The following is a 72,089-nucleotide window of genomic DNA, read 5'->3' on the forward strand; positions in this document are numbered from 1 at the left end:
TGTTGATTGTTCATGCTGTCTGGCCAAGTCATTTACTCGCATACCTTGGTCATGTTTCTAAATAATTTCATGCTTTAACTCAATGGACATCATCCTCCTCTTGTCAGCATTGTCACTAACACTTACTTTCTTGGGAGACATGGCGCCAGAAAGTTTGGTATAAGTTGGTATAAACTGGTATAAAATGGAACTCTGCAGCTGTTCCAGAAAAGCAGAAAACGCTCACCCTCTGGTTGGAGGTAAACGTGAAGAGACCATAAACACGTGAAGAGACCATGAGAATTCTGCACCTGTTCCAGAAAAGCAAAAAACAGTCACCCTCTGAAGTTTGGTATAAGTTGCTATAAACTGATATAAAATAGAACTCTGCACTGGTGACTGTTTATGCACCAAATACACACCAAGTCCACTTTTTGAATAGTTTGATGCAAAAAATCAGGAAAATACAGCAAGGATCCATTCTACTTTGTGGAGACTTTAATATTGTTCCGGATCCGCAAATTGACTCTACGTTAGCTGCCTCTGTCAGAACACCATCTCTGTTACCCTTTATGTGTTCTCATGATCTGTATGATGCTTGGCATTGTACAAACGCAAATGAAAAGGATTATACTTTTGTGTCTAATAGGTACTGTACCTATTCTAGAATTGATTTATTTCTGACAGACAGGTGGCTCCTCCAAAAAATCAGTCAAGCTAAAATTAATGATATCACATGGTTGGATCATGCATCGATACTTCTTACAGTGGCTAACGCATATCCAAAAACATCCACAACGGTGTGGCATGCCAATTCACGCAAAATCCTGCTACAAAAAAAAAATTCTTTTCAGATTCTGGTAATCCGTTTATCTTATGGAATGCACACAAGGCATACATCCTAGGTATCTTTATCATATTAGGCGCAAGGGAAAAGAAACAGAGACACCGTCAAATAGACAACCTTCTCTTAGATATATGCTCTTAGAAGACTAGAATGAACTTAAACCCTCGCAACAGATAACTACTAAGTTATCTCAATTAAGCTATGAATTACGGTTAATACACTTATATAACTACGAAAAATATGCTAAAAGGGTGAAAATGCAGTTCTATTCCTCTGGTAATAAAGCGGGCAAGGTACTAGCATGCATAATACAAGGTCAGCATTTTAAAACAAGAATACCATTTCTAATTAACCCCAAATCACACAACAAAGGTATTGACTCTCAGCACATAGCGGATGTATTTAGCGAGTACTATAGTTCCCTTTATAATTTAAGCCAAGATAATCAAGTATATCAACCTTCCCTAGATGGTATAGATAACTTCTTAGCTAAATTAAAATTAACGCAGCTTTCTATCTTATAGCTCCAAAACTTGAATTCTCCCTTCTCTTTGCCTGAAGTGCTCCAGGCTATAGACACTCTACCTAACAACAAATACCCAGGTCCTGACGGCCTGCCTGGGGAATTTACAATTTAAACAATTTAAACGTATACTATCTCCATATCTTAAAACAGTGTATGACAAAGCTGTTTGGCAGGTGATCAAAATCACGCACCTGGCAAGGAAACATCGGACGCCTTCTCTGTTGCTGGCTTTGGACGCAGAGAAGGCGTTTGATAGAGTGAATTGGTTGTTTCTACAAAGAGTGCTTCTTAAATTTGGATTTCAGGGACATATGGTATCGGCTATTTTGGCCTTGTATACTCTTCCATCTGCATGAGTTTATGCTTCAGGAGCACTATTGAAACCCTTTCAAATAACTAATGGCACCCGTCAGGGATGCCCTCTATCTCCACTGATTTTCAATCTCATGATGGAGCCCTTGGTCTCTAGCATAAGACAACACCCTGATATCACTGGTTTCCAATTCAAAAGTAACAAACATGTTATAAGCCTGTTTGCAGACAATGTTAATTTAATGCTTTGTTGCTATAATGCCCTCTCTTCTCAAACTCTCTCTTGTTTACCCCTCCTCCCCACCACCCAACCTGTACATATCACCCTCACTCCTGCCCTCTCAATATCACTGCACTTATCTCCTGCTCTCTCTTGGTCCACATAATATCACCACTTCAAAAGCACTGCGGCATTTGCCCTCATATAAATCTCACTCCAACCTCACCTCCCTCACCCTCCTACTACTACTAACTTCTGGAGACATTGCCCCAAACCCTGGCCCTCCATCATCAAACTCCAATCCACAGAAGCAGCTGCCTCCCCTCTCTGGCCGCAACCCTCACTCTCTCATCTCAATTCCCCTGCTTCCACACACCAACCCCTCCCTCCTATGTGCCCTCTGGAATGCCCGCTCAGCCTCTAACAAACTCTCTACTATCAATGACCTCTTCCTCTCCCACTCCCTCAACCTTCTTGCTATTACTGAAACCTGGCTCCAGGGTTTCGACTCTGTCTCCTCAGCTTCACTTTCCCATGGCGGCCTCCTCTGGACTCACTCGACCAGACCCAGTAACCAAAAAGGGGGCGGAGTCGGACTTCTTCTTTGCCCACAAAGCACATTCCAGGTTCTTCCTGCCCCCCGTCTCTGTCCCTCCACTTTTTCGAAGTGCACTGTATTTGTCTCTTTTCTCCCGTTTGTCTGAGGATCGCAGTTATCTACCGGCCCCCGGGCCCAGTTTCATGCTTTTTTGATGACTTTTCAGCATGGCTACCATACTTTCTCTCCTCTGAGGTGCCTGCCATCATCCTCGGCGACTTTAACATCCCTGTCAATGCTCACATCCCTGCCACCTCTCAACTACTCAACCTAACTTCCTCTTTTAACCTAACACAATGGTCAAAATCCACCACCCACTGCAATGGCAACACCTTTGACCTTGTATTCACCCACCTATGCACTCCCTGTAACCTCTCTAACACCCCTTTTCCTCTTTCTGATCACAACTTTATCAGCTTCACACTCTCCCTGCCTCCTACCACCCATGCCTCCAACCAGCAAACCATCACTTGTAGAAACCTCCATCACCTCAGCGCTGACCTTCTTCAATCCGCTACTGAGCGCCTCTATGATGAAATTGCACCCCTGTCCTGCCCAGACCTGGCCACATCTGCCTACAACAACTATCTATCATCCTCCCTGGATGCTCTTGCTCCTTTTTTTACACGCAGAACCAGGCCTCGCTTGTCACAGCCCTGGCAAACAGATGACACCAGAAGACACCAGAAGCCATGAGCGAGCATGGCATAAAACTAAATCCCTGAAAGATTTTACTCTCTACAAATCCGCTCTTCTTAAATACAACTCCAGCAGCCACGCTGCTAAGCAAGCCTACTATAATACTCTCATCAAGACCCTCTCATCCAATCCTTGTCAACTCTTCTCTACCCTTAACTCCTTACTCCACCCCCCACTGTCTCCACCCACCAACTTACTTACTGCACAGGAGATTGCCAGTCACTTCAAGAAGAAGATCGACACAATTCGTGATGAGATTTCCAGTGTCAAGCTGACTCCTCTAACCAACATACCAAGGAAGTTACTCCTTTCCAAGGCCCACTTCACCACCTGTCCCCTGGATCCTGTCCCCACATGACTGTTGCAGCCGCCTTCCTGCTTTATCCTAAACTCTCTAACCCACATCTTCAACCTCTCACTCTCCATGGGCACCTTTCCCTCTCCACTCAAAAATGCACTGGTTACCCCCATTCTCAAAAAACCCTCGCTGGACCCCACCTGTTTGAGTAACTTAAAACCCACGTCCCTGCTCCCGTTTGCCTCCAAGCTTCTCGAGCGCCTTGTTCACAACCGTATGAACTGCTACCTCACTGACAACGACCTTCTTGATCCCCGACAGGCTGGCTTCCGCCCACAACATTCCACAGAAACTGCTCTACTAAAACTCACTAATGACCTACTAACTGCTAAAACCAACGGCCATTACTCTGTACTCATACTCCTTCACCTTTCCGCTGTCTTTGACACAGTTCACCACCCGCTCCTCCTCAGTAAACTCCACTCTTTCGGCCTCCATGACTCTGCTCTCTCCTGGTACTCTTCTTACCTTTCTCAGTGCACTTTCAGTGTCACATACAACTCCTCTTCCTCTGCTCCTCTTCCCCTTTCTGTTGGGGTACCCCAAGGTTCTCTTCTTGGGCCCCTCCTTTTCTCTCTCTATACCTCCTCCCTGGGCCAACTGATAACCACCCATGGCTTCCAATATCACCTCTATGCTGATGACACCCAGATCTATCTCTCCACTATCCAGTTCACCCCCTCAATTTCCTCACGTATAACAAATCTGCTAGGTGACATATCAGCATGGATGTCACATCACTACCTCAAACTCAATCTTTCAAAAACTGAGCTTGTAATATTTCCTCCTCCCCGATCCCCCACTCATGACTTTACCATTAAGATCAACAGCACAACCATTGGTCCTTCCCCTCATGCCATGGTGCCAGGCGTAATCCTAGACTCTGACCTCTCCTTTGGGCCCCACATCCACTCACTGGCTAATTCCTGCCACCTCAACCTCCGGAACATTTCCAAAATCTGCCCCTTCCTGACCAATGACACCACAAAACAACTTATTGACGCCTTGGTTATATCCCGCCTCGATTACTGCAACTCCCTCCTCACTGGTCTACTGTTACACAGACTATCCCCCCTTCAGTCTATTATGAATGCTGCTGCTAGACTCATACACCTTACCAACTGATCACCGACTGCTACCCCTTTCTGCCAATCCCTTCACTGGCTTCCACTAACCCAACGTATAAAATTCAAAATACTAACCACAGCTTACAAAGCCATCCACAACACTGCCCCTAGCTACATTGCCAACCTCATACGCAGATATTGCCCACTCCACTCCTCCCAAGATATCTTCCACTCTAGCTCACCTCCTCCCACACTAGCCTCCAGGACTTCTCTAGAGCCTCTTCCATCTTCTGGAACTCCTTACCACAGTATGTCCGGTCAGCCCCCACCCTGTCTGCCTTTAGGTGATCTTTGAAAACTCACTTATTCAGGGATGCCTACCCCACCTCCACCTAAGAACTGTACTTGAATAACCTCCACCAGATCATCCACTGCAGCTATCACCTTTGTAAGCTCCACGAGCAGGGCCCTCACATTCCTTCTGTACTGAAAGTATTGTAATTGTACTGTCTTCCTTATATTGTAAAGCGCTGCGCAAACTGTTGGCGCTAAATAAATCCTGTATAATAATAATAATAATAATGCTGACTAATCCATTGTACTCTTTAGATTATGTGGCATAGTTACTCCACCTGTATGGTATGGTGTCATATTACAAAGTTAACGATGCTAAATCCTACATACTTGACTTGGGGGTATTACCACAACATAGATACATATTACAATCTAAATTCCCCTACATATGGAAAGACTCAGGTATTAATTATTTAGGTATCACACTTACAACCTGCCCTGGCAAACTATTTAAAGCTAATTACTTGCCGTTGGAAGCCAGGTTAAAAGATGGTCTATTATCTTTAAGCAAACATGCTTTCTCGTGTAGGGTAGATTAGCGGCATTTAAGATGCAGTTACTACCCCAAATTCTGTATGTATTTCGCTCAGTAACTATTCCTGCAAATAAGAAATTCTTACTTACCCTACAGGCTACAGTTGTGTCCAAAATTATTCAACCCCCACTGAAATTGAGTGTTTTGGCCAGTTTGACATTGCTTTTGATCATTCAGTCATCTTGCTTACATTTACATTAAAGAGGCACTTGTAGGTCAGACAAATATAACATAACAGTTATAATGAAATAACCACAAATGTCTTTTCTGTGCTCACAGCATTATCAGTTTTATTCAACCCCCAAGTGACATTCAATCTTAGTACTTAGTACAGCATCCTTTTACAGTTATAACAGCTTTTAAACGTGAAGCATAGCTTGACACAAGTGTCTTGCAGCGATCTACGGGTATCTTCGCCCATTCTTCATGGGCAAAGGCCTCCAGTTCAGTCACATTCTTAGGCTTGCGCACTGCAACTGCTTTCTTTAAGTCCCACCAGAGGTTCTCAATCGGATTTAAGTCTGGTGACTGCGATGGCCACTCCAAAATGTTCCAGCCTTTCCTCTGCAACCATGCTCTAGTGGACTTGGAGGTATGCTTGGGATCATTGTCCTGTTGAAAGGTCCAACGTCTCCCAAGCCTCAGGTGTGTGACGGACTGCATCACGTTTCCATCCAATATCTCCTGGTACTGAAGAGAATTCATGGTACCTTGCACACGCTGAAGCTTCCCTGTACCTGCAGAAGCAAAACAGCCCCAAAGCATGATTGACCCTCCACCATGCTTCACAGTAGGCAAGGTGTTCTTTTCATCATAGGCCTTGTTCTTCCTCCTCCAAACATAGCGTTGATCCATGGGCCCAAACAGTTCTAATTTTGTTTCATCAGTCCACAGAACACTATCCCACAACTTTTGTGGTTTGTCCACATGGCTTTTGGCATACTGCAGTCGACTCTTCTTATTCTTTGGAGACAGCAAGGGGGTACGCCTGGGAGTTCTGGCACGGAGGCCTTCATTACGCAGTGTGCGTCTTATTGTCTGGGCTGAAACTTCTGTACCCACATCTGACAAATCTTTTCTCAGTTCCTCAGCAGTCACACGGGGACTTCTCTCCACTCTACGCTTCAGGTAGCGCACAGCAGTCGAAGTCAGCATCTTCTTTCTGCCACGACCAGGTAGCGTTTCAACAGTGCCCTTTGCCTTGAATTTGCGAATGATGCTTCCTAAGGTGTCTCTTGGTATGTTTAACATCTTTGCAATCTTCTTATAGCCATTGCCCTTCCTGTGAAGAGAAATCACCTCTTCTCTTGTCTTCCTGGACCATTCTCTTGCCTTCACCATGTTTGTAACCACACCAGTAAATGTCTAGAAGGAGCTGAGTATCACAGTCATTTTAAAGCTGCCTAATTGGTGCTTATTATGCTTGATTGCTGCTCGGTGACATCCACAGGTGTTTTCAATACCTGATGGAAAGCACCTGTATGAACCTCTGTTCTTCAGAGTGGTAGTCTTTAAGGGGTTGAATAATTGTGGCAATGAAGAAACCACATAAGAACCATTTACTACTGTATTACATAAACAATTGATGTCATTTTAGTTGCATTTGGGTAGTTACAACGTCCTTGTAGGATTTGATTCTGAATACAATTCCAAATGTACACTATAGTCCCTAAACCCCTTTACAGCATTGGGGGTTGAATAATTTTGGACACAACTGTATATTACACAGATTCCTTTGGGAGGGGAGAAAAGCACATTGCGCATTTACTACATTTATTAAAGCAAGATCTGCAGGGGAAATGGTACTGACAGTTCTTTCTGATTATCATCTAGCTGCAACTCTGGAGCAACTGTGGTACTGATTTCCAAATTCACCCACTTTTATATGGGGGGAACTTGAGCAAACACAAATCCCAGGTGGGAACCTATACATGTATCTATTGGCATACCCTTACCTTGGTGATAATCCACAGGAATTCTCACCAATACTACGCTGACAACATGGAAATGCCTCTTTAGGTAAATTATTTCAGGCCCCAACAGTCCAATTATTTGTTCCAATCTCTACACGTATATGCCATATTACTAAAAGACCTAGACTTAGGTTAATGCACAGTATACAGCAGGTATCAGACTTATTTGTATATTCCTCTCTGAAATCTTTTGCTTCTTTGCAAAGAGAATTCCAGTTATCGAACTCAGAATGCTATTCATATCTTAGAGTAGCGTGTTTCGCCTGTAAACACATTCCCATTAAATACGAGCTCCATTGATAGTTGGACATTACTATACATCCAAGACTATTAGCAAAGGAGGGATTTTGATGTTTTATAACTTTCTTAGCGGCAAAACACTGCTAAAACACCCTCTATCTTAGCCTGGGAAAGAGACCTCGCTAGCTCTTACTCTGAGGTACAATGGCAAACAGCCCTAATGTATACATTTACCGCTACCAAATGTGCTAACCTATGGGAAATTACTCATAAAATTATGTTAAGGTGGTACCTTACTCCACATAAATTGTCCAAATTTCATTCTTCTCAATCCCCATTGGCCTGGAGGCAATGCAAGCAGAGTGGCACTCTATATCACATTCTTTGGTCATGCAGCAAATTAGATTACCTTTGGCTATCAGTGTTTGATATTCTTACCCAGGTCACTGGATTATACATTCCACCCTCTCCTGCACTAGCTATCCTGAACCTAGGGATAGAGGATATTCCTCTTTCCTTTACACAATTTATGACTCATTTACTTTTGGCAGAAAAACTGGCAATTCTATGTATATGGGATCACCAACTTCCACCAATATAAATGAGACCATAAAGATACTCCACACACACTACACATATGCAAATATGTTAGCCATCAATGCTGGAAAATATTCCACATTTAGTAAGAACTGGCAGGTTTGGATTAAGTGGTACACATCTCAAAGGAAAATGTATATATAAACTTACTTCTTGTGCTATCTCATTATTTGATCTAGTACATTGGAGCATGTCTAGAATCTTGACCCATAAATTGGTCAATTACTCTGGTTTATTTAACTTGTATACTTTTGTATTCTAATTTCTTTTCTACAAGTGACTGTGTTTTACAAGATAATGAAAATAAAAAATAAACCTACATGCTCACCTAGGTGGAGAACTAATTGATCAAAGACAGCTGATTGGTCAGTTCTCAGTCTTCAGTGAGCAAAAAGCCATGACTGTCAGTCATTGGCTCTCTGCTCTGCCTCCTCAAAGCTCCCTGGAAGGTTGAGCTGTGGAGGGGGTTGGAATGGCTGTCTCAGGCTCTCAGCGGTGCACTGAAAGGCTGAGTTAGCTTATAGTTAGGAATCGTCAATCAGGAAACATTAATTTCACGATCCCTCTAGAGTCTGGGTGGGCTGAGCAACATCAGCAATGGCGGACTTTAGTCTGCTGTCAGCTGAATTTGGGTCACTCACAGGAGTGTAGAATGAAATTCATTCCTGTGATCTACAGGAGAAGTAGGTCCTATTTTTTGATTAGGCTATAAGTAGATGGATTGAAATTCAGAGAGTTCAGCAGGGAACAGACAAATTTAGATCAGTGTGTGGGGCTTTCCCTGCTCAACATATGTTGAATGCTTGATTGATTTCTTTAGAAAGAGACTGCTGAAAAACGTTTCTCAACCAGCAGATGCAGCTAATCAGCTGCAACAGCTGACCAGTGTATTTTAACAGCTGCAGGGGCTGCTGTCAGAATACAATGTCCTGGTGGGAATTTTCCTTAAACCACATCATTTGTGTGGATGGAGAAATTGGTTAATTTTTTTTGTTAAGCCTGCTGCTGCCCAATTTTAGACCACAAGGATGCTGTTGAGGCAGGAAGTGCACGTATATAGTTCTTGTTTGTAAATTTCCTTATGTCTCCTCCCTGGATGTATTGTATGTTGGCATGTCTGAAAGTTATATTCTTTGCATAATTTTTTAATATACATTAAGAACTCTCTTTTTATTAAAAAAACACATTTTTTTTTTATTTTTTTCAGCATGCCATTCTGCATAGTTAAAGGATGTCATGCTTCCAGAAAGCAAAAAGACCCAAAAATTATTATGCATGCATTTGCAAAACAAAATGGATCGAATCAAGCTATGGATCTTTTAATTGCCTGTACAATTTCTGGATGTTGATGCACAGCACAGAAAATTATGGAAGGAAAAAAGAATAGATCCATATTGCATCTGTTCAGCACATTTCATCTCAGCATTTATAACCAATCTGGATGGCAAACACTACTGAAGACCGATGCCATCCCTACAATTTTTCCTAACATTTCTACTAGTGCTAAACTAATCAATACATTTCCTGTCACTAGATATGACCTTCACGAAACAATGGCATCTACACCCTCATCTTCTTCAGTACTATCAGAAAGTACAGCATCACAATGTATGTCTCATTTAGAAGAAATATCTGAAGTTTCAGATCTGACACAAAGCTGTGGCTCTTTCTCGTCATTACCCAAAGTGAGGGTCACAAGCAAATTTGGAGAAAAATCCATCATTGAACCAACAGATAGCTACATGTCAAACTTATCAATTTTTACAAAGGAAAAAAAAGGTCACATCAAGAGAAAAAAATCAGCAGAGGCACAAATACCGATTTTTTTTATAGGAAAAAGGAGTCAGTCAGTGAGCATTGATAGATATATGGGATGTAAACACAGAAGAACTCAGATAAAAACTTTGATGGTCGACAAGGATATATAATATTCAATTCTGGTTAAGCCAGATAGAAAATAAAACTTTACCTCGTATTCAAATTAATGTTTATACTAGTGATACAGAAGAGTGAAAGCATCTTGCAGAAGCTACAGACTAATTAAATACTCATAACACAATTATCACCAATAGCTCCAGTTGCAGATGAAAGTTATGGGCACATTGATATGTCACAAGAACCCCCATTGAGTCTTGAGGAGTATAAGGAAAAAGAAGGTCATGAAATCTATGTTCCATCTGAAAATCTTGAAGAAATCTTAATTCAGTACATTGGAAAATTCTGATTTCCTCAAGCCCGAATTACGTTCACTTACAGGTTTATCAGTAGAAAGTACATTGTACACCTCAGATCATTTTTTTTAGTTGTTGTTGAGAGTTGTTTAGATATTCTTCTTCAAATGCTGCCCTGTAAACATCACAGTGGATGCACCTCACCTATCACCAACATTTCTAAAAAATACACAGGTTCATTACTTATAGTTCAAACTATGTGCAAATCTAGCCATGTTGCGCTTGTGTGGAAAAGTCAGCTAATGCATGGAAAACATTCAGCAGTCAATAGATTGCTTTCTGCTGCCATTGTGTACAGTGACTCAAATAATAACAAAAAATGATAATTGTGTTAAAATTTTAGGAGCACAATCTATTAGTAAAAAACTTGTTATAAAAATTAGTCATGCTACCTTTTCCCAACATCAGACTATCATTAAAAAAAACATCAGCTGTGACTCCTTGAAGAGCTAAGGATAAACCTACAGATGAAACTCGAAAAATTATAATATCGTGCAAAAGTTCATTTATTTCAGTAATGCAACTTAAAAGGTTAAACTAATATATGAGATAGACTCATTACATGCAAAGCTAGATAGTTCAAGCCGTGATTTGTCATAATTGTGATAATTATGGCTTACAGCTCATGAAAACCCCAAATCCACAATCTCAGAAAATTAGAATATTACATATACCGGACCTCTGAAAAGTATTAGCATGCATATGTACTCAGCACTTGGTTTGGGCCCCTTTTGCAGCAATTACTGCCTCAATGCAGCGTGGCATGAAAGCTATCAGCCTGTGGCACTGCTGAGGTGTTATGGAAGACCAGGATGCTTCAATAGCGGCCTTCAGCTCTTCTGCATTGTTCGGTCTCATGTCTCTCATCTTTCTCTTGGCAATGCCCCATAGATTCTCTATCGGGTTCAGGTCAGGCGAGTTTGCTGGCCAATCAAGCACAGTAATCCCACGGTCATTGAACCAGGTTTTGGTGCTTTTGGCAGTGTGGGCAGGTGCCAAGTCCTGCTGGAAAATGAAGTCAGCAGCCCCATAAAGCTCGTCTGCGGAAGGAAGCATGAAGTGCTCCAAAATCTCCTGGTAGATGGCTGCATTGACCCTGGACTTAATGAAGCACAGTGGACCAACACCAGTAGATGACATGGCACCCCAAATCAACACAGACTGTGAAAACTTCACACTGGACTTCAAGCATCTTGCAGTGTGTGCCACTCTTTCTCCATACTTTGGGTCCTTGGTTTCCAAATGAGATGCAAAAGTTGCTCTCAACAGAAAAGAGGACTTTGGACCACTGAGCAACAAATCAGGTCTGTTTTTCTTTAGCCCAGGTAAGACGCTTCTGACGTTGTTTGTTGTTCAGGAGCAGCTTGATAAGAGGAATACGACATATGAAGCCCATGTTCAGGATCCATCTGTGTGTGGTGGCTCTTGATGCACTGACTCAAGCCTCAGTCCACTCCTTGTGAAAGTCCCCAACACTTTTGAATGGCCTTTTCGTGACAATCCTCTCCAGGCTGCGGTTATCCCTGCTGCTTGTGCACTTTTTTCTTCCACACTTTTCCCTTCCACATAAATTTCTATTAATTTCTATTAATGTGCTTTCATACAGCACTTTGGGAATATCCAACTTCTTTTGCAATTACCTTTTGAGGCTTTCCCTCCTTTTGGAGGGTGCCAATGAAGGTTCTCTTCACAACTGTCAGGTCAGCAGTCTTTCCCATGATTGTGATTCCTACTGAACCACACTGAGAGATCATTTAAAGGCTCAGGAACCCTTTGCAGGTGTTATGGGTTAATTAGCTGATTAGAGTGGGACACTTTGAGCCTAGAATTCTGCACCTTTTCACAATATTCTAATTTTCTGAGATTGTAGATTTGGGGTTTTCATGAGCTGTAAGCCATAATCATCACAATTATGACAAATCACGGCTTGAACTATCTTGCTTTGAATAAGAAAACATATGCATGGAAAATACCCTGAGATGAATTTGATGTGTGGCAAGATAGGAAATAAGATAACTATGCAAACCGAAAAAAAAAATTCAAACCTCATACTCCTTGGGTAGTTCCAGTAAAAAAAACATTTATGGTGGTCAGCTACACACTGTCAACTGGATCCAAAATTACTGGTGGAAATGTGGATGTCATTGATATACCACATATGCAACATCCACAGGTGGTCTGATTTAATCTATACAAACAGTGTGACCAACCAATGCTCACAGAGGAGACTTCCAAAAAAAGGATGTGGTTGACGCCATATATCAATTTTTTGTCATACAGGTGAAATTGAAAAGTTCCACAATATGGTCCTAAAGTATAGGTCAAAATGTCACCATTTTTAACTGATGGAATGGTTGTGAGGACACAACTTGCAGCACTTGACCATAACCATAATGTTAAAAGGGAACAAGCAAGGATTTGAAAAGCTACCCACCATAGTGACAGTGTAGGTGCTCTGATGCACAATATACAGTACTCAAAGGTGAAAGGAGAATGGGTTGTTAAGAAGATATATCAGCCTGTTAGCAATTAATTTGTCCACGGGATCAAGATCGATACAGTTAAACTTGTCAAGGGAATGTTAAATTTTCATGGGAACTCTTGAGGCCACAACAATCAAATAATGTTGCTTTCAAAGACAAGCCTTCCAAGAGCGACCTTGTGCAAAAACATATTTCACGTTTTCAGAAGTAATGTATTGTTAACATTTTTGTTAATTCCCTGATGCTGTCAACTAATCATCACCTCAATTTGTAATGATATAATTTATTGACCAAGTATTTTCTGTATGTTCTATACATTTACAATTTCTCAAACACAGTAAGTTTTAATGTTTACCAAATAAAATGAAATTTTTTGTGTGTTTACTAATATGGACTGTTATTACACTGGTGGTAAGAGAAGAATGCCTCCATTGCAGGGGCTTTCAAAATAACATCGACAGGCAGCCCACACATTTTTTGTTTTTGGACAGCTTGCTGAACAACAAAAAACTAAATTAAGGATTGCTATATTCATGCTAAGGGCATAAATTCGGGGAATCCACAAAGCTAGTTCTTTGAATTCAAATGGCGTTGTCAGAATATCCAGAACTATGCTGTAGTCACTGAATGTCCAATAATTTTTGGACAGGTTTCTTAAAGTCCAAAAATTATTGGAGCCATATCTGCTGCAAGACTATCCATTGCATAAGTAAAACCAGTGTAGGTGCCTTGTGGATCAGGGAAGGTGTCACAAATTCTTTTTACCACACAGGCTGGAATAGGCATCCGTACCTTTGGTCCAAGGAATCCATGTGCAAACCCTGTGTATGATCTGTAGGCCTCTTTACACAGATATCTGCAGATACCTACAAGAAAATATATTATAACTTCAAACTACTATAAAATTACATAAAGACATAAACAACCAGCTAAATTGTGAATATATTATCCTATGACTGTATGTGTTTATAAAAAAATGATTTGCTTGTTTATCATGGACGTCTATTAAATGCAAATATTTCCTTTTTTTTAAGAGTAACTACCTGACCTGCCATTATATGATGATATATTATTTCAAAAGACAAGCATAACCAAAACTTTTTTGGGCAAACTTCTCTTTCTTGGGTCACAGGAGTACATTTACTATTGTATTCAAAAGTTCTAAAGAACAACAGGGGCAGTAGGATTTTTTTGGTACCAACAAAGATACAGACATTTAAAAGTGAAATAGTATTTCAAAATGGCATACAGTAAATCAACAGGATGGACCATACTGGGGTCCCTGAGCGAGAAAAATATGTGCTAGACTACCCAAACCATAATATGATTAATTTGGCATAACAGCCATACAACCATCAGTTTTTACAGAAAAGATTTATATGCATGCATTTCATTTATCCCATTCGTATTCAGATACTCAATCCACAACGTTTCATGCTGCAGAATGCATCTGTCCCAGTCACCACCCCTTGCATCCGGGGGAACAATTTCTAGGACAAAAAACAAAACCACAGTATTGTAGTACCTATGGTGCAGCCTGATATGTCTGGTGACTGGAGTGAGTATTTTTCCATTTCCTGAGCAGTGTATATGGTCCCCTATTCTTTGGCCCAACTGGTGTATTTTCTTGCCAACATAAAAAGTGTGGCAATGGCAGATCATTAAATAAATAACTTCCTGCACGGTACCATTGGCAAGTCATCACAATCTATGCCATTTTCCATTTGGTAAATGGATCCCCAAACCCTCAGTCACCCAAGGGCACCGTTGGCACTGGCCACATTGGTAGGTGCCATTGGGTAGTGAAGGGACATCAGCTGCCTGATGATAATGACTTGAAATAAGACAATCATGTTTGCTTGCCTAAAGACCAATTCAGGGGTGGATCTTATATTTTGACAAGGTATGTTCTTCAGTTAAAAAATGCCAGTGCTTAGAAATAATCGAATGTAATTGCTGCTCGTGTGCTGAGAATCTAGTGATCAATTTAAAAGTGTTTGTTTTCATCGTGGGGGTTGTATCATATAATAAAGCTGTTCTGGAGCGATTTTTTGCCCTATTATAGCCTTTTTTTTAAGATAGATCAAGAGTAGCCTCTGGCTAAAAGTCACTGTTGTAATATAGCTGCTTGATCCTTAAAATCAGAGTCTGCTAAACCATTGCAACATTGTGCATAGGGTATACTCCTCACTAATGATGCAGGGTGAGCAGTTGCTGCATGCAATAATGTATTTCCTGCGCTTGGTTTTTGGTATAAATTAGTTGCCACATAGCCACCTGGTTTGTCTATAATTTTAAGATCAAGAAACAATATTTTATTTGGACTGATCATATGTGTAAACTTTAAATTGAAGCTATTCTTATTAAGTGCCTCTAGAAAAGAGTACAAACAACCACTGGTACCAGTCCAAAAAAATAAACAGGTCATCAATAAAGCGAAACCAGCAAAGAATATTTGCCAGCCAAACCGAAAAGGCATCATTGGAAAATAAATGTTTTTTCCCAACCCCTCTTGGATTAAGGGATCAATGATGTTTTGAGGGGCACATACTAAAGTCTGACCCAATTTGTCCAAATCCACACTACAGAGGAGATCACTCTTGAAAATGCTCCTGGACAGACTACATTGAGCTGTCAGGGAAATTATATGCTCGGTCGTGTGCTATGATATGTGCATGCACATAGTACTACTAGAGTGAGAACTAGACGTGCCCTGACTTGCATTGTTCTTGATATCACATTGCTGGCTCTGGCTAGTGATCTGACCTTGCCTTCCGCATGTTGATTTGGTACCTTCTCTGTTGCCCGATACTGACCCTAGACTGGCACTGACTCTGCTTTGGTTCCTGTTTCTGCACCTCTGCTTCCCAGCTGATACTGATTCTTGCCTGCCTGACCACCCAAGATCCTGCATCTGCCTGCTTGCTTGTCGCCTGTTGTTCTGCACCTGCTATAGTGCATCCGCATCTGCCAGAGTATCCTGCATCTGCCTGTTTACTAGCCTGATTGCTGCTCGCAGTTCTGCACCAGAATCAGCCAGTATCAACCAGATTAACAGTCTGTCTACTGCTTGGCACCTGCTACAAGAATCTTTCTGCCAGGATCTTCTACAAGGCACCCGTTCCTGTTATATCCTGTCATCACCTAAAGGAGAATCAGGACAGGAGGTGTAAAGGAAAGCCCTCTCATCAGCTTGACCTCAACCAGGTACATGAGGTTTAGAAGAATGCTACTTTTTTCAGGTTAATGCCAATGTACAAGATATCTTTTTCTTTCAGGTCATGAAGCCAGTCATTGTTCCAGACTGGCTACAGCTACTACTGGAAAGAACCCACATCCGTAGCTTAACCTCTTGCCGTCCGCCTGCTGTTTATAAACGGCAGAGCGGTGGCAGTCCAAGGTCGGGTTGCCGTTCCTAAACGGCACCCGCCTTTTCTAGCTCCTCCGGACACAGTGAAACACCGATCGTCGGACGGGACCTCTGTACGAGGTCCCGGTCATGTGATCACTGATTGGCGAATCAGTGATCACATGCAAAGTAGTAAGCAAGATGTCACTTGTGACATCATTGCTTACTACGTGTGAAATCTGTGAATGATCACAGAGGTCACATGGTACAAGGCTATTCACAACAGTCTTGTACCATGTGACAAGCTGTGACCAATCACAGCTCACTCAGTATTTCTCAATGACTGCAAGAATGCAGACAGAGAGAAAGAGAAATGATTGCTTTTACATCCTATATGGGTGTAAAAGCAATCAGTGTAAAAAAAAAAAAAAAAATCTTCATCACCCCCCACAAGTAGTACAGTGTCACCATGGTGACACTGTACTGCTAGGGTGACAGTATGTAAAAATAAAAAATAAAAATAAAAAATAATATTAAAAAAAATAAAATAAAAAAGTAAAAAAAAATGTTTAAAAATTATAATGTTTGGTTATAAACTAATTTGGATTTTTTTTTTTTACTAAAAAAATAACGGAATAAATTTTGGCCAAGATTTAGGATGAAATATTATTTATTTGCAAAATTTTATAAAAAAAACCACTTTTTTTCAAAATTTTTGGACATTTTCATTTACATAGTAAAAAAAATAAAAATCCCAGCGGTGAATAAATACCACCAAAATAAAGCTTTATCTGTCTCAAAAAAATGGTAAAAAATTCATATGGGTACAGTATTGCATGACCGCGCAATTGTCATTCAAAGTGTGATAGCGCTGAAAGCTGAAAATTGCCCTGGACAGGAAGGGGGTAAAAGTGTCCGGACAGGAAGTGGTTAAACTGTCTTGTAATGACCTTATTGCTCAACCACCAACGGCATGTCAGAGATCCCAGGGTGGGCAGCCTATGGAGTTCAATGAATCCTACAAGGAAAATACATGTGAATAAAGAATCTTAACCAGATTGACTAATCCCATGAGTCCATAAAGAGTAAAGCACAGTTATTTTTAAGAGATTTCTTCTAATTTCCAAAGCCCATTCAACAACTGTCTTTTTTTAACCCATGAACTAGTGAAAATCAAATTCGGTGTGTATATTTTAACTACAGACTAGAAATGAGCTTTAGGTTTGGAAAAACAAAGAGATTTGGCCAAATTCAGATTGTTTACAGTTTGGCAAATGGGCAAACATCCAGCTGCTGCAGCCTGAAGTCATTCATTTAACCACTTGCCCTCCAGAGAATTTACTCCCCTTCCTGACCAGGCCATTTTTTGCGATACAGCTAGTTTAACTGACAATTGCACAGTCATGCAATGCTGTACATAAATGAAATTTATATCCTTTTTTTCGACAAATAGTGCTTTCTTTTGGTGGTATTTGATCATCTGTACGTGTTTTATTTTTTTACTTTTTGCTATAAAACATATCCAATAAAAAAATTAAAAAAATCTAATTTTGTTATAAATTTAGGCCAAAATGTATTCTGCTACATGTCTTTGCTAAAAGAAAATCCAAATACGTGTAAAATAATTGGTTTATATGAAAGGTACAGTCTACAAATGGCGATATATATACTGGAATTTTTATTTTTAATTTTTTTATACTAGTAATGGTGGTGATCAGCAACTTATAGCGGGACTGCAGCGGGCATTCTGACACTGAGTGGGAACTGCCTAACTGCCACTGACATCCCCAGTGACACTAATACAGTGATCAGTGCTAATAAAAAGTACTGACACTTTACTAATGACACTGAGCAGGAAGAGGTAACTTTTGGGCGATCAAAGGGTTAACTGTGTGTTGTGTGTGTTTTACTATGTGTGCTATGTGCTGTTTAACTAAAGAGGCACGCTGCTTTGTATTTCTCTGCTGTGTAGAGAAATATAAAGCAGCATGTTCTTGCTGGCAGGAGAGAGACGTGTTGTGCCCCTACCTGGAAATGCAAATCACATATATATACAGTACTTGATTTTGCTCAGCCCAGCCGCCCTGTAGCATTACATCTACAGTAGGGCGGCTGGTAAGTGGCAAATGGCAAATGGCTGTATTAATGCCACCACTAATTGACACCAGTTTTTCAAACTGTAAACAAGTTGATGAGCATTACAGGTGATGTCATTGACAAATGGTCAATGGGGTAAGCTAGCATCACCGACCAGTTTGTTGATATTCAGAAACTAGCTGTCATTCACCACAAGAGAGGATATTGGTGTTTGTGTTGGTGGAGCATCAGGGAATTGCTCATTATGATTGATCAAGGATTTACACTGATTGATGGGTCAAATACATAATGTGACCTTTTTTTAATAAAATTATATAAATATAATTTTTTTACAGTGTCTGTCTATTTACTATGTCAAATTTTTGTACTGATTACTAATTATGTAGGGGTAAGATATCTAAGATCCCCCTTACTTAGTTATTTTGCTGCCACTGACATATAGTACAGTATGTAATAAATTGTCAGCAGCATGGTCATGTACACAGACTTTGTTTACTTGTATTCAGTCATTTGCTGAATTTCTTACAGAGGTGATTTCATGTGTGCAGTAATGTGCCACCCCCACCTGACCCACCAGCTTGCATCCCAGGCTCACTCATTCCTCATGGATGGCCAGGCTGTCCATGGCAGGTGCAACCAGGCAAACTGATCTCCCCTAGCTAGAAAGAACCTGGAAAAGATGAGCTCTCATCACTACTCATTTCAGGGCTGTTGTTCCCCAGCCGCTTCTGTCCAGAAAGAAGCTAATGGAGCACTATCAGTGCACCATTAGCCTTACCAGAGTGCAGGGATGACATTATAGATCTAATAAACCCCTCATGTCTCTAGAAAGAGAGCCTGTCATCTGAACTGTGCTGTTACATAGGGGGATTGTAAGCCCCCTTTCCAAAGAAATAAAAATAAGTTGAAAATAAAAAAAAAACTATTTTTTTTTTTCAAGAATATTTATTGGGATTTAACAAGATAGGACAAGGTAGGACAAGTCAAAATGGTGAGGCAGTTATGACACAAATATTACATCAAATCTAGACAAGTCAGAGAGGTTATATTATGGCAAATAAGACATTCTCAGTGGAACAGAAGCAGGTGTAAGAAACAGTTGAGGAATGCTAGAGTATAGAGCTTGCGTAAGTAAGTAACAAAAGAAGAATGCGTGAAAGTGGTGAACGAGTAGCTCTTATGTAAAAACAGAGGAGATACTAGCCAAGTGAACTTATACACTTTCGAGAAGTGAGATGCTGTAGAGATGAGCCAGTAGTGAAAGTTAGAAGAATAGGATGCGCCTAGATGTCATGAGCTACCCACCATTATCATGTAGAGGAAGGGTAAGGAGGAAAGAAATACCCTAGGGCGTAAGGGTTGAAAGTATGTAAGAGAAAAGGAAAAGCTGGAGTAAGAAGAAAGGAGTATGAAGAGGGGAGGATCGTGAGCAGAGAAATCAATCAGAATGGGTGGTATTTTTGGAAACTGGTATGCAAAAATGATAGGTGGATGTGATTGCTGGGGTAGAGGAATAAAGGGGCAAGGGGAGTGTTACCCGGGGACCTATCCGACCAGAGAGAAAAGAGAAAATAGTAGAGAAAACGAAAGAAAGTGAAGTTGAGGCGGAAATCAGGATTTGTGGGTTCTGTCATGAGTGGTGTCTAGAAGAAGTCTCATTCCAGGTGCCTCATGTAGGCCTATGGAAAAAGAGGAGGAAATCAGTGGAGAAAAACATTGTACCATGGACAGGTTAGCTACGTAAACTAATATCAACTAGTCAAAAAGATGAATGTCCCAATGCCGCTGGGTTTACAGAAGGATACGTTGGACGATTCAATAGACATGGATCTTGAAGAAAGAATGCCTGTTCGTGCACGGATGGGGATCCTGAGATATAGGAAGTCCATTTACTAAAGTATTGAGACTCTTTTGAAGTAGTCAGAGAAATTATTAAATTGAGTTTGTCAAGACGCAAAAGGAAGTTGAGCTCTTGCTTAATGTCTGCCAGGGATGGAAGACAGTTGGAGACCCATTTCCGAAGAATGACCCGTCTTGCTATTAGTAGACATGTGGATATCCAAGCTTTGTTGTTCCTGAAGGAGGACGTTTGGGATGAGAAGAGACCAATGACCGGTTGTTCCAGGAAACCAAAGAGGAGTGGTAGCGGGTGAATAGGTAGTTGGAAAGTAGTAATGACGGTTATGAAGTTGACCACTTGTTTCCAGAATGCGGAGACGGCCGGACAAAGCCAGAATCTGTGTTTTAGTGACGGATTTTGACTTCCACATAGAGGGCAAGCAGAGAGAGCCGGATCGTTTTTAGAGTAGATGCAGGGCATGTAGGCACAATGAAGAATCTTTAGTTGTTGTTCACGCCAGAATTCGTTGTGGTTGAAGGCACAGGTGGAATTAAAGCATGGTAGCAATTGGTCCGCTGTCAAGCTGTTATCGAACGCCTTGATCCAAGTTTTCACTGCATTAAAGGATTCAAAAGGCTTGGGGCACAGGAGGTTTAGAGGTCTGTGGATGTTTGCTATTTTATATTTTTGAGAGTTCGCCAAGACATCAATGAACTTCAACTTAAATCTAACTGCTTTGTTAGGCACGACGGAATTGACAAAGTTCCTTACTTGAAGGATGTAGAAGAAGTGGTGTGCTGGTAATCCATAAATTTGGAGGATACTGTTGAGAGGTTTCGGGGTACCCATAGAGGTATCATATAGGTGTTGTATCAAGGTTTGTTCTTGGGCTAACCAGGTACCATAAGCATCATGTGATTGTGGGGGAGAAAAGGAAGGGTTATGATGAATAGGGAGAAAGCGAGAGAGCCACGGAGAAACCTCCAATTTGCGCCTGACCTCCCTCCATGTGATAAGGGTATCGCGGAAGAGTGGATTATGTTTTAGATGTGCTGGCAAGGAATTAACATCGGAGTGCAATAAGGCTGAAAGATCATAAGGACATGCTAGAGCCAATTCAATGTGGTAGTTAGAGTACTGGGAGGATTGGGTGAGCCAGTCCAGACTTATACGAAGAAGACATGAAAGATTATAAGCTTGAACGTTTGGAAGGCCAGAGCCTCCCTCACTACGTGGTAGGAATAATTTGGCAAGTGTGATGCGAGGACGTTTGCCTTTCCAGAGAAAATTGGAAATTGCCCGATTTAGTCTCGTTATGTCACTATGTCTTAGGAGAAGGGGTATTGTTTGAAGTGGATAGAGAAGTTTTGGAGGTGTGATCTCCCCAGGAGTGACAATGGTAGATCCCTCCACATTTCCAATTCCCCGATAATTTTAGCAATGACGGGTGTGTAATTTAGTGTATACAGAGACGAGGCTGACTTCCCTATCTTTGTGCCTAGGTAAGTGATACACCTTTTAGCGATTTTAAAGACCGAATTCTGCGTCCATACCGGGGGGCGTGAATGGAATAGCGGAAGCACCTCACTTTTAGAGAAATTTATGCGGAGCCCTGAGCAAAAGCGGAAGGATGTAAAAATATGTTGAATGTAGGGTAGGTCGAGGGACGGGTGCGAGGTAAAAATTAAAATGTCGTTGGCGAACAAGGCAAGTCTCAACTAATTTTGCCCAATGGCGATGCTATGGAGGTCAGAATGGAATAATAAGAAGCGTGCTAGAGGCTCCAGAGCCAAATTAAAAAGTAACGGGGAAAGCGGGCACCCCTGTCTGGTGCCCTTGTGAAGTGTAATGGGATTGGATATGTGGCCCGCTGCAATAACTTGGGTTGATGGGGATGAATATATGGCCTGAATCAGGTGCAGAAAAGGACCCTCAAAACCAAATCTCCGTAATGCTAAGAAAAACCATTCGAAGTTAACGTTGTAGAATGCCTTTTCGGCGTCTAGTGAAATGTTAGCTGCATCATGGGGTATACCAGTTGAGGCTTGGCTCAGGACAGAAATCACTTTGCGGATATTCGACGTTGCCGACCGCCCCTGTACAAACCCCGCTTGCGAGGGATGGATGAGATTGGGCAATATAATTGCAAGGCGTGAGGCAATAATTTTTGACATGAGTTTTGCGTCGAGGTTCAGCAGGGATATTGGCCGATATGAACCCGGTTCCGTTGGATCTTTATCTTTTTTAGCAATCAGTTTAATATGAGCTTGGAGACCTGAGGGGAGGTAGCTCCCTCCCATCTGTATAGCTTGAAAAACAGATTGCAAGGTAGGGGAAAGGGTATCAGACATAAGTTTGTAAAACTCGGCTGTGTAGCCATCAAGCCCCGGGGCTTTACCATTCGTGAGCAATTTTATGGCTAGAGATATATCTGACTGAGTGATGGGAGCATTCAGAGCTTGAAGTGCAGCAGAATCAATCTGTGGCAGCGAAATGAGATCCAGGAAAGAGGTGGCTTTGGCAGTGTCTATTGGGTCAGATAGAGTTGACAAAGAAGTAGTCAATTCTGGACAAAGTGTGGTGGACAGGGGAGAAGAAAGTAAAATCTTTACCATCCGGATGGGTCAGACAGTAAACGTCCGTAAGTTTTAATGCTTCTGTAAAGTCGGACAGTAGCGAGTGTGTTAGGGGGGAAGCGGAAGGAGGTGGGCAACTTGGGAAATCTGGTTTCAATTTATCTTTCTGTGTGTTCATACATTGGTTGAAGTCTCCTCCCAAGTCTCCTCCCAACTCCGTTTTCAAGCGTTTGAGATGGCGAAGAATGGCCATATGTTTATGGGGTGATCTCAGACCCTTTACATTCCATGATACTACATGAATCATGTTAAAATAGGCCAATGGGTGTTCAGAGATGGGTTAGAAGCTCTATGTGGTAACAACTCAACACGCTCATTGCTATGATTCCCGTTCTCTCGCTGCCTTGTTAAAGACTGGTACAGCGTGGGGTCTCCGGGCATGAGGAAAGTGAAAAAGGGAAGGCAACAGAAAGAAGAGGAAGAGGGGGGGGGGGTCAGGATGACCCAATGGGGGTAAAATGCAGTCACAAAATTAACAAACAGCATAAGTATCATGGACTTCACATTATTTCGCATGATATCTTTTCTCCTTGGCCTGCGTTACCGGAGGAGATATGATGTAAAACCTGCACTGAAGGGCAGCCTTGTCGATCAACAGAAAAGAAGGGAGGCCCCAGAATATAATGCGGTTCGCCAGCATCAGTAGGCGAAATGCAGCCCATGGTCAACAACAGTGCAGCAGTCAAGGAGAAAAGTAATTGTGCTATACCAGTGTGGGCGGACATAGAAGTGAGCCAGAAAACCTTAGGAGTACCTGAACGGAACATACAGGTGACATCAGAATAAGACAGAGGAATACCGTTACATGAGACAATAAACATTAAAACGTAAACATGTAGATGAGATTATCATCGGTCATTGAGGTGGCCTGTGTTTTGCAGGTGAGAAGTTGACGCGTTGGCGCTTAGGCGGTTCTTTTCGAGGACTGCGTTGGTCTCTCGGGCCAGGGTCACGTGGTGACTGTTGTGTTTGTTGAGGGCCCATGCTGTCGGCTAAATTTTGCAGAAACAGAAGGGCTTCCTCTGGGTGTGTGTACGATTTGGGTTCCCCTGTGGGCGTAGTGAAGCGTAGTGTGGCAGGATATGCCAGGGTGAATTTGACCCCCTTTTGAAACAATATGGCGCAAATTGGTTGAAACGCTTTTCTTTTGCGGGAGACTTCTTGTGAATAGTCGGCAAAAAGTAATAGCTTATGCCCATCCAACTGTAGGGAACGTGAATTACGGAATTAATTAAGTATAGCTAGCCGGTCCACGTAATTGAGATATTTGACAATTATTGAGCGTGGCATGCGTCTATCATTGGAAGGTGCGCCTAGGCGGTGGGCCCTTTCAACCTGGCAGGGTGTCAGCATGCCTAGTGCTGCAGGTATGCGCTTAGAGCAGATTTCAACTAACAGGCCCGAGTTGTAGGATTCTGGGAGGCCCACTACGCGTAGGTTATTTCTGCGTGACCGATTTTCTAAGTCATCCAGCTTGTCCAGAATACTCTGTTGCTCACGCTTAGATTGTGTAGCTCCTGCCTGCATAGCTTGAAACTCATCTTCCAAATCAGAGAGGCGGTGTTCTGCATCTGATATGCGTTTAACGTTTTCGCTTAGATCCATTCTAAGTTGTTCTATGCCTTGGGTCACAGCCCTGTCAACAGCCTGAGTAATGGTAGGCAATAGTAGAGAGGCAACGGCTTGTGCGATTTTATCGTACCCATGCTGATCTGTGGGACTACAGGTGCCTGCATGCCCCAATGTGGGAGTATGGGGAGGTTGTGGTTCCCTCCTACCTGGTTCATGGTCTGTCATTGGCTGTGTGTCCATCGCCGTGTTGTTATTGTCAGCCCTGGGACTTGTAGTGCTACTGCCGCCGCTGCCCTCAGCAGCGTGGTCGGCGGCCATCTTGGCTGCATGGGAGGGAGAGACGTCCCTCCTAGGATGTGTGGCGGGATCGTGGCCGGGTGCTGCCGGCTTCAAGTACCGATCCATACAGGATCAGGTAGTGGGATGCCAGGGGGCACCTCCGTGCCTAATATCCTGGCTCTCCGGTGCAGGAGGCGGGCGCTATAAGCCGGGGTATACAGGAGCTGCGGGATACTGTCCCTGCTACATGCGGCGCCGGAACCGGAAGTCTAAAAAAAAAAAACTATTTTAAATTTTAAAATGTACAATTAAAAAGTAAACAAATGCAATAATTACAACAAAAAAAAGCCTCAAATAAGTGGCTTATGTATGCAAATGCAGGCATCGTTTGTGCTTGCGTATGAAAGGGCAGAGTGATGACAAGAATTATAGGGCCAGCATTCAGTTAACTCTAAATTGATAAGCTGTAAAGGCTTTCAGAGTGTTGTCTATGGACAATTTTAGGTACCATCTTTTGACATTTTATGGGCACATACACTTTTGAGATTTACTTGATGCAACCTCATATTTTATGTTTTTATGAAAAAATTGGGTATTACATTATGTTGGTGTACACCAGGCCTGGATTGGGACAAAAAATAAGCCTGGGCATTTTAGAATGAGCAGCTCTATTTTTTTTAGACCAAATTACAAATAATTACAGCTACCAGATGTCTTTTAGTTATATTTAGTCTGCTTCAGTCACTGTCTGCAGGGAAGATGATTCTCACAAATACTTTAAAGTGGTAGGAAACTGTCTTCTGTAAAAATTCACTGATAGGCAGAGTTTTTATAACAGAGGAGACCCTAGAGGCCTCTTCTGTCATAAATGACTCCTTTGCTTGTCAGCAGGTAATACGATCTGAGCTGCACATGTGCAACTCACACCACATTTATGGCCCGCTCTGCGTGCCGTGGCAAAGTGACTCCTGTGCACAGCCTAGCCATTCACTGCATCCCGACCATTCAAGTTTCCAAGATTTGGAGCCCTGAAGGAATACCAGGTTAACATGGTAGTGCATGGACCAGAGAGAGCTGTGACAGCTGAGCCAGTCTGTAGGTAAATCTCTCATAATGTAATAGTATGTGGTGAATATGAATACATTAGGGGGCACTTTTTTTAGGCTCTTAATGAGACTTTACTACTACTTTAACTGAGCATTCACTGTTCACGGAGAGCTCGGAGGCCTGGTGAACTATGAAAGCATGCTATGGTGCAGCAGCCCATAGGGAAGAAAAATTATTAGAAATATATTTTAAAAATATTCTTCCCAAATATATACATATATATATATATATATATATATTGAAATGTATTGAATATGGCTAAAATTGTAGCATTTCAAATTTATAGCAATAGATTTGGGAAGAATATTTTTTAAATATATTTCTAATATATTTTTTTCCATGTGGGTGACCAGGCCTGTGAGGAGGCTCTGGGGAAAGCTGACAGAGAACAGCGTGCTGCAGTTTTGGACCTGTTAGGACATACGGCCCGACCCACTGGACAAATGCCTGTTGTGCCCTATGGTCAGTCAGGGTCTAGTGTACATTAAAACTAATTTGAATGTATTTTATATTGAAAATATGGGTTTGACAAACAGTTGCACTAATATTGTGAGACTTGAATTATTTCAACTGCAACAATTTTATTTTCTGCTCTGCTTTCAGAAAATATATAATATTTTGAGATTTTAAGTTAACTTTAGTCCTAACATGTGAATTTTAATGTGTGCAAAATCCATAAATGGTTCTGGCAGCAAAACTGTTAAAAGGGCTTTGAGATTCTCTTCCAGGTTCCCATAAGTTCCCCCCACAGACTTCATTGGGCCACAGATGTGTTGATGAGACCCTTGTCCATATCAACTTGAGGACAATGTGTCTTGCCAGGGGTGCCCCCTGGCAAGGTCTCCTACCAGTATTGAATGGATATGTCCTGGTAAAGTTTAGGCTGATTGCCTGAATAAAGGTAAAGTATGCATTTAAAGATGATCACACCCTGTTTTTTTTTCTTGCATAGGGCCCCTCTTAAATATCTATTTAGAACATAACCAAAATCTTGCATGTCTATAGTAAAAACATCAAAGGACAGAGCAGTGGAGCAAACCATATCAGACAGAGCCAGGAAAGATTCCAAAGATGGGACAGACTCTAGGATCACACAGAAACATGATTCCCGGTGTAGATGCACAGCAGGCTGTGGTTGCCCAACCTCACTGGGACCATTAGTAGGGTACAAGCTGTGGGCACCTGTCACAGCAGGACTGCCCTCCTCCATGTGTAGAACCAGACATGTTGTGACCACATGGTGGTTAGGCAATGTAGGGATCAAGGTATGAGGCAAGGTCTTAGGTGCTCATGAATCCCAAACAGGCTAGTACCAGGTGAGGGTTAGATGGCCAGAAGAAAAAATGGTCACTGTACACGGGCAGCAGTAACAGACCAAAGATTTGAGTTCTATGTGGCTCTTTTCATTACTCTTATACCCAGTGGATAATTTCATCATTTTAACACTCATTCCCTCAGCATTAACGCTTTCTATAATGGAAACCAGTGGAAAGTGGGAATTTTAAAGATGTTCAGGCAATGCCCCATGGCTCGAGGGCTAATTTCTTACTAGAATGACTTCTGGAAAGCACCTTATGCAGAACCCAGTGCCCAAAGGTTACTTCCAAACTCGCCCATGAACCACTGAGTCCAGTGGGGTCCGAATGTGGCATTCCAAAAGTCAGGCTGAGGAAAGCACATTAGATAGCTTCAAAGAAGAAAAGAATATTGACTAGGCCTCATGCACACAGGCATATTAAAATACTCCTACCTCCAGTAAGCTTTATCTTTTTGCTAGGGGATGGCAGAAAAATCGAGCATAAAAAGTTTAATTACTTGTGTTTATTCACATTTACAGGCACATGACTATGAGTGAAAACTCCTCCTACATGCCACAATATTAATTTATTACAATCTAGAATTAATTTAAAAGCATGCAAGTGCATTTATGAATGCTTAAAGTGGAACTTTACCCTTAACAACTTGATAAAAAGTAATGTTCTTTAGCAAGGAACACACATTTCACATGAATAATTATGCTACCAAAATTAGTGTGCTTTGTAAATTTGTTTCATTGTTTCTGGTTAATTTTTTTGCTAGAGGCTGCCATTTTGTTGAATCCCAGAGCTCCTAAACAGTAATAACTCTTAAGCAGCTGATCGGCCTCTACATTTTTGGCACATTTCCTAAAATAGAGAGCAACTAAGCATCTGCAGAAGTGGATGAGACAGTGTATTACTGAATTTTAAACAGTATAGGAATGTATTTTTTTATGTTTTACATAGCTACAGTATATCTGCAAAAGAGGCCAGCTTGAAGTGAACTAGCTGGACTTAAAGGTCGACTTTAAGTGGATTTTTGCATTTTTACATGTGTGCTCATGTAAATTATGTTCATAAGCTCTACCCAGAATACAGGTTTGTACGTTTTTTATACTTCTAAACACTGCTCTTAAATTACTGATCTAATTACTTGATATGGATGGCCACATAGGCTAACATAGAGCTGAGTTTAAAGGCATATACAAATATGCTGTAAGTCTGTAAAAGCAGTGTATTTTATGCCTATGTGCATGAGGACTTAAGGAAGAGAAATGTAGGAAAAAATAGTGCTGGAAAAAATACACTATATTGCCAAAAGTATTAAGACACCCCTCCAAACCATAAGATTTAGGTGTTCCAATCACCTTCATAGCCACATGTATAATACATCAAGCACCTAGGCATGCAGACTGCTTCTACAAACAATTGTGAAAGAATGAGTCAGCTCAGTGAATTCAAGCGTGGTGGTGTGATAGGTTGCCCCCTGTGCACCCATAATTGAAATTTCACCCGTGAAATTCCACCCGAGAAATTTCCTTGCTACTATATATTCCATGGTCAACTGTTAGTGATATTATAACAAAGTGGAAGCAACTGGCAACAACAGAAACTCAGCCACAAAGTGGTAGGCCATGTACAATGACAGAGTGGGGTCAGCGCATGTTGAAGTGCACAGTGCTTAGAAGTCACCAACTGTCTGCAAAGTCAATAGCTAAAGACCTCCAAACTTCATGTGGCCTTCAGATTAGTGCAACAACAATGCGTAGAGAGCTTCATGGAATAGGTTTCCATGGCTGAGCAGCTGCATCCAAGCCTTACATCACCAAGTCCAATGCAAAGCGTCAGATGCAGTGATGTAAAGCAGGCTGCCACTGGACTCTAGAGCAGTGGAAATGTGTTCTCTGGAGTGACAAATTATACATCTCTGTCTGGCAAGCCAATGGACATGTCTGGGTTTGGTGGTTGCCAAGGGAACGGTACTTGCCTGACTGCATTGTGCCAAGTGTAAAGTTTGGTGGAGGGGAGATTATGGTGTGGAATTGTTTTTATGGGGTTGGGCTTGGCCCCTTAGATCCGGTGAAGGGAACTCCTAAGGCATCAGCATACCAAGACATTTTGGACAATCTCATGCTCCCAACTTTGTGGGAACAGTTTGGGGATGGCCCCTTCCTGTTCCAACATGACTGCACACCAGTGCACAAAGCAAGATTCATAAATATATGGAAGAGAAACTTGACTGGCCTGCACAGAATCTTGGCCTCAACCCGATAGAACACCTTTGGGATGAATAAGAGCAGAGACTGCAAGCCAGGTCTTCTCATCCGACATCAGTGCCTGATCTCACAAATGCGCTTCTGGAGAATGGTTAAATATTCCCATAGACACACTCATAAACCTTGTGGACAGTCTTCCCAACAGAGTTGAAGCTGTTATAGCTGCAAAGGGTAGGCCAACTTAATATTGAACCCTGCGGACTAAGGGTTCCATTAAAGTTCATGTGAGTGTAAAGGCAGGCATCCCAATACTTTTGGCAATATAGTGTAGGTTCATCTTCTACACAGCAGAGCTGAACAAAAGATGCTCATCTTCCTAAAACTAAGGCATTCTGGTATTGTAAAGGGTTATCCTGGGTTAGCCAACAGTTTTTCCTTTGTCAGTGACCTCCTTTAGGCAGCAGAATAATAAAAATGTGAAATAACCTCCTGCATCTGTAAATAGGCAAGAAAGAAAATGACATCATCACTTGCCAGCATACGTTTATAAATGGCAGAAGTTCTTTCTTTTTATAAGCAAGCAAGCAAAAATATAGACAAAGCAGGGAAGGGGCTGTAGATGTAAAATATCTGGACTAAATTAAGTGTTTATACTTTTCCTTACAGATGGATAATGTTAACAAGTTAACATCTATAGCCAGAGAAAATTCAGACTATAAATAGATAGAATATATTATATATAAAAAGCAAACGGTATAAAAAAATAAAAACAATATAACAAAATTTCAGTTTGCATTATGCTTCTTGTGGCAACATTAGCAGCTATTGAGGCAGATTTCCTAAAGAAGTTGAGAATCTGCACAGAAAAAAATTTGAGTATTTACTTCAGTTATCCAATCATGTACAGATGAAATAGGAACAAGATTTTGTTTTTCACATCTTGGATAATCAAAGTGAATACTCACACAATGTATTATGTGAATATTCTCAACTCCTTTAGAAATTTGTAGCATTTTCCTTTAGAATAACAAAATTAAAGGATAAGCTCACCTTTTGTAACATGTTACATGGTACACCCATATTTAGGGTGTAACATGTAACATGTTGCGATAAGACCGACCCCCACTCCGTACTGCTCCCTGCTTTGACAGCTAGTGGGGGATCTTCTCCACTCTAGCTGTCAAATTAATAAAAAACACAGTCCTCTGTGAATGAGAGACTACAAGTTCTTATCAGCTATCGGCTTATAGTCCTCAATGAACTACCATGGCGCAGTGGATGCCATAGAAGTTCATTCATTCTTCCTGTTAGTTAATCTGCATGCTTGTACTTCCTGTACAGGCAGGCAGTAATACTGACATAATAAAAGGGTATGCAGCGCTAAAAAAGAATATTGTAATATGATAAGACCAAATTGCATAAAGTGGTTTAGGCAGCATCCGGCACCATGGTGGACACTCAGGAATGTTGAGACTCACACTTGGGGGTCACCTCAGGTTCACCGGCAGGTCCAACGAAGCGCAGACTCCTAATGAAACTCTCCAGGAACACTCCACCTTGTAAGGCTCGCAAATAACACCGCATGTATTGGCGCGTGACGTCATTCGCGCATGCACTGTAATCCCGAGCGGCGCATGGCATTCACTGCGCATGCGCGGCCGCGTCTATTTAGCTGGTGTCTGTTGAGAGGATTTTACCCCTTTGAAAACGTGCGAGGTGCATGAAACATGTCAGGGGATCCATCAAACTGACGCCATTAGCCACCAGTGAACCTAGGAGGAAGGCCTGGAGGCCATATTATTCTATGTGAGTTCACCACATTATATTTTGGTTGTTATCTTCAATAAAGGCGTACTTCACTATTAGTACCATTTTGCCCCCTGGCTCGTTATTTGCGAGCCTTACAAGGTGGAGTGTTCCTGGGGAGTTTCATTAGGAGTCTGCGCTTCATTGGACCTGCCGGTGAACCTGAGGTGACCCCCAAGTGTGAGTCTCATCATTCCTGAGTGTCCACCATGGTGCCGGATGCTGCCTAAACCACTGACCAGACCCTGATGTTACCTCGGATATGATATACAGTACATACAACGCTCAGATTGTATGTACTTTTGGTAAGCGCATAATTGCACTAGATAGTTTTCAACGGCAAGTTGGATCCATAGATCACTAAGCACCATTTCCTTCAGTTTATTGATTTGTCACTAATGTCACTTTATGAATCATATTTTACCACTATGTGAGCATTACTATGCCAGATTGGCCAATGTAGAGTTGAGTTTATGCAATTTGGTCTTATCATATTACAATATTCTTTTTTAGTGCTGCATACCCTTTTATTATGTTATGCTACTGAGGTGCTGAGGATTACCTTTTATGCTAGCCGCTTTCTTATCAGGTTGCACTCACTTACCTTGTTTTGACTTAGTAATACTGACAGATCTGCATGGCACCAGCGATCTCCTGATGACTGGTGCAATTCTTTACAGGCTCCTGCAGATAAAAATAATAAATGTACATTTTTTTACTTGCAAAAAAAATGTGCATTTATTATTTTTTACTAATCAGTGAACTTATCCTTTGCTTGCATTTATCCTGCTCTTGGGGTACTATTCATCCCACTGATAGGAGACACTATTCTGCCCATTATTGACACCAACAATGTGGCATAATTTCTGCCACCAATATCAACAATGGGGTGCTATTTCTCCCACTGGCACATGACAATAGGGCACTATTCTATCCTGAATACCAAAGATGGGGCACTGTTTACTACCATTGATGCAAAAAAAAAATCTATTCCCTCTGGTCACAGTCCGGCCCCCCTAAAATCTGAAGGACAGTTAACTGGCCCTTTGTTTAGGAAGTTTGGAAACCCCTGCTTTAAGCCAAAGAAATAAAATCAATGTTGTTACAATTGTTTAAAACAACCTTATTCTTTGCATGGATGTTACAATAAAAATCAAGTACTAACATATTACAAAAGAGGCACAGAAATTTGAGCAACTAGAAAAAGGAGTGCAAAAGGAATCTTGTAAAAATGAAAAAGCTTCTTGGAAAGCAAAGCAGTTGAAATCCTGAAATCCCAATTTATCACAGAAATAGAAGGTTGGCATCTCTGCTTATCTGATGGGTTTAGTAATATAACAGTTTATTGCAAAAGATGAAATATGAACAGGGTTAACTTACAAAGCTTCAAGAAATGTGTTTATGTCAGGGTAATCGACAGAGCTGTTAAGTGGCCATATAAGCAGTGGCCCCTTATAGAATAATAAGAATAAACAAATTGTTTTAGGAAAAGATTAAGTATTTAACATAAAAAGAGGTAGCAACACATTGTATAACTGCTATTTGTATGGATCAGGTCTCTTAGAACCAGATGACCACTGCTGCTACATGTTTCACTATAAGCAACCACAATTCAAGGATGCTTCAGATCTGTGCACTTGTAATGAAGTGCCTCCAGGAGGAAAATAAAAAAAAAAAATAGTAAATAAAATAAATGTATAATATGGCATATACAATAGCTTTACAAGCCATAATGTAATTTAATATTATAAAAAAAAAGTATATTTAATTTGTAATCTGCATTGCTATAATTTTCTGTAAACCTTAATGCAATATGACAACCTGGAGGCATTCTGTACATAGTTGGTGTACCAAACACCTAGAAAAAAAGGCATATCCTGAATTTCCCAGAAATCTACAGCACACTGAAAGATTCAAGTCAGATATTAGGAACCCCCTGCAATAGAAATGTAAGTTTAGGTGGGATACTCTCCAAGTGCTCAGTGTTCAGAGATGCAGACACTGAAGATTTCCTCATTAAATACAAAAAGTACATTTAGGTCCATATATATTTGGACACAGGTACAATTTTAGGTTTTTTTCAGGTGTTTACTAAAATGTATTCTAGCTATAGTTATATAATGGATATGGGCTGAAAGTGCACACTCTCAGGTTAATTTGAGGGTATGTACATCCAAATTGGAGGAAGGGGAAGGGTTTGGGAATTACAGCTCTTGAGAGCAGCCATCCCCCTTTTTCAAAGGACCGAAAGTATTTGGACAAATGAATATAATCAGAAATAAAATGTTCATTTTTAATATTTTGTTGAGAATCCTTTACTGGCAATGACTGCCTGAAGTCTGGAACCCATAGACATTACCAAAGACTGGGTTTCCTCCTTTCTGATGCTTTGCCAGCCTCCGACTGCAGCTGTCTTCAGTTGTTCTTTGTTTGTGGGTCTTTCTGCCTTCAGTAAGTAAAATGCATGATCTCAGATGATTGACTCGGCCATTGCAGAATATTCCACTTCTTTTCCTTCAAAAGCTCCTTGGCAGGGGTGGACTGACAACTCATGGGGCCCCCGAGCAATAGGGGATCATGGGGCCCCTGTGTTCTTGCCCAAACTCAAAAAAGCCTATGAAAAAAGTACCAGGAGCATCTCATGGGGCCCCCTACTGACCCCGGGCCCTCGGACAGTGCCCGAGTTTCCAAATGGTCTGCTCCTGGGTTGCTTTTGCATCATTGTCCATTTGTACTGTGAAGCGCTGTGTGCAAGATCAAAAGTGGGCCCTAAGCATCGAGAAAGATGAAAATGGTAGTGAAAAAGTGGAGAAAATTGAGTGTGGTTTAAATTGCACTAAATATTGGCTGTGGCTTATAGGGGGTGTGGTTAAAAAGAGTACTTAACAAATCTTGAGTGAAATAAGAAGCATTTCAATGTTGGCTGTGGGATGCTTACTTCACAGATTTTCCTTTTAATTTCTTTCTTTTTTTTCTTAAATACTATCCAGCTTTCTTCACTTGGAATACCAAAACAGATTCTTTACATCAGAGTCCACCTCACTACATTTTATATAAGAGTTCTATCCTTAAATCAGGGTTACCAGAGAGCATTCCTTACATTAGAGTACCTAGAGTTCCCCTTTACACTGGATAATCTGATGTAAAGGAGAATGCTATGTGTTAAATCTAAATTATGATTCGGCACTTATATTGATGGCAAGCTTGCAAAATATTTGGGTTTTATGATTAGTCATAATTAATATTAATATGAGTAAGTGGTCTTTGACAAATAGTAGTATTTACTATTCTTCAATTATAGCTGAGACCAAAAGATATACAAGTTAAGCTGAAATAGTATATACCAGTTGAAAGTTGAGTAGACTATATTTAGATATAGTTGGTTAAAAGTATTTGGTAGTTATGTCAAGGTTATTAGAAGTGACTTACTATTACAGTATGTATTTTAATAGTATTTGTGTGTATTTAGTATACGTTTTTAACATTGATACATATATAGTTTAGTGATTATACATTGATATGTTCTTAAGCTATACTATCTTTTAAATATATAGCTAAGGGTTACATCATTGGTACATCAGCATACATATGTTCCTGTCCATCAAACATCATATGTATAGCATCCTTCCCTTTTATGAAATGGCTTTGCTAAGCAGTAATAATTTCCATAGAAGGTATTAAGATCACTAACTATGACGTACATTTGCCTCATAAAAGACCATCGGATAACGGACAGAGAGACACTCACTCACACACACACTTACGCGCTACATGACTTGCATACACACGTCTGAGAAGCTGCAACAGGTGCATACTGAGATCACTTCCGGTTACAATATAGTCACATCCGGCTTCTCCTTCTTCACAAAGTCATTGAGAAGGACAGCATGGAGTATCGCACATGGCAAGGACAGAACAGCCATGACAGATAATGGTGACTTTTCTTTAAACGTTTGCTTGTCATTATTACAGTAGTTTTATCTACATGGAACTGTTCATAATACGCTTTACATTGTTTATTTGACACCATTGTGTGATAGAATAAAATCACACTTCATTTTTTATTTCAATGGCTCTTTCATTCATAATCACCTCAAGACACTAGAAGAAGTATTATATGTGACTAAAAATCCAACATTTTGGTGAGCCAGCCACCGCCGAACGTTTTTTCTACGGTTTTTTCCCATACCTTGTTCAGGGGGAAAAACGTACGATACTGTGATTGTCAAGTTTTGGGAAAAACACAGTGAAAAGAACCTAGCAGAACAGGCGATTAAACAGACGTGGACGAGAATTCCAGTGACTGAGCCGGGTCAAACGAGAAAATCTTCTGATTACGGTGAGTAACAATTATGGAATTTATTGATGACTTAGTAAATGAAAGCAAGTTAGAATTTAAGGATGTTTCTTTATATCCTGAAGACAGTCAGCTATGGCACTATATGTATAACGAATGTTTACAGGCCAATATTCAGATAGATAAATCTAGATTTACTGTACACAGACAGCGTAAAAAGATATCTAATATCTTAAATTTAGTAAGAATATTCAACAAAATGATTTTGAATGTTGATTTATCTGTTAAAAAAGCTTGTACATTAAAACAGACAGAATGTAACACTGTACAGAATACAGAAAAGCATGAAAATTTGTCTCAAGATGCTCCTAGTTGCCCAAACTGTGACATTTTTTGTAATTACGTAGAGAATCTTGAGGAACAAATTGACTCAAAGACAAATCTTTTGTTAAGACTGCAGAATGACAATAAACAGGTTGCCATGATAAACACAGATGACAAACAGAGTGATTAAAAATCAGAGCCACGGCTGTCCGATATCTCTGAAAGTTCGGATATTGACTCTGATGACGAAACACAAATTAAACATAAAGAATTGGTATGTAAAACTGCAAAACTTAAGTTGCAAATACATAATCAATTAATGAAAGTTTTAAAAGACATCCCTGCTTATGATCCAGATAAAGATATCTATAGCAACATGGAAGTATATGAAATGCATGTCAAATGCCATCAGATTTCAGATCATGACATAAATTATTTATTTCCGATGTGGCTACCAATTAAATTTATGTCTCGAATTAAAAATTCTGTTGTTAACGATAAAGATCAGAAAAAACATAATGACGCGACAGACAGACTGCGACAATTGCTGTTATGTTCAACAGGTGAAGACGTACCTTCTGTAGAAATGCTAGACTTACTTCAGACTACTGCTGACGAAGACCCTTTTGAGTTTAAAAACAAGTTTTCCAAAGCATATAAAATTATATTTGGAGTAGAAAATGAGGAAGACTCAGCTATGATCAAAGCTTTTGTAAAGAAATTCACGTATTTAGACCCAGTAACCATTGTCATAGCAGAGGAAAAACAAAATTTGAATGACATAGTAAGTTTCATTGACAAAATTCGGAGAAAATTGAAAAATAGCAATATCACTTATGAGGTGGCTGCGCTTCAAAGTGACAAAAACAGTCAGATTACAGTTATGCCAGGAACTACAGGTCCCAGTAAGAATGACAACGACAGATGCAAGCAAATGAGCCATAATGAGGATACCACATGTTTTCACTGTCATAAACAAGGTCATATCAGACGCCATTGTTGGAAGTTTAAATTTGACTCACAAATAAAGAAACTGGAAATAAAAAGTGAAAAAGCAGCTTTTGTACAATCTGCTGTGTTGTGTAATGATAACAATTTAACTGAATTGCCTTATGCTTCAACAGTTAAACAAATTCACACTTTGACTAGAAACAACTGTTCTGACAACAGGGTGAGAAGGGTTGTCACTGACAGAAATGGTTTATTACCAGTTCCAAAAATAGAATCATGTCCACATTCATCCCCGATATCGTTAGAATTTGTTGCTCCAATTGTATTGGATGACAATGGAAGGCCTTTTATAGACAGATTACTAAATGGTAAAAAGATCAAATTCCTAATTGACAGCGGATCTGAGATTAATCTGACCAGAGAAAACGTACCTGTGAAACCAAATTCACCCATGTGTAAAATAAAAGGTTTTAATAATACAGGTCATTCCACTGCTAGACAGGTGCCTAATGTAACATTTGAAATACCTGGGCTAGTGAAAACTAACATTGATATTTGGTATAGTAAAGCCACCGAGAATATTCTTGGCATTGATTTTATCAATAAGCAAAAGTGGATTATTGATATTATGACCAAAGTTATTTGGAGGAATCCTTTTAGGCCCAAATCAATGTTAATGGATCCTTCTATATACAGTGATGTTGGTTTCAACTCTAAAATGTCTACAGCACAAAAATGGCCTGATACTGATGGTAATTGTTAGAGATGAGCGAATTATTCAAAAATTTGATTCGGCTGATTCGCCGAATTTCAGGAAGAAATTCGATTCGATGCAAATTTATTCGCTACGAAGTTAACTTATAAAAAGGGTTTCTAGGCTTCAGAGAGCCTTTAAATTAGTGCAGAACACTGTACCTTTAATTTAAATGCCCTTGGAGATGAGGAAGGAGAAGGATGAGAAGAAGGAGAAGGATGAGAAGAAGGAGAAGGTGAAGAAGGAGAAGGATGAGAAGAAGGAGAAGGATGAGAAGAAGGAGAAGGAGAAGGAGGAGAAGGAGAAGGAGAAGGAGAAGGAGAAGGATGAGAAGAAGGAGAAGGAGAAGGATGAGAAGATGGAGAAGGAGAAGGATGAGAAGAAGAAGAAGGAGAAGGATGATAAGAAGGAGAAGGAGAAGGATGAGAAGAAGGAGAAGGATGAGAAGAAGGGGAAGGAGAAGGACGAGAAGAAGGAGAAGGATGAGAAGAAGGAGAAGGATGAGAAGAAGGAGAAGGAGAAGGAGAAGGAGGAGAAGGAGAAGGATGAGAAGAAGGAGAAGGAGAAGGATGAGAAGATGGAGAAGGAGAAGGATGAGAAGAAGGAGAAGGATGAGAAGAAGGAGAAGGAGAAGGATGAGAAGAAGGAGAAGGATGAGAAGAAGGAGAAGGATGAGAAGAAGGAGAAGGATGAGAAGAAGGAGAAGGAGAAGGATGAGAAGAAGGAGAAGGAGAAGGATGAGAAGATGGAGAAGGATGAGAAGAAGGAGAAGGAGAAGGATGAGAAGAAGGAGAAGGATGAGAAGAAGGAGAAGGATGAGAAGAAGGAGAAGGATGAGAAGAAGGATGAGAAGAAGGAGAAGGATGAGAAGAAGGATGAGTAGAAGGAGAAGGATGAGAAGAAGGAGAAGGATGAGAAGAAGGATGAGAAGAAGGAGAAGGATGAGAAGAAGGATGAGAAGAAGGAGAAGGATGAGAAGAAGGAGAAGGATGAGAAGAAGGAGAAGGAGAAGGATGAGAAGAAGGAGAAGGATGAGAAGAAGGAGAAGGAGAAGGATGAGAAGAAGGAGAAGGAGAAGGATGAGAAGATGGAGAAGGAGAAGGATGAGAAGAAGGAGAAGGAGAAGGATGAGAAGAAGGAGAAGGAGAAGGATGAGAAGAAGGAGAAGGATGAGAAGAAGGAGAAGGATGAGAAGAAGGAGAAGGAGAAGAATGAGAAGAAGGAGAAGGAGAAGGATGAGAAGGATGAGAAGAAGGAGAAGGAGAAGGATGAGAAGAAGGAGAAGGAGAAGGATGAGAAGAAGGAGAAGGAGAAGGATGAGAAGAAGGAGAAGGAGAAGGATGAGAAGAAGGAGAAGGATGAGAAGAAGGAGAAGGATGAGAAGAAGGAGAAGGATGAGAAGAAGGATGAGAAGAAGGATGAGAAGAAGGAGAAGGATGAGAAGAAGGATGAGAAGAAGGAGAAGGATGAGAAGAAGAAGGATGAGAAGAAGGAGAAGGATGAGAAGAAGAAGAAGGATGAGAAGAAGGAGAAGGATGAGAAGAAGGAGAAGGATGAGAAGAAGAAGAAGGATGAGAAGAAGAAGAAGGATGAGAAGAAGGAGAATTCCAAGCCGGCAAAAAGTGTATCTGCAGAGCTCCGCTATTTCTTAGGCTATTTCTGACAGTTCTGTGACATTCACTCCATACAGCGGTTGAAACCGCTGTATGGAGTGAATGTCACAGAACTGTCAGAAATAGCCTATTTCTGACAGTTCTGTGACATTCACTCCATACAGCGGTTGAAATATTGTATATATTTGTTTCCATAAATGGATCCATTTATGGAAACAAATAGATACAATGTTTCAACCGCTGTATGGAGTGAATGTCACAGAACTGTCAGAAATAGCGGAGCTCTGCAGATACACTTAGCGGAGCTCTGCAGATACACTTTTTGCCGGCTTGGAATTATTCTTATTTTCATCCTACTTCTTCTTCTTCTTCATCCTCATCCTCTTCTTCTTCTTCTGAGGATGAGGATGAGGATGAAGAAGAAGAAGAAGAAGTAGGATGAAAATAAGATTAATTCCAAGCCAGCAAAAAGTGTATCTGCAGAATAGAGGAGCTCTGCAGATACACTTTTTGCCGGCTTGGAATTATTCTTATTTTCATCCTACTTCTTCTTCTTCTTCTTCTTCTTCTTCATCCTCAGAAGAAGAAGAAGAGGATGAGGATGAGGATGAAGAGGAAGAAGAAGAAGTAGGATGAAAATAAGAATAATTCCAAGACGGCAAAAAGTGTATCTGCAGAGCTCCTCTATTCTGCAGATACACTTAGAGGAGCTCTGCAGATACACTTTTTGCCGGCTTGGAATTATTCTTATTTTCATCCTACTTCTTCTTCTTCTTCTTCTTCTTCATCCTCATCCTCTTCTTCTTCTTCTGAGGATGAGGATGAAGAAGAAGAAGAAGTAGGATGAAAATAAGAAGAATTCCAAGCCGGCAAAAAGTGTATCTGCAGAGCTCCTCTAAGTGTATCTGCAGAATAGAGGAGCTCTGCAGATACACTTTTTGCCGGCTTGGAATTATTCTTATTTTCATCCTACTTCTTCTTCTTCTTCATCCTCATCCTCAGAAGAAGAAGAAGAGGATGAGGATGAAGAGGAAGAAGAAGAAGAAGAAGAAGTAGGATGAAAATAAGAATAATTCCAAGCCGGCAAAAAGTGTAGAGGAGCTCTGCAGATACACTTTTTGCCGGCTTGGAATTATTCTTATTTTCATCCTACTTCTTCTTCTTCTTCTTCTTCATCCTCATCCTCTTCTTCTTCTTCTGAGGATGAGGATGAGGATGAAGAAGAAGAAGAAGAAGTAGGATGAAAATAAGATTAATTCCAAGCCGGCAAAAAGTGTATCTGCAGAGCTCCTCTAAGTGTATCTGCAGAATAGAGGAGCTCTGCAGATACACTTTTTGCCGGCTTGGAATTATTCTTATTTTCATCCTACTTCTTCTTCTTCTTGTTCTTCTTCTTCTTCATCCTCATCCTCAGAAGAAGAAGAAGAGGATGAGGATGAAGAGGAAGAAGAAGAAGAAGAAGAAGTAGGATGAAAATAAGAATAATTCCAAGCCGGCAAAAAGTGTATCTGCAGAGCTCCTCTATTCTGCAGATACACTTAGAGGAGCTCTGCAGATACACTTTTTGCCGGCTTGGAATTATTCTTATTTTCATCCTACTTCTTATTCTTCTTCTTCTTCATCCTCATCCTCTTCTTCTTCTTCTGAGGATGAGGATGAAGAAGAAGTAGGATGAAAATAAGAATTCCAAACCGGCAAAAAGTGTATCTGCAGAGTTCCTCTATTTCTGACAGTTCTCTGACAGCTCCTTCACATGTACAGCGGTTGAAACATCTGTTTCCGAATAAAAACATCTGTATCCTAAATGGAAACAAATAGATACAATGTTTCAACCGCTGTACATGTGTTCCTTCTGTCAGAGAACTGTCAGAAATAGCGGAGCTCTCTGCAGGGACACTTTTGCCGGCTGATCGGGAAAAATCCGAAGTAGGCAAATATTCGGATTCGACGCAAATCAAATTTTTCCTGAAATTCGTATCAAATTCTGGTTTGCCTGGTTCGATTCGCTCATCTCTAGTAATTGTGCTTTACAAGAATTGGTACAACGTTTTCCAAGTTTGTGGTCAAAGTTTAAAAATGACATAGGAACATTGAAAGATACAGAATTGAATATTGAGGGAAAAGATCCCATACCACTTAATCAATATGAATTACCACGAGAATCAATAGGACCACTTTCTGCCATTATTCAAGAGTTTGTACAACTTGGCATTTTAAAGAAAACACAATCGGGAGTGCGCATGCGCGGCCGCCGGGATCGGATGTCCCGGCATTAGCTCCGCACATCTCCGGCACTGACAGCAGCCCATAAAAGGGCATAGTGCCGCTTCACCCCCGGGGCCCCCCCCTGTCTATCTCCGGATCTCGGGCACCTGTCAATATGCCCGGCAAGTCGGCGATTAAGAGCCGTGGAGGCTCCCAGCTGCGGCTCCCTGCGGGGACTGGGAGGACCAAGATGGCGGCCGGATCGGCGCCCGCGGCTCATGGGGTCTCCTCTGCCTCTCCTACAGCAGCACCTCTCCCTCGGAGAGAGAAGATGGGCTCCTCGTCCCACGCTGGGCCAGGGAGGACTGCAGCAGCATCGCTAGGTGGGGTGAGTGACTTCCTGCAGCCCCCCCAGTCATCCTCCAGCCCTGTGCCACTAGAGTCCCAGGCTTCGGCCTGTCCATTGAGCCGTGACTCCCCTGCATCCTCGCCCTTGAGCAGCGACATAGCTGCCATTTTTTCAAGCCAGCATAGCGGTCCAGATCCCGCTGATGACAGCCCGGCTTCCTCGCCAACGATTCCTCCTGACCCGCCTCTATACTCTTGTGATGCGACTTTGATAGCTCGATTCGCAGATTTGCTGCAACGCGAATTAGACAGAGCTACCTCAAAATTGGCGGCGGATTTAAAGCAGGATTTTCAGGCCTTGGGCCACCGTTTAGACTGTATTGAGGCTAAAGTTGATGCGACAGTCCAAAGTATCTCCCAAAATTCTAACATGATCACCGACTTGCAAGATCGCCTGGAGGAGGCGTATTCTAAAATTGATGACCTGGAGAATCGGGCTAGGCGATACAATTTTCGCATTCGAGGTCTTCCTGAGTCGGTTAAGGAGCTTACTAGCTGCGCACATACCCTCATGCGGTCCGCTATGCCTGCAATTGATGATCTTCATCTTGAGATTGATCGCATTCACCGGGCATTGATCCCCCCCCGGCAAGGGGGGCCTCCTAGAGATATCATCGTCAAGCCTCATTTTTTTCAGGTTAAGGAAGCGGTTATGCGGTTTGGCAGGGAGAATCCGGATATAGAGCTTGCAGGGCACAAGGTACAAATCTTTGCTGATGTTTCGTCGGCCACTATCCAGAGGCGGCGCTCCCTCAAGCCACTTCTTTCTCACTTGGTTCAAAAGGGCATTAAATATCGTTGGGCCTACCCTTTTCGTCTGCAGTTCACTCTTAATGGAAAGTCCTATGGGTTTACTACATTCCAGGATGGCGAGGAGTTGCTGCTTCAGCTGGGTATTATATCTCGCAGTCCGACGTCCCATTCTCCCACGGGATCGGCTTCTCGACCTCCGCCGCTCCAGCCTTTGTGGACTACTCCATCGTCTAAGAAGAAGGGGTCCCGGAATCCGCCCGGGTGGACTTCTTGAACTTTTGTGTTCTTTTGGGGACTTTTCGCTGGAATATGTTCGTTGATGGCGGCCTTTCTGTGGCTCTTCGGAGCATTGGCCGCTGTTGTTATATTGGTTTGGGGGGATGGGCTGGGGGTGGGACTTAAGATGTTAATTACATTTGTTTGCTGAATATCATTTCAGTGGCTCTGATTGCTTTGTTTTTTTGTTTAATGCACTGTGCGTTTGATTTATTGTTATTGGGTTGTAACTGCTGTTAGTGCCGGAGAGTGTCTTTGCGCTCTCCCTGATTGGAAGACTCTTCCCCGGGAATGTTTCTCTGGGCAGACCTATTCCACCGCAGGGCTATTGCTCTGTATTTCCTGGTACATTGTTTCCTTCATTTTCTGATACTGTTTTGTGTACCGCGGTCACTTGGCATTTGGACTTTTGTGATCCGAATGTTCTCTTTTCTTTTTTCTGTTTTTTTCTGTCTTTTTTCTTTTTGTTGTTTTCTGATTTTTTGGGGGGTCGGCTGGCGACATTTAGGGACTTATAGGGATCTTCTTACTTTTAAGGAACGAGGGGTCTTTATTCTGCTTAGTTCCATAATTATTTGTCATGTCTTCCGTACGGTCCACTAGCGGAGAAATTCGCTTCCTTTCTCATAATGTTCAGGGGTTCAATTCCCCATCCAAACGTATACAGGCTTTCAGCTCATACTACTCCCTTGGGGCGGATATAGTTGCCTTACAGGAGACTCATTTTCCACCCTCCTTCTCTCCACGTTATATTCATAAAAATTACCCTCTCTGCTTTTTTGCTAATGCCACAGAGAAAAAGCGGGGGGTGGCCCTTTGCTTTTCTCGTCGAGTGTCCTTTGTTGACTCTAAAATTATCCGGGACAAGGAGGGGAGATATCTTTTGGTGAAAGGCCACTTGGGAGGCGACCTTATCACTTTTATAATTTATTATACCCCCAATACCAATCAGGTTGAATTTTTCCAATCTTTGCTAAGCACTCTGGTAGGAGAATTTGAGGGTGACGTTATTCTAGCTGGTGACTCTAATTTAGCATTGGATCAGACCCTGGATCGTTCCCAAACCGCCACGCTTCAACCTCCTTCTAGACGGAGCCGTAAATTGGCTCAACTTTTATATCGCTATGATCTTATTGATGCATGGAGGGAGGCTAATCCTACTTCCCGAGACTACTCCCACTACTCCAGGGCTCATGATAGTTATTCTCGCATTGACCATATTTTTCTTCATACATATTCACTCCCCAAACTTGTCACTGCTAAAATCTTTTCCACGCCCTGGTCTGACCACGACCCAGTTTCTATCACCTTTTCGTCCGAGACTCTTGGTAAGACGGCTTTTCATTGGCGTCTTAATGACTCTATTTTGGGTAATCCATCTCATTGTCGGGAAATTTCATCGCACCTACAAATGTTTTTTGATTTTAATAAAGCAGAGGACACGAACCCGGCGATTAATTGGGCAGCTCATAAGGCCTCAGTCAGGGGCTATATTATTCAACTCTCTTCTCGTTTAAAAAAAGCCCGAACTGACCTACTTGCTACTAAAACTCAGTTATATATTGACCTGGTTGCTCAACATAAACAACATCCCAGTTCTGATTTGTTACTTAAACTTGACCAGGCCCGACTGGAACTTAATTTATGTCTTACTACCACTGCGGATAAACAACTTCGTTGGTCTAATCATAAATTCTTTACGTGGAGGGACAGACCTGGCACCTTGTTGGCACGCAAGCTGACTCCTAGACACTCCCAGACGGCCCTCCCCAAGCTCAGACTGGACAATGGTTCGTTATCCCAGGACCCGGGTAAGATCCTCTACAAATTTCAGTCTTTTTACTCTCAGCTTTATAGTTCGCCCACGGGGGGCTGTTCTTCTTCCTCTCTGGAGGCTTTTTTGGAGTCTATCTCCTTTTCCCCCCTCCAGGAGGCACATAGGGAGCTAATGGAACAACCTATCTCCTGTGAAGAGGTTGGGAATGCGGTGAAATCCCTGGCCTCTCACAAGGCCCCGGGACCGGATGGTCTTCCTAATACTTACTATAAAGCTTTCCCGGACATTCTGATACCCCATATGGCCCTGTACTTTAATTATTTGCGGGAGGGGGGTGTGGTTCTCCCAGAGGAAAATAAGGCATTCATTAGTGTCATTCCCAAGCCTTTCAAGGATGCCGCTATGGTCTCCAATTACCGGCCTATTTCTTTAATTAATTGTGATTTAAAGATTCTTACTAAAATCCTGGCCTTACGGCTCCATAACTTCTTGGCCTTATACATTCATGATGACCAATCAGGATTCATAAGTGGTCGACAAACATCGGACCAAATTAGGCGGACTATAGCTTTGCTGTCAGCTGTGCAGTCCAATTGGGATGGATCGTCGCAAAGGGATATTTTTCTACTGTCACTGGATATTCAGAAGGCATTCGACAGTCTGTCCTGGGATTATTTGTTTAAAACGTTGGACAGGTTTGGGTTTGGCCCTTATTTTACGACGTTGTTGCGGGCCCTCTATTCTACCCCGTCAGCTCAGGTATCCATTCGTGGACATAAATCAGTTCCTTTTTCGATAGAGCGAGGAACTAGACAGGGATGTCCTCTTTCTCCGTTGCTCTTTGCATTGGCGATGGAACCTCTTGCGATTGCTATTCGCGCTGATTCCTCTATATCGGGTGTTATCTGTGGTCAAAGGGTTCATAAATGTGCCCTATTTGCCGATGATGTTCTTATGTATATATCTGATCCTCGAACGTCTCTACCTGGTTTCTTCCATCTGTTTCATCGTTTTTCTGAGGTCTCCGGTCTTACGCTCAACTCCTCTAAAACTGTTGCTTTGAATATCTCTTTACCCGATTCAGAGGTTCGCTACTGCCGGGAAAACTTTGCTTTTCAGTGGGCTCCTGGTTCTCTCCCCTATCTGGGGATTCTTCTTACGAAATCTGTATCGACGCTATACCAGGCCAACTATATCCCGCTTTTCAAGCGACTTAAGAATGACTTATTAGCCTGGCAGGATCTTTCTCTTTCCTGGTTCGGTAGAATTAATTCTATTAAAATGACCTTCCTACCTAGATTATTATACTATTTTAGGACGTTACCAATTCTGATTCCCAAACGAGAACTAGTCTTCCTGCAGGCTGCAGTCTCCAGATTTGTTTGGAGGGGAAAGCGCCCTAGGCTGAACAAATCTACCTTGTTTTCTTTGAAGAGGCATGGTGGTTTGGGACTCCCTAATCTTTTCGCATATTTTCAGGCGGCCCAAATAGCACAACTATCTTGTACTACGGCCAGGGGATATGTCCCCCAATGGGTTGGGATTGAGGCTCTTTCGTGCCGTCCATATGCTATTGGTACTCTCATGTGGCTTCCCAATAGATTGCGCCCTCCTATTTTGTGTCCTACTCTATCTTATTCATTGTCAGTGTGGGATAGATGGCGAGCTCGTAAACCTTTTTTCTCTCCGCATACTCCGTTGGCTCCGGTGTTTGGTAATCCTGAGTTTGTTCCGGGTTTGTCTTTCGCGGGGTTCCAATGGTGGATTAATAAGGGTTTGCTACGTATTGGTGATTATTTAGATGGGGTTCGCCCTCGGTCTCGTCAGTATTTTGTGAATTTTTGTGGGATGCCTCGTGGAGAGATATTTCGTTACCATCAACTTCGCTCTTTTATTGATAGCAAACTTAGACTACTCACAGAACCTTGTGCGCTTACTTCCCTCGAGGTCTCCTGTGGGGCGAGTGGGGTAATGCGGGGTCGCTTGTCCATTGTTTATGCTTTGTTGGTTGATCCTCTAACAAAATTGTCTTACATGACTTTATGGGAGCGGGATTTAAATAGTTCATTGGATTTGGATACCTGGCGGACGGCGGCCCATGCCTTATCGAAGATTTCGATTAACACTGATCTTGTTGAATCTAATTACAAGACGCTACTTCGGTGGTATTTGGTCCCTGCTCGCCTAGCCATTATGTATCCTTCCGTTTCTTCTGCCTGTTTCCGACGCTGTGGTCAAGAGGGTACTATGTTCCATGTCTGGTGGAAATGCCCAGTCGTGAGTAGGTTCTGGATCCGCATATTTAATTTTCTTTACTCAGTGACAGGAATTAATATCCGTAGATCGCCGGAAGTAGCCTTGTTTAATATACTACCCTCTGATGTTCCCAAAAGATCGATTAAAATAATTGTATATATCTTATTGGCGGCTCGCATTACTATAGCTAGGAGTTGGAAGCAATCTTTGATCCCGCTGGATAGGGTGAAACAAAAACTGAACTGGATAATGGTTAATGATAAACTGACGAGTATCGTCTCTGATGATGTGTCCAGATTTGAGAGGACTTGGGATCCTTGGATTGCTTATATTACTGTATCGTGAGTGTCTGGCAGCTGACCCCCCCCCCCCCCTCCTTTCTCTATTTTTCCTCTTTTTTTCTCTTTTCCTGCTATTTGTTAAACATTTTTATTTTTCTTTGTTATTTTTGGTCTATTTTGCTATAATTGTTGTTTATTGATCTTTGAAACTTGTATATTTTGATGGCTTTGACTTTTTTATGTGCATTGTAATGTTATTATCTGCTAAATTTCTTTTTTTTTTTTTTTTTTTTTTTTCCTACCAGTATTATGTTTATGATTCTGAATCTGGTTCCATTTTGTTGGTGGGCCCTTTCTTTTTTTTTTCTTTTATTGTTAGCCATCTTGTTTTAATATGTTTAGTTCTCAATAAAAATATTGAAATATAAAGAAAACACAATCAGTAGTAAATAACTGTATTTGGCCTATCAAAAATGCTGACAATTCATATTCTTTGTCAGTTGATTTCAGGACACTGAATAAACATATTACAAATAACAAAGCAGTTGTTCCTGATCATTCTAATATCAAGTTACATTTAAAGGCCGAATCCAAAGTGTTTTCTGTTTTGGAAATCGATAACAGTCATTTTTCGATCCCCTTAGCTAAAAGTTGGCAATACAAATTAGCTTTTAAGTTTCAGAAAGAGACCTATGCATTCACTCGATTAGTAGCTGGTTTAGACATCAGTGATGGTGTAGTCCATGAGTCCATAGCAAAAATTCTATCACAATTTTCAAGGCCAGAATGCATTTTTCAGCATGTAAATACAATTATGCTAAGTACGCAAAATGTTAACGAACATATTACTCTTTTGTCTGAGTTATTTATGTTGTTACAGGATACAGGTCTAAAATTAAACCCGGAAAGAGTTCAGCTGATGAAAAGTCAGGTGAAATGCTTTCACATGCAGATTGGTCAAGGGAAAAGACAATTATTGCAGGAAACAGTCAGAGCTATCACTGCCTTTCCAGTTCCTACAACACATAAAACATTGCAACAATTTTTGAAAAACATAAATCATTGCAAAGAGTTTATACATGGTTTTGCAGAGAAAGTTAAGCCATTATATCATCTTTTGAAGAGTAAAAATAACTCAGTTGACCAATGGGGTCCAAATGAGAATAATGCTTTAAAAGTGTTGAAAAAGGATTTGCAGAATGCGCCAGCATTAAGTACAATTGAGGTTTGTTCCAATGCTCCTTTTGTTGTGAAAACTCAAGTATCTGATAATGCAATTTCAGTAACTTTGTCTCAATTAAAAGAAGGTAATGAGAAACTAATTAGTTACTTCTCCAGAAATTTATCACCATTGGAAAGAACTTTTACATCAGAGGCACAACAACTGTTGAGTTTCTTTTATGCAATCAAAGCTTCACAAAGCACAGTAAAGTCACATAGTATCATATTACACGCTCCTGACAGTTCACTAAGAAGAATTCTTGAGGAAGATACATTCAGAGAATGTCGTGAAAGGTATCCTCAGTGGATAAGAGCACTGTTAGCCAAACACATTTTGATAGGTACAGCTGTATCAGACAAGTCTCTACCTCACATTCACAGCAACACATGTACTACTGAAGAACACTCTAACACCAGAATAATGACATCAGCACAGAAAACAGTTACGCATATTTCTAATATTATAGGGATGAGAACAAAGGCATAAACCTTTGTCATCTCTGGGGTGATACAAAACCTTTCTTTGTTTAATAAAACAGGGTTTTGCGGTCATGACCTATGATGAAATATTGCGTCCTGTCATACCTAAATAACACACTACTTTTGTATTCTAGTTTAGGTAATTTCAGACAGGATTAGGACAGTATTTTGATTGATATATAGAAGTTTTCTGTAAAAGGAAATAGGAAGTAATGTTACTTCACAATATGTGTTTCAAACTCATACACTGATTGTTTCATAATCTTTCATATTTGTTGAAAAAGGTGCAAGACTAATGCAATGTTTGTGCCAAAGTAATGATACTGCATTTCTTTACAGAAATGACATCTAAAATCAAACATGAAGCGTAACAATCTCCTACAAGCCAACGTGAAGGAATTTGAACGTTAAAGAAGAGATCTTCATATGGAAGAAGATTGAACAAGAGCTTAATACTTCACACTTGTGACTGATTTATCGCGTTCAACAAAAATGTTTCTACTTTACCGAACTTAAAGAAGATATTGTATAGACATTGCATGAAGAAAAGATTCATCAAGAGGAAATCTATTTATTAGTGATAAAACAATTTATTATTGAAAATATTGTTACAGGTCACATATACATTTTAATGATCCTTTTATTCCGATACTTACATCCATATTGGGATAATATTATTATTATTTTTTATTTTTTACATATTCATATACGGAATATTTTTTGGTTAAAACTTCATAGAGTTATTCCAGTTATTAGAATATCTTTTGTTAAAAGATTTAAGAAATATATTACTCTTATATAAATATAAGAGCAATATAAACTTATGACACATTTTAGAATGGAAAGTATATTTCCGGAGAGTTAAAATATTATACAAATATGGAAATATACTACATTAATTATTATTACATCATTTAATTATTTTTATTATTATTATTATTATTATTATTACTATATTATCATATATCAATTAACATTATGATTAAGAATTTTTAGGAAGAGAAACTGAAGATAAGGTATAGAGTTCTGAAGGAAAGTTATTTCTGATTGGTCCAGTTATGAAGAATATATACAATCATTTGGTATAAGACTGTGTGTATGGGACATGAATGAAGTGTGCATTGATTAAGCATTAATTTTGAACTAATCATAATAAGGGGGACATGTTAAATCTAAATTATGATTCGGCACTTATATTGATGGCAAGCTTGCAAAATATTTGGGTTTTATGATTAGTCATAATTAATATTAATATGAGTAAGTGGTCTTTGACAAATAGTAGTATTTACTATTCTTCAATTATAGCTGAGACCAAAAGATATACAAGTTAAGCTGAAATAGTATATACCAGTTGAAAGTTGAGTAGACTATATTTAGATATAGTTGGTTAAAAGTATTTGGTAGTTATGTCAAGGTTATTAGAAGTGACTTACTATTACAGTATGTATTTTAATAGTATTTGTGTGTATTTAGTATACGTTTTTAACATTGATACATATATAGTTTAGTGATTATACATTGATATGTTCTTAAGCTATACTATCTTTTAAATATATAGCTAAGGGTTACATCATTGGTACATCAGCATACATATGTTCCTGTCCATCAAACATCATATGTATAGCATCCTTCCCTTTTATGAAATGGCTTTGCTAAGCAGTAATAATTTCCATAGAAGGTATTAAGATCACTAACTATGACGTACATTTGCCTCATAAAAGACCATTGGATAACGGACAGAGAGACACTCACTCACACACACACTTACGCGCTACATGACTTGCATACACACGTCTGAGAAGCTGCAACAGGTGCATACTGAGATCACTTCCGGTTACAATATAGTCACGTCCGGCTTCTCCTTCTTCACAAAGTCATTGAGAAGGACAGCATGGAGTATCGCACATGGCAAGGACAGAACAGCCATGACAGATAATGGTGACTTTTCTTTAAACGTTTGCTTGTCATTATTACAGTAGTTTTATCTACATGGAACTGTTCATAATACGCTTTACATTGTTTATTTGACACCATTGTGTGATAGAATAAAATCACACTTCATTTTTTATTTCAATGGCTCTTTCATTCATAATCGCCTCAAGACACTAGAAGAAGTATTATATGTGTCTAAAAATCCAACACTATGGACTCTGGTGTAAAGGGGAACCCTGATGTAAAGGGGTCTCTGGTTACCAGCATTCCCAGAGTCCTGGTTACATCACAGTCCTCTAAGATCCCACTTACATCAGAGTCTGCAGAGTTCCCCCTTACATCTTAGTCCCCCTTTATATACACTGTAAGGGGGAACTCTGATGTAAGGGGGAACCCTTGAAAACTCTGATGTAAGGGGGGACTCTGTTGACCAGAGACCCCCTTACATCAGAATTACTCTAAAAATCCCAGCATAGGCTGGGCTCTCTTTTCTCAGCGGCTTCCCAGAGTGCCTCCCACACAGCATGACTGAGCATGTCTACATGAGAAGACACCCTATCTCCCTGGCTGCCACAGTGACACACATACACTGACAGAGTCTGTGCCTCTCGTCTTCCACTCTCAACTCAGACAGTGACCCAGCAGGTCCCCCTCACCTTAGTTGGCTCTGTTGTCTGCAGGGTGGAAGCCGGGAGGCGGGGCACTCAGAGGGGGAGCAGGGAGGAGGAAGTTACATCCTTCTTCTCTGCCAGGGCCTGTGCTTGGAATTGATTGGTTGTTAGGATGCTAGACAGTCCTGGCAACCAATTATTCAAAGTGGTGGACACTGAGCAGAGGTGGGAAGTGGAGGTGCAAAACCAGAAGCCAGAGAGTGACAGATGCAGGACACAGCTTTGTATCATCCATTGTTGCCCTGTGGGTCCGAGCACAATGGGTAACCCTTTCAGGGCCCATGTGCAACGCATACCTTTCAACCATGGATGACACACCACTGTTTGTATGAAAGTTATAGAGTCTACAAACAATGGTATATATATATATATATATATTTGAAATTTGATCAGACCCGATGTACTATCTTGTTTCTTGAGGCTCTAAAATGCCAGGACAGCACAAATACCCCCAAAGCGACCACTTTTTGGAAAGTAGACACCTCAAGGTAATTAGTAAACAACATGGTGAGTTTTATGAAGTTGTAATTGTTTGTCACAATTTTTGGGAAAATTAAGAAATGTGTGTTTTTTTCGCAAACGTTTTTGCATACTGTCTCCAGAGCAGTGCAGCATCACCATATGACTGGTGCATCAGTGATCAGGGACACAGACTGGTTATAGTATGTAAAAAAAAAAAAAAAAAAATTTCAATATTTTTAAACTTTTTTACAGGTTTTCTTTTACATACTGTGATCAGGATTTTTTTAAACTTTTATTGCTTATTACAGTGATGATCACTGTAATAGGCAATCTCCAACACTGTTCAAAGTTTTCATTCATGAAACCTTGCTTACTACTGTAAAGCTGTGATTGGCCACTGTACTATGTGATCACTGTGGTTATGAATAAAAGCTTTTGTTGACAACTTCCATGTGATCACTGTAATTGGTCACACCGATCACATGGTATTAGGGCCGGGCACAGATTGCACTGATGCGTACCCCCTAGGGCATGCACAAGGTGCACAGATGGGAGGATGTCTTATGGCATCCTCCTGGAACTCCTGGCATCCTTCAGTACTTGTTTTTTTTTTTAATATAGGCCGGTCAGGAAGTGGTTGAAATAAAACCTGTTGATCCTGCTATAAAGATCTTTGTTGTGGAACAACTTGTTATGAAGTGACAATTATCTAAAAATTTTGCTGCTGTGTTGTCACCCTGTTATGTGATCCTTGAGTGGACACTGAAGTCTGTGACCATGCTAAAATACATTTCACAGGTGTAGTCCACTGTTTTCAATGTCAGAAAACCAGTCAAGATCAATGATGTGCAGCTGACACTGGAGTGCAATATTTTATGAATTAATAAACAAGACAACTGGTAATAATGCTTTTCCAAAATACATGCCTTCCAGTGAACTGAGACAGAGGTCCCCCCCCCCCTCCATCCCCCACAGACCTCTGGGACATTTCACAGGTCCCAGAGGATTGCGGCCCATTCATAAATCACATTGCACTCACACCTACTCATTAGACAGTGTTCTGTGAGAAAATTAAATATATAAATTGTGCCGCGCTCCTGTGTATAAATAATTATAATATTCACTATTTCAAATGACAAAGTAAAAAATGATATATATATACTTATATCTGGTGTATAAAATAGAATTACCTACTGCCTATAACATCATAAATAAATAACGCATACTGTGCTGGTGATAATAGTGAATAATGATAGTGATAAAAACAATATATATGAAAATTGTGCTCATAGACAGTCCTCTTTCAATATAAATTGTGATGGTGAAATGCCGCTCCCATAATCCACGTGCACTGTGATTTTATTATGCGCTCACCTCAGGTTTTGCCTTATAAAAAGGCAAAACTAGCTTTTTGTCCTCATAGGACTGCTGGGATGATCCTCCTGCTTAGGATATTCCAGATGGCAAATGGGATGATTGTACTAGATCTTAAAACACCTGGGATCTCTGCAGTGATTGTACCTGCTGCTGATCAGGATTTGATGGCTGGATGGATATTTCACTTTTTCCTCCAGAGGTCTCCTTCCTCCTATACTGATTTCTCTCCAATATATCACAGATTGATTGTATGAAGGAACAAAAACATCATAGTGCTTTATCCTTTTAAAATTGAGGCTTTATTTGCTGCCGCAAGTTCCAGAGTTTTTAGCATTGGCTCAGAGTAAGGCAGTTTCAGCCTGTCCTGCGGTTTCTGCTATACTTGCCATGCTGTGCTGTGTCCGAGACAACGACGTGACGTCAGAGCCCCTCCCCTACGCGTTACGTCACGTGACTTCATCAGGGGGAAAAGATGGCAGTGCCAGCACCCAACAGCCAATTGAAGAATCGGCTTGGGGTGAGGATATCGCTGGGTCTCTAGACAGGTAAGTGCCCTAATATTAAAAGTCAGCAACTACAGTATTTGTGTCTGCTGACTCTTAATTTTTTTGGGGGGGCAAAACTCCTCACTGGATTATCTTGTCTTATCAGGAAGACAAGATTCTCTTGTCTTAGAAAGTGTAGAGATGAGCTGAACTTTCCTGGATTTGGTTCAAGCAGGGTTTGGAGAACTTCAAAAGAGCTGAACCTGAGCCCCCACTGAAATCATTGGGGGCAAATCTGCCAAATAAAAAATACCCATTTTCGGAGCTAATAGGCAAGAGGTTGTTAAAATAATAGCATAGTAAGCGAGCACTGCCCTGGGGAAAATGTACCAATGCACTGAAATTTACAAAGGAAAAATGTGTTTTAAAGTGCTGGCTAATGACATTTCCCTCTTGGATTTTTTTAAAGAAAAAAACAGCACACAAACTTTAAAGGTCCCCCAAAATACATAGCAGACCACTAAGGGTCTACTATGCATTTTGGCAAATGCCCTGGAGAATAAAGAGGTGGCTGTTGCAATTTTTTATCTCACACACCTTTTTGCACAGTCGTTTATCAAATACAATCAACTCTCCCTGTTTCTTAGCTATAATGCTAGACATATAGATATGGGGTGTGGTATTAAGCATGAATCTTGGAGTGTTTAAACTAATAAAGTGAGTCTTCTGTATGCAAAGACCATCACTGTGGAAATGACAGGCCTCTCTCCTAACTGAATCTTGTTTGTTTGGGCTATTGAGACCTATTGAGTATTGTGATTACCTTGAGGTGGAATTGAATTGGTGGTTGCTAGACTAGCCATTGTGTGGATGAAAAGCTTGCAGGGTTACTTTCCATGGCCTTGGTGGTTCACGATCAATGGAGCCACAATGCAGTGGCTGCAAGTACCTTTAATGAACAAACAATTTAGGAACAAACAGTCACCACATGTAACCTGCATATATACTTGAATTACATTTAAAAAAAACAACAACCTCCAAAAGAAGATCTGGGCAGTGTGACACCACAAAATTATACAAGTGAAATTTCTGGAGGAACAGAACAGTGCACAAGGAGGCTCTCTGGGGCATATTCTTGTAAAAGGATATACCCACAGATGGAACAAGTCAACCCACATGATCCACTGTCCAACACTCATGCTGGTTGTGCATGAATGAGCATGTCTGCCTCAATAATCTTCCCTTCCTCTAGCAATAATATGCCCTCTTCCACTGCCCTTTTCCAATGAGGTGATTGTGGAGAGGTTTAGTAATAGTATTCACACATTTCCTTTGTTGTGGAGTGTGCTGATAGAGATCAGCATATAGTGAAAAGCCTTGAACACAGGGACGGTATCAGGATTCCTAGTGGGCACCAGAAACAATCGAGTACTGTCCGTGATACTTTTTTTATTTGCACTAACATACAATTTTGAGGACAAGCTTTCGGGGAGTGTCCCGTTCTTCAAGGTCCAAGCAGTACTATACAAATCACAAAGTTTTAGCAAAATGTTAGAAGAGATGAAAAAAAAAAAAGAGGCTAGAGATAAGACACAGCAAAAGCAAAGGGGGGGGGGGAGGGGAGACAACACTCACACAGAGGGAGTCAAGCTTGAGCTGATAGTCATAAAATTGTTGGACAATGATTGAGGAATCCCATGTCCAAATTCAGGCTGTTATCTTTTGTGTCAAATAGAATTATCATTCTTAGTTCAAAAGTTTTTCTTTCCTGAATGCACCAGTAATTTGTGGTAGAAGTGAATACACACTAATGTGTCACCAGTAGTTTGCCAGAGAGATGTGGCAGCTTTGGGAGAATGTGTATGAAACATTGAAAATACAAAAACCCTTTTTATTACATGATCAGTGGATGCCTTAACTGGTTTCTGCCCAGCCTATTGTACAATGATGTCTGGGCAGAACTGATCTTGTTCTGGGAGGACGTCATATGTCATATTACATCTGGAAATAAAAATGTAGGGTTTTATTTGTAAGACTGAGGCAAGAATACATTTACAGCTTATCACCACATACTGTATATTAAGCCTGAACAGACAAGATGAAATTTGCCAGTTACTGAGTGGGCATATTGAATCTGGAAATACAAAACATTAATGTCTTGATTCACAGACTGAGAGAGGGAAAATGTTTACAGTTTAGTATCACTGCTATTAAACCTCTTTGTATGGATTGCAGTTTCTTAGGGACTGAGCAGTCCTATTGCATCTGGGAAGATAAAATCAATGTCTAGTTTTCAAATTTAAAAGAAAGAAATGCACAGATATACAGCCCACCTTTTAAGCCTTTCTTGGACAGGCCACAATTTCTGGGGAAGAGCACAAGCACATTGCAACCAGACCTAATAAGATATAGGATTGTTTTGTGTGAACAAAGATGGAAATATGATTTGTACCACAGATCTAAAGCCAGTATGGACAGGTTGCAATTTCTGAGTGTCAGAATGGGCATATTGCAACTGGAAATATAAAATTAGTGTCTTGATTCAAATATTTTAAATTTTAAATCTAGCACCATGGCTGTTAAGCAATTTTGGACAGGCCACAATTCATAGGCAATTTAGCAGGCATATTACATCTGGAAATAAAAAAAAATGTGTCTATTTGTTTCCCATTTTAAAGAAAAAAAAAAATCACAGTTTTCATGTCCACTTTTTATTTGATAGGTAACAATTTCTGAGGGAGAGAAAAAGCAGATTGTATCTGGAAAAACAATAATGAGCCTGGAGACAGAAAATTGTTACAGATTTGCATCACAGATCTCAAGCTTGTATAGACAGGCTGCAATTTCTGAGTGACTGGAAAGGTATATTGTATCTGTAAATAAAAAAAAATAGGGTTTTTTTTATTAGTCTGAGGAAGGAAAAAATGTAAAGTTTCACAGTTTCAAGATTTGCAGCAAACCTTTGAAGCCTTTATGGATAGACCACAATTTCTGAGGGAGAGCGCAGGCACACTCCATGTAGAAATAAAATATTAGGGGTTGATTTACTAAAGACAAATGTGCATTTTATAAGTGCAGCTGTACTCATTTTCCCCATAGCTTTGTAAACGTGGTGAAGCGCTTCCAACTTCCATCATCCAATCACATGCAAGCAAAAATGATGTTTCTTTCCCTTGCATCTGATTGGATATTATTTTATAAAGCAAAGCTTCACAACATTCACTAAGCTCTGGAAATATTAGTGCAACCTGTCTATTTGCTTTTAGCAAAGCAACCTTCTTGTTTTGTAGAGTAAATATGGAAAAAGGTTATCAATGTGCACCACAAGCAGTCTGTGTGGTCAGGTTGTAATTTCTGAGTGAACGAGCGGGCATAATGCATTGTGATATTTAAGAAGAAAATGTCTTTTTGTGGTAAATTAAAAATAAAAAGCACGCAGTGACTTTCATCACATCTTTAAAGTGATATTAAAGGCTTATTTTTTTTAGGGGGGGGCTGCATACTGAAGGTTTTTTACCTTTTGGCATAGGCATTTTAGGTTTTACAACCACTTTAAAGTCTTAAAGACAGACCCCAATGTGAGGGAGAGAGTAGGCATCCTCAAGCAACACACTGGCTTTCTATTTCACAGACTTAAAAAGGAAAAAAATAACTTATTTGCAGCTAAGCTTTAAATCCTTTCTGGGCGGGTCACTTTTTGTGAGGGAAAGAGCAGGTAGATTGCATTTACAAATTAGCAATTATTGTATTTTTATTTTTCAAAGAATGAATCAAGGCGGTATATGTTACAAGATGGACAGCCTTTAAGCCTTTTGGATAGGATGCTATATGTCAGCCATATAACGTGTACCTGTAGTACTTGTACTTTATTTTGACAATAAATCATGAAAAAACATCTTTTAGTTTAAAAAGTTATTGTACAATGTCCCCACAGACAATCTGACAATGTCCCACAGCCCACCATATTATATGGAACAAAACCAGTGATAAGACATACTATAACCACCAGGAAGGTCCTATGGGGGGAGGGGTGAGAGACATTAAGACACTGGAAGAATGGCTCAACATGTTTCGTAACAACAATCACTTCTTCAGAGGCTTAGTAGTAAAATCTAAAAAAGATATACTGTACATACATTGAATATACCAAATTACATCATGTAAATATGAAAAGAATCATACAAAAATATCATAAGACTTACATATAGTATTAATGTGTACCATGCAACAGCAGACCTCCCAGTCCTAGGGGGCAGACCTCCTCAAATGCTCCCCCAAGGTGAAGGGCCATCCAGGGGCCAGATATGGGGGCACGATAATGGCCAACAGTTCAGAGCCCCACAGGTCTAGACCAACCAATAAAGAAGGATAGAAAAAAAAACATTTATACTGATACTCAAACCAAGGTATACACAGGTATATGAGCTACAGATCTTTCCTTACATCAAGCCATAACAGTAATGGTAATTCTAGTTAACTGGGTATTACCTTGAAAAGGCGTTATTGTAACAAGGATCAGGATTTCTTACAGGCAGAAAAAGGCCTTGTTCCCAAGCCTAAGCAGAAGATGTAAGGAAGGGAGAGGGGGCTTACCCCCTAATATCCAAAAAACGGAAATGACAGAGAGATATCACAATGGGACAGGCTTGAAAAGTAGAGGTGCTCCCTAAAATATTATAATATATATCGTTAGTACATGATGCTTGTTCAAAAGGGGACTTCCCCAAATCACCCCATTATCTGATAACATAAATTAAGGTAACTTACCAAATTGCAAAGAAGATGAGTCCCAGTCACAGTGGTATAGTTGGAAAGTACACCTGGGCCTGCCCATCAAAATATAAGAAAGTGCTAGAGAGTAGACCTGGCCTTCTACTTGAAGGTAGGCCTAGGAACACAGGCAAAGATAAAAGAAGAAATATTATTATCTTCTTGGCTAATTGTGTAAAGGAAAGATCATCCTGATACTTTAGGAATGACATGTCTTACCAATGTTGAAAAATGTTGGTGCTTGATCAATAAGCACAGATTGTTCAGCAGGGAAGAGACCGTAACCATAACGAAAGGGAGTGGCCTCCATGGGGCACATATACCCAATAACCTACAGGGCTAAACAGCCCTGGAAAGAATGGCACTGAGAGGCCCAGGAGCGTGGCCTAGAAAGCGTCCCAGGCGTGGCGCAGAAACATCATGACTCCACCGCATCTAGCCATAAGTGGTGATGCCACCGCCATGCATGCGCAAATTAGGCACAGCAGGTGAGGCCCGGTCAGGCGCACAAGGAGGGATGATGCTGTCCCAACCACCCCATGGAAGCCCAGCCCCAGGAGGGCAAGGAACACCACGTCTACCCGGCCGCACATCGGGCCCAAGTGGGAATGGCCCCCACCTCCCAGGAACAAGGAGGAGCAAACGCTGGCTCGACCTCTAGAGGTCAGGAAGGAAAACAGCAGCCAGGCACACATAAATAGTAGCACATAGAAGAAATAATGATGATATCATAGTAAATGCTGCAGCATAACATACAAGTTTTTACATAAATTAAAATAAGAACAGTGACATAGCATGGACTGGACATAGGCTACAGCTTGGTGGAACATTGCAGTAATGACTTAAAAGGGGAAATCAAAGATAATTGAAGTAATTTCCACAAAGGAGTTGCTGCATTAAAACAGTAATACAGGGGAAATTGTGGAAACAAAGGAAAAAACCAATGCAGTGAAAAAATCCATGTGTTTCCAAAAGACTCATCTGCATGGCTGGAGCTTATATAGCCATAGATAGTAGTGAGGGTCACTAAAATGAACCCCTAGTGATGTAGATGAGCCATGCAGATAAGTCTTTTCTTCATTCTTCCACATTTATTCATGAAAAATACTCATAATCATAACTGAGAAGAGAAAAAACTCCTCATATTGTTTATAGCAAAAAAGACAAAAAGCTTAGATAATCATTGAGATAATCATTGAGACCTGATAGTTTAACCACCTCCAACTCCCATATCCACTTGGTTTCATGCTGTAGCAAAAGTGTATCGTAATTGTCACCCTGGGGACTTTGAGGGACAACCTCAACGACCCATAATTTGAGGCATGATGGATCGCGATTATGTTTCAAACAGACATGGCGTGCTATAGGGGACTAAGACGGTAGGTCTCAATATCATAAATATGGTCCTGGAATCTCCTGCATATTGATTGGAAGGTCTTGCCAACATAAAAGGACCCACAGGTGCAAGCGATAACATAGACCACTCTCGTTGTGTCACAAGTGATTCTTTATTTGCACCTGAGGGTCCTCCAGGTAGGCAAGACCAATCTGTCACCATCAACCATATACCTACAATATTCACATAGGCCCACATCTTACAAAGCCCATTATTCTATGGTAAATTGGAGGTTTCCATTTGATATCACTATGGACCAGAAGGTCTCTTAACGACAAGGCCTTCCGGTGCATGAATTGTGTTTTAGCAGACACCATCTTTCCAACTGATGGGTCCTCCGATATTAAGTGCCAGTGTCTGGCACAGGTTCCTTCAATTCCACCAATCAATTCAGTATATTGGAAATACAGTTTAGTCCAGTCTATTGCATCTGTAGTCTCAGATTTCATCTGGTCAAACAAAAGAGCTTCCTGGTTACTTTCTCTAGCTCATTTGTAGGCAAGGTTTAACCATCTGTCCTTATATCATCTTTTGAGAAATTTGTTCCACAATTCCTTAGCCTCAATTTCAAAGTCTACTAGATCTGTGCAATTCCTTCAGACTCTCAGGTATTGACCAACTGGAATACCTTTAACCATGGAGCATGGATGAAAGCTCTTTGTGTGCAGCAGACTATTCGTGGCTGTTTGTTATTTGATATAAATTGTCTTTATTGTTAGCTGTTGTGTTATCTCTATGGATAAATCCAAGAATGTAACCTTGTCTTTATGCCAGTCACTTGTGAATCAATTATTATATGGATTCGTCAAAAGTTGTTCAACAAAACCCTCTATCTCCTCCACAGTGCCGGTATATGAGGACATTGTCGATGTACCTGTACCAAGACAAGATCCTGGACAGGTACACCGACAATGCCCCCCCGCAAACAGCCAGGACTCCCAATTGCCAAGAAACAAGCTGGCATAGGCAGGGGCACACATGGTGCACATAGCTGTGCCTTGTGCCTGACAATAATATTTTCCATCAAATTGGAATTTATTATGTGTCAACAAAAATGTAAAAAGTGTTACCACAAACTTACTGTGCTTTCTCTTTCCAATGGGTCTACTCTGCAAGACCTTTTCAATTACCTGTAAGCCTTCATTGTGGGGTGTTGATGAATATAATGCCTCAATGACCAGAGTTAATAAAATTGTATCAACTGGTAGTGCCATATCATGTGGAAGGGTCAATAATTGTAGGGTGTCCCTTACATATTGTAATTGGTTATGGACCAACAGCTGTAATATCTTATCAACGTATTCACTAATAGATTCAGTCAGTAACCCATTTCCAAAAATATTGGGTCTACCTGGGGGATCAATTCGAGATTTATGCACCTTTGGCAGTGCGTAGAACACTGGTAGTTTAGGATATTAAACCATTAAGAAATCTACTGTTTCTTTGTCTATGAATCCATTAACATACGCCTCATCATAAATACCAAAAAATACATTGTTCCCTAGCCAAATTAATTGGTGAGATTGGAGAGTACCTTTCAAAGCTACTAAGTATATGTTTACACATTTGGTATACTTATTTCTATCCAGGAGGACAATGTTTCCACCCTGGTCGGCGGTTTATATAATTGTTTCAGGATTCAAGCATAGTTCCTTTAGAGCAGTCCTTTCAGACTCACTCAAATTATCATGTACAATATAATCTTTCCTGAGATGTTTGATCTCATTAATAACTGCCTTCACAAAACATGAGATGGCAGGGGCCGCTGACAGGGGTGGAAAACTTCTTGACCTCTTATAAAGCTGTACCTAAAGTACAGTATCTGCTATCTGATTTAAGTCCTCCAAAGGTTCCAGTTTTTCCCCACTTCAACTGCCAGATCTAACATCAATGTAGTGAAATCGTCATCGTTATTGTCATTAGTCTGATCAACATGTCCGTCCTCCTAAAGGTCAATAAGATCGCAAAAAGTGTGATATTCTTTTCTAGTCATACTGTTCCAGTCCCCCAAGGGTCCTAGAACATTAATATTACTTCTGCGGTCATACAGTACCTGTAAAATTAGTGTCCTAGCAAATAAGTATAGGTCCTTTACAACCACAAAATGTTACCTTTCAACATAGGACAAGAGGATAGGCCACTGTAAGCACTGCTAACTGTAAGGGAGCAGGGCAGCTCAATCAGATCCACTGCTGTACCACATCTTGCATTCTTTCTGGTAGTGATAGGCTTGATGTTTGAGTTGAACATTTGGCCAATTACAGCACAATGCACTGTGAGAGCCATGATTGGCCAAAGTCACGATGGTCCACGCCCCACACTATATAAGGCTTCTTACATAACAGCCTTGTGTAGTGTGTTGCTGGAGTTTAGTGGATAGTTAGTGGTGTGTTAGGAGTGCAGTTTAATGTAGGGTGGTGTTGTGAAGAGCAATGTAAAAGGTGTTAGTGAAGTGTCAGTGTGTCTTACAGCACTTCTGCGTCACCGCTGTTCTTATTTTTTTCTTTGTTTTTTTTTTTTTTTTTTTTGCAGCATCAGGTTCTGTTGCTGCATCTTTAGTTTCCCCCCCTTCTGTGTCACAGGTGTTCCTGCTGCATCAGCAGTGGTTTCCTTTTTTTTTTTCTGAATTTTTAAAAAATTTTATTTAAGTTTTTTGCCAAAGCAGCTGTAAAAATATTTAGGGCTGATCCCCCTTATGCGTTGCAGGTGTTCCTCCTGTGTCAGATATGGTTCCCGCTTTTTTTGTAGTTTTCTGAATTTTTTTTTCTTTTTCAGCAGCAGCAAAAAATTTTCTCCATAATTGCTGTTCTTCCTTCTGAGTCACGTTGCATTATTGTGTCATGTTTTTAGAAATGCCCCAAACCAAACGGTTTCATTTTCTTCAAATCTCGCATTTTTTTGCAGTCCTTCATACTAAAATCAGTCAGTACAATATAAGGTCTCTCCATACAAAAAATGGTGCACATAGGAAACTGGCCAGAGAGGAGGTATTTCTCTCATATATGGACTGCTACTGGTTTCTCCTTCCAAATTTTCTTATATGTTTGCCTGGGAACAAGATCTTTGGGAGGTGGTCGAGACTGAGGTCTGGCATAAACTTTTTTAAGTTCATACTCTGGTATTATGAATGTATCTTTGATAGAAGCTAATGTTAAACTAATTACCTGTTGGTACTTGGTTCCCATATGGCTAGCTAAAATGTATCCCTCGGCTTCTCCTCTCTGTTTTAGAGGATGTGGCTTGACTGGATTCATTTTTCATGTATGGTGGGGATGTCCACGGATAAGAGGCTTTTGGAATGGCGTATTCGCTATTTTACATGGAGTTACAGGGCTATCTATTCCTCAGACCCTATCAGTGTCTCTGCCTAATGCAGGAGTGAAGGATGCCACTTGACATCTATAACGCTTGATGGTCTTTGTTCTGCAAGGGGCAAAGATGACTATTTTGTGAAATAACCTGTGCCAAAGAAATCAAACAATGCTGCTGCTCAAGAGATGAAAAAAACATCAAAGTACACACAAAAAACAGCGCAAACCAATTAAAAGAAAAAACAAGGAAAAAAAGACCAAATAAGTTCCAAATAAAAAAAGTCTTGTGTTTAAAAAAAAAACTTAAATAAAATAATAAAAAACAATATAGTTCCCAAAGTGTTCAAATCATTTAAATGGTGCACGTTTTCACTCACACTCCCCCAATCAGGTGATTACTAAGTAGGAAATTACTTCATGAATCAAACACACATTTTGGAGTTGAGATGAGATCTTCTGAATGAATCTTCCGATTACTTCAGTATTTTCTTAATGCCTCACAAGTGGATGAAAGAAAGAAAAAACGAAAAAAAAAAACTGGTCACCATTGCACTCACATTGAAAAAATCAATTGCAAGCTCAGATGGACATAAATCCTCTCAAACGACCCCCAGCAATCTTTCCCTGGTAATCCGCAAACTTTTGCTCATGGATGGATGTGCATGTTGTTCTTTACTGTAGATTCACCAATATTCCAATATTCCAATAATGTTCCCATATAGTAGGCAAGAAGCCAAGACTAAAGTACAGAGAGGAAGATCAGGATTACTCAAACAGGGACAACTTTCTGCCTCTTGGCTTCTTTCCTGCTATATGGGAACACTATTGGAATATTGGTGAATCTACAGTGAAGAACAGCATCCACCATCCATCCATGAGGGAAAGTTTACGGATTACCAGAGAAGGATTGCTGGGGGTCGTTTAAGAGGATTTATATCCATCTGAGCTTGCAATTGGTTTTTTAAATGTGAGTGTAATGGTGAACATTAGCAAAAATGTGTTTGTTTATGCAGTATTACACAATTTTTTTGGTTTTTTTTCTTTTTTTCTTTCATCCACTTGTGAGGCATCGATTAAGAAAATACTGAAGCAATCGGGAGATTTGTTTAGAATCTCAACTCCAAAATGTGTGTTTGATTCCTGAAGTAATTCCCCACTTGGTAATAACCTGATTGGGGGAGTGTGAGTGAAAACTTACACCATTTACTGTAAATGATTTGAACACATTGGGAACTGTATTGTTTTATATTATTTTATTTAAGTTTTTTTTGAAACATGAAACTTTTTTTATTCGGGACTTATTTGGTCTTTTGTTCCTTGTTTTTTCTTTCAATTGGTTTGCGCTGTTTTTTTGTAAAGATGACTATTACTAGGGCATGGAAGCAGCCCTCTGTCTCAGTTGCCCAGGTGAAGAAGATCACTTGGACTATGGTGCAGGAGAACACTGTTAGTGTACTTCATGATACCGTTGCTAGATTTGAAAGTGGGAACTCTGAGCAGATTTTATGAAAATGACTTTATAATTGATTGGTGGGGACGAGATATGTATGTAATTTGATCATCATGCTCTGGAAATTTCTTTCTGTCTTTATGACTCTTTTTCTTCTCCTCTTTTCTTCTTTTTCTCCCTTCTTTCTGGTAGTCTGTTACCAGTTACAAGGAGTATTTGAAGCAGGCACCTGAGGTGTCTGGTACCAGAGGTTCACTTCCAGGGAGATTAAAATAAAGTGATGCTTAGGGGATGTTGAACGTTGTTTGCTTAAGCTTTTATTTTGAATTTAGATGTTATAGCCGGACATTTGAGGAATGTATGTACCCCTTTGCATTTTTTATTGGCTCCTTGTCTTCTTTGATATTGTAGATTTTTATTAAGGGCCAGTGCCCATTTTTAAAAACAGAACATAGTTACAACAACAACACTTTAAGTGTAAACGTTAAAGTGTAAACGTTAATTAAAGAAACTATCGTTAGTCTAAAAGAAAACAGAATCAGAAGAAATAAGAACATAGATAAATAGCATGGTAGTCTGCACAATTTAAAAACAAAAATCAACATAAACCTGCACATCATTGGATTACATTATTTGTCAAAGGCATGTTACCTGGAAAAGTGCCTGGACTATATAAGGGGGGGGAGTGTTAAATCTAAATTATGATTCGGCACTTATATTGATGGCAAGCTTGCAAAATATTTGGTTTTTATGATTAGTCATAATTAATATTAATATGTGTAAATGGTCTTTTGACAAATGGTAGTATTAGTATTCTTCAATTAAACTAAGACTGAAAAAGATATGAATAAGTCAAGCTGAGACAGTAAAATAAGACAGGAGTAAGCTAAACCAGTTGAAGGTTGAGTATACTATATTTAGGCATAAAGTATCTGGTAGTTATGTCAAGGTTATTAGAAGTGACTTACTATTACATTATGTATTTTAATAGTATTTGTGTGTATTTAGTATACGTCTCTAACACTGATACATATATAGTTTAGTGATTATACATTGATATGTTCTTAAGCTATACTATTCTTTAAATATATAGCTGAGGGTTCATCAGCATACATATGTTCCTGTCCATCAAACATCATATGTATAGCATCCTTTCCTTATATGAAATGGCTTTGCTAAGCAGTAATAATTTCCATAGAAGGTATTAAGGTCACTAACTATGACGTAAATTTGCCTCATATAAGACCATGAGACAACGGACTAGGGGAATTCTCTCTCACACACACTTACACGCTACATGACTCTTGCATACACACGTCTGAGAAGCTGCAACAGGTGCATACTGTTACAAGATCACTTCCGGCTACGATATCGTCACGTCCGGTTTCTTCTTCACAAAGTCATTGAGACGGACAAGGACATGGATAACTGCACATGGCTGTACTTCAATACCTAATAATGGTGACTTTATCTTTACACATTTGCTCGTTATTTCTACAGTAATTTTATCTACATGGAACTGTTCATAATACGCTTTACATTTGTTATTTTACACCATTGTGTGATAGAATAAAATCACACTTCATTTTTTATTTCAATGGCTCTTTCATTCATAATCGCCTCAAGACACTAGAAGAAGTATTATATGTGTCTAAAATCCAACAGGGAGGGAGAGGAGGAGAGGAAGTAAGTCTACCAAAGAGAGAATGATTCCATAGCTCCCAAATAGAGTGAAAGTGACTTGAGTGTTCACCCACTAGAGCTGAAAGATATTCCATTTCCCTGATATCAGAGATCGATCTTAAAATATGATTTAGCCTGGGAACATCTACTGATTTCCAGAGTCGTGGTACCACCCCTCTAGTGGCCGTCAGAATATGCATTCCCAACCTCTTTGATTGCTTGGGGATACCCTTAAAGGGTAGCCCCAAAAGATAGTTTAGCAGGTCTAGGGGTAGGATAACATTGAGTACTTGTTCCAATAACTTTCTAACCGTAGCCCAATAACCTGCAATCTGTGAACAAAACCAACAAATGTGTGCCAATGTACCTACTCCTCCCATGCACCTCCAGCATTTCTCAGACAGATCGGGGTTGATCACATGGAGCACTAGAGGGGTCTTGTACCAATGCATCAATATTTTATATAAGTTTTCTTTATATACAACACAACGAGAGGTCTTAGCAACAGAATCCCATATCACCTGCCAACATTTCAAAGAAATTGAGCATTGGAGTTCATCCTCCCATCTCTTCATATAATGGTGAGGCCTCTCAACAAGAGAGTCCTTATTGAGAAGCAATTTATATAAAGAGGTGATAAGATGTTGTTGGGAGGGACCTTTAATAGCTATCTTCTCAAAATCTGTGGGGCGATTTAACGTTAAAGAGGAATTCAAGGAATGGAAGAAATGACAGAATTGTAAATAGGTGTATCTGGCCGATACAGGTATTGTGGATTTACACGCCCTAATCATCTCAAATGATCGAATCATGTGCGAGACAGGATTGATCAGATGATGTAGATGAAATAGCCCATTAAATGCCCAAGGGCCCATCTGTGGGTAGGACAGACTATCTGGGAGCTCCGGATTATATAAAATGTTTAACAATGGAAAGCACACGGACAGTAACTGCTGAGATTTCACACAAGTTCACCAAACTTTGAGGGTAAATTTCATAGATTCAAGAAAAGGGGGGGGGGGGAGATAGAGGAGATGTATAAAGAAAAGGACATAATAATGAACATGTGTGGATCAGATAAATATAACCTAATTCAATCTCTACCCATATATTCTGAGGTTTTTGGGTGAACTATGATAGCGTTTGTCTCAGTTGAGTAGCTAGATAGTAATTGATAATATCTGGTACTCCTAAGCATCCATTATATCTAGATGACAAAAGAACCGTTCTCGCTATTCTGGGCTTTCTAGCAAGCCAAATAAAACTAAGAAATGATCGTTGTAGAGTTTGCAGTTGAGCATGAGGGATTGCGATTGGTAGAGTCTAAAAAAGATAAAGTAGCTTTGGCAAAATTGACATCTTTAAGACATTTACTCTACCCAGGAAAGATATTTTATAAAAATCCAACTGATTTAGAAGAGCATAAATATCTCAAAACAGTGGGGGATAGTTAGCTTAAAAAAACTGAGCATAAGTTGGGTTATATTGATATCAAGGTATTTAATAGATGACATGCACCAGTGGTATGAGTAATTTTGTTGGAGCAGTGAGAGATCTTGGTATTGGATATTAAGGGGCATAGCTTCCATCTTTGATGTGTTTATTTTATAACCATATAAATCACTAAAGGTTTGTAAAAGTTTATGCAAAGCAGGTAATGACAAGTGAGGCTTAGTTATAGTCAATAAACCATCATCTGCAAAAAGTGAGAGTTTGTATTCCTTCCCCCTCACAGTCACTCCTGCTATATCAGGGTGTGCTCTGATCGTTACTGCTAATGGTTCAAAACATAACACAAATAGGGGTGGGGACAGAGGGCAACCTTGTCTAGCTCCATTGAGCATGGGAAATGTATCAGATGTGGCATAGGGGAGCTTGACATGCGTGAATACAGAGCTGTAATAGCATTAAAAAAAGGCCCTTGTATTCCCAACCGGTCAAATGCCTTCTGGGCATCTAAACTTAGCAATAGTGCCTGTGTTTGTGAGCCATGAAGTACATCAACTAAGTTGATCATACGTCTAGTGTTGTCCCCTGCCTGTCTCGCTAAGACACATCCCACCTGATCGTTATGGATAATTCTGGGAAGCAAAAGAGCCAAACGATTTGCTAAGAGTTGCTAATGTATCACTGGCAATAAACTGGCAATGAATATACACTATATTACCAAAAGTATTGGGATGCCTGCCTTTACACGCACATGAACCTTAATGTCATCCCAGTCTTAGTCCATAGGGTTCAATATTGAGTTGACCCACCCTTTGCAGCTATAACAGCTTCAACTCTTCTGGGAAGGCTGTCCAAAAGGTTTAGGAGTGTCTATGGAAATGTCTGACCATTCTTCCAGAAGCGCATTTGTGAGGTCAGGCACTGATGTCAGACGAGAAGGCCTGGCTCACAATCTCTGCTCTAATTCATCCCATAGGTGTTCTATCAGGTTGAGGTAAGGACTATGCAGGCCAGTCAAGTTCCTCCACCTCAAACTCACTCATTCATGTGTTTATGGACCTTGCTTTGTGCACTGGTGCGCAGTCATACTGGAACAGGAAGGGGCCATCCCCAAACTGTTCCCACAAAGTTGGGAGCATGAATTTGTCCAAAATGTCTTGGTATGCTGACTCCTTAAGAGTTCCCTTCACTGGTACTGAGGGGCCAAGCCCAGCCCCAGAAAAACAACCCCACACCATAATCTCCCCTCCCCCAAACTTTACACTTGGCACAATGCAGTCAGGAAAGTACCATTCTCCTGGCAACCAACAAACCCAGTCATATCCATTGGATTGTCAGACAGAAAAGCATGATTTGTCACTCCAGAGAACATGTCTCCACTGTTCTAGAATCCAGTGGTGGCGTGCTTTACACCACTGCATCCGCCGCATTGCATTGCACTTGGTGATGTAAGGCTTGGATGCAGCTGATTGGCCATGGAAACCCATTCCATGAAGCTCACTGTTGTTGTGCTAATCTGAAGGCCACATGAAGCTTGGAGGTCTTTAGCTATTGACACTGCAGAAAGTTAGCAACTTCTGCACACTGTGCGCTTCAGCATGCACTGACCCCACTCTGTCATTTTACATGGTCTACCAATTCATGGATGAGTTACTGTTGTTCCCAGTTGCTTCCACTTTGTTATAATACCACTAACAGTTGACTGTGGAATATTTAGTAGCAAAGATGGACTTATTGCACAGGTGGCAAGTACCATACTTGAATTCACAGAGCTCCTGAGAGTGACCCATTCTTCCACAAATGTTTGTAGAAGCAGTTTGCATGCCTAGGTGCTTGATATTATACACCTGTGGCAACTGAGGTGATTGGAACACCTGAATCCAGTGATTTGGAGGGGTGTCCCAATATTTTTGGCAATATAGTGTAGTATATATAACACTGTATAGATGTAGTAGCACACTGCACTGTTGACTCTTAATCACCATAATACTGTCAGCTGTTCCTCACACTAAACCTCCACACACTGATAAAGGGCTACTGGGAAAAAAGGCAATGGGTTGCGAGCAGAGGTCACACGCAAGACTTTTGTCAATGACCCTTTTTGCAATGTGTTATGGGACGTTTGGTGGAGCAATTCTTGCTGAACAGCCTGAAAATTCAGACTTAATCTGAACAACTGAAGTTTGGTCCAAACTACCAGCTCATCTATAATGCAGACCCATATACTTGTATACATAATTTAGCAAAAAACTGGTCCCTGTGCTGTGTTCATAGGTTAGATAGAATGTAAAATTAAGCAAATGTGAAGATATTGACCTTGATTTAGTACAGAAATAGAGCATGTTCATTTTAAAAGTGAATATTCACTTATCTTAGTAAACAAGAGTAAACCAATTGAAAATTCATTTTGTAAAAAATACACAATGACATGTTAAAAAATAAATTAAGAGAAAAAATAGGATTTCTGAATTCACATAATTGCATTATTGATGTCATTTTTCACTTAGCTTTTTAAATTCTTAGCAAAGAAAAATTTTTTGTAACCTCATTCACCTCATTAGGTGAAAATAAACTTTGAAGGGGAACATGCCCTCCCCTTTTGGTAAATCAGCTCTACCATGTACATTATAATGTTCACTTAGTGAAAAGCGAATGTTCACTTTTTATAAATAAAAAACAGGATTTTTTTAAACATGATTTGATACTTGAAGTGAATTCATCTTTAGAGATACACTTCAATAAATCCAGTTTCAGTTTTGCAGTGAACTTTAATTAACCTAACATATATGTGTTACATCTCCTAGGGCATAAAGACTTAACATGTTGGTCCTAGGATAAAGCTTTTGGAAGTTAGAAATTTCTTAAGTAACCACTTATCAACTAAAAACATGCTTATAAGTGCATATGAAGCATGAACATTAGAAAAAAATAAAGTATTTTGGAATAATGTACAAGATATCTTCTCTCAATTTAAAATATTTGAAAGAGTTAGTTATCCTATGTAACCAATTATGTAGACAATTGTACAGAAGAAATGTGTAGATTCTGGATTCACTAACTGACTGAATATAAATCATTTGTGAATAGAATAAATAACCTTTCTATGTAAAACCAACATTTCAAAAAACCAAAATGAGTCTTTTTCACCCATGCGTGTTTATAATGTGTGATACTGACTTTGCCTTGCATAATAGTAGAGCTGTTTAGAGCATGTGCACTTCACCAAGTGAATTTTCATTTTGCAAGAAAATATCCACTTACTTTTATGAATGTGGTTTGCAAAGACTATTCAATGTTTTGCTGAGAAATGTAAAAAACAGGATTTAAGGAGGTTAGTGCAGCTTCAGCTAGTCCACTAAGTTATAGCAAAATACAGAACGTCTTTACATGTCCTTGTTGCTGGTTTCCTACTTCACTGAATATGTCATCCACCTTCTGGTTCACTCAGTAGTTGCTCTGAAATAGCCTATTCATTGTCAGATCAAACAATTAATTCTCTTTGGTTTCTTGTTTGTAAGAGCAGTCGCTGCTATGCCTCCTATGCCCCCAGGCACTGGTCTTGGCACATCCCTTCTGTGGTGGTTTATGTAAGGATATATATTATTTATAAAGGGCGTGTCCCTTTCCCTTAGATGAAATATTACAGTGCCTCCAGCCGTTAAAATACGGCAAATATTTAGTAAACCAATAATTTGGACACCTTGATAATTTGATCACCACTTATTATTATACCTTGAATTCTTTTAGCCAATATGATTTCGTACCATACACACAAAATTTGCCTTATAATAGATAAATATAAAAATGTATTTATGTACAAAAATTATATATATATTAACACAAAACGTAAAAGACTGGTGATAAATGAATATTGGTACACACAATCAAGAATATATCCTACCAATGTAAGACACAATAATAAAGTTTCTAACTAATTACATCAATTACAATTTTTAAATGATCTGATTATTTATTAAATTTATTAATAATTAATAATTTCGAATATCTCAAAGGTTATATTCTCGCAAGCCGTGGCCATAGGATTGCAAGAAGCAAGCCCTTGATATATGATACTCTGGTTATTAATATTCAATAAATTATGAAATATGAAAAAATTTATAATATCGCAATAAACAATTTTTAACAGTAAAATAGGATTTCTCTACATATATCTAACTACCCAATATTGTTGTGATACACTAAGATAATTTTATGATTCCACACAACAGAGAAAATAGGTTAATACAAAATCAAATAAACATCTCACCACACCCGGAATTCAGACTAG

Source organism: Staurois parvus, unplaced genomic scaffold (assembly GCF_062004578.1).
Source record: "Staurois parvus isolate SC_StPar_1 unplaced genomic scaffold, SC_StPar_1.0 ptg000022l, whole genome shotgun sequence".
Taxonomy (NCBI): Eukaryota; Metazoa; Chordata; class Amphibia; order Anura; family Ranidae; genus Staurois; species Staurois parvus.